At 39.6% G+C, this 72089-nt stretch overlaps 2 protein-coding genes across 5 annotated transcripts in view; both read left to right on the top strand.

The window, feature by feature from the left end:
* The window catches only part of LOC105070057 (glycine N-acyltransferase), a 13885-nt gene extending 8822 nt beyond the window's left edge, over positions 1–5063 (top strand). For all 3 annotated transcript variants that reach the window (XM_010956330.3, XM_010956331.3, XM_074371975.1), the window contains 3 exons: positions 1859–1985; positions 3328–3499; positions 3931–5063. In XM_010956330.3, coding sequence (XP_010954632.1) covers positions 1859–1985; positions 3328–3499; positions 3931–4333 — 702 coding nt within the window. In that variant the 3' untranslated portion in view covers positions 4334–5063. The remainder of the gene's footprint in view (positions 1–1858; positions 1986–3327; positions 3500–3930) is intronic.
* A 22142-nt stretch (positions 5064–27205) lies between these two features.
* On the top strand, positions 27206–54396 carry LOC105070055 (glycine N-acyltransferase). 2 transcript variants are annotated; one of them, XM_010956323.3, is made up of 7 exons: positions 27206–27390; positions 31612–31707; positions 33593–33700; positions 43511–43637; positions 44868–44945; positions 45943–46114; positions 53262–54396. In XM_010956323.3, exons 2-7 carry the CDS (start codon positions 31630–31632, stop codon positions 53662–53664), a joined length of 966 nt encoding a protein of 321 aa, XP_010954625.2. In that variant the 5' UTR covers positions 27206–27390; positions 31612–31629; the 3' UTR covers positions 53665–54396. The 2 variants fall into 2 exon arrangements, with proteins under 2 accessions (XP_010954625.2, XP_010954626.2); XM_010956324.3 differs by lacking the exon at positions 44868–44945 and having other exon boundaries at positions 27213–27390.
* Positions 54397–72089: the final 17693 nt, after the last annotated feature.

The following is a 72089-nucleotide window of genomic DNA, read 5'->3' on the forward strand; positions in this document are numbered from 1 at the left end:
ACCAGGCATCTGGCAATGTGGTAGACCCTAGGGACACAGAAATGAATTGTAGTGATGGTGAACAAGTCCCTGTCCTAAAGAACCTCACAGCCTGATGGAGAATATAGATGAGTAAATAAATTACAACTTAGTGTAAAGTATACAAGAACAGAAGATGTTGCACATACAGAGACAGCACAGATGAAAGCTGAGTAAACTATGGAGGTTGGAGATGGAGGGTACAGGAATAGGTTAGAGATATTTCTTAGTTGATGTTTCACTGGAACTGGATTTTGTAGATAAATGTATCTTTGTTAGGCTGACAAGGAAAGGAGGACATTCTAACCAGAGAAAGTAGGAAAGGCAAAGATAGGAAGGTATAAAATAGGTTGGTGAGTTAGGGTGATTATAAAAAGCAAATTTATAATACTAGAACTTCCGTATGCATTTTGGGGAAACACTTAAAAATTAGTGAAACTAAATAGTTAATATCTTTAAAAGACAAAAAATCCTAAACTTATTTTAAAATATCCAGTAAAATTATAAATTGTGATATATTTATACAATGGAATAATACTCAGCCATAAAAACGGACAACATAATGCCATTTGCCGCAACATGGATGCTCCTGGAGAATGTCATTCTAAGTGAATTAAGCCAAAAAGAGAAAGAAAAATACCATATGAGATCGCTCATACATGGAACCTAAAAACAAACAAACAAACAAAGCATAAATACAAAACAGAAATAGACTCACAGACATAGAATACAAACTTGTGGTTGCCAAGGGGGCAGGGGGTGGGAAAAGATAGACTGGGATTTCAAAATTGTAGAATAGATAAACAAGATTATACTGTATAGCACAGGGAGATATATACAAGATCTTATGGTAGCTCACAGAGAAAAAATGTGACAATGAATATATATATGTTCATGTAGAACTGAAAAATTGTGCTCTACACTGGAATTTGACACAACATTGTAAAATGATTATAAATCAATAAAAAATGTTAAAAAATAAATTATAAAAATACAAATATACCTATCATACAAATAAAGTTATTTAAAAACCACTAAATCAAACAATATAAAAATAAAGAAATGTATATTAATAATAAAAGCTGAACTGAAATAAAATTGTTTGATCTTTTATCATAAATGTTATCCTAAGGAACAAAATATGTTAGTGGTATCATTGCTGACTTGTGAGTATATTTTTGTGCAACATATTCTAATTGTTTAAAAAAGGTTTCTAATTCTGTACTCATTGTGGTAATATTTTCCTGTACCCTCTTCTTTCAAAAAATCTAATCTCTTATTTAATAATTTGAGGTGATCTTTCTAAATAAGTGGTTTCTTTGTTTTTCTGTAACTACAATTTGTTCAACTATTGTATTATTTTAAGAAAGCATTTCTAGTTGGTTTTCATCCTCTTTGGCTTCATTAAGTATAGATGGAGATTTCAATCCAGAGTTATCTATAACGAAATTTAATACAGCCCTCTTCATAGTTTGTGTATTCTACAAGTATTTCAAATGCAGTAAAATTTATTCTTATAGTAGAAGCTTTTCCTTGTCAATTGCTTTTCTCTTCTTCCTGTTGAGGAGAATGAACGTATTGAAGAGTGCTTTCTAAATAGTTGTGTCTTTATTCGAGTTGAAATGGGTATTTTTGTGTAATTTTCTATCATAATTTGAATACATGAATCTCTCATCTTGATCTCGTGATTTGAAGGACTCAGCAAAAACTGTAATGCGTTAATACAAATACCAATATTTTGGTACTTAAAAATATCACAGTGTAGTGGAATTTAGAAGCAAGTATTATAATCATGAAATATAAGAAATGTGTTTTATTCCCCTTTTCTCAATGGTAACAGGAGATGAAAGATGACCTTGATCACTACACCAATACTTACCATATCTACTCCAAGGACCTCAAGAACTGTCAGGAATTCCTTGGCTTACCAGAAGTGATCAACTGGAAACAGCATTTGCAGATCCAAAGTCAGTAAAAGGCATGGGATACATGCTGACTCACATCTCCATCCTGAACAATTTCTCCTATGACACATACCTCCTTTCTCCAAGCTCCAGAGCCTGCTGTCAGTTTTTTTTACTCAGCTGCAACTATATTTGTAACGGGGGAAAAACACTCTCAAAGCTTCACAGGCTGGGCTTCATATAAAGAACCATAGCATAATTCCCTGAAAGCCAAGGATTTATAGCATATTTTGCAGACATGTCCAGGATCCCTTAGGGTGACTGGGTGTCAGAGCCGAGCTTCCTCTAGGGACTTTTCCCCTAGGGACATTCCAGGAATGACAACTTGTGCCACAGAACACCTCCCAGGTCACAAAGAACACCTGTGTGCCTAAGCTTTTGCCCTCCAGAGACAGACCACCTAAGATGGTGTTTGCCTGTCACTTGCTATGTGATCCTAGCCAATTACCTTATCTTCTCTGAGATCATGATTTTCCTACATAAAAATAGGGATAATAATGGTACCTAAAACATGAGTGTTGACAAGATTAAGTGAAATCTTGTATAGGAATTGCCTAGTATGATACCTGGATGCTTCAGTTAACTTTCACTACGTAGCAAACCTCATAATTCTGTGAATCAACAATCTGCTGGTCTCCTCTGGGTTTACCTATGCAGATGCAGTTAGCTGATGGGTAGACTATGGGCTGCTTGCTTTAGCATGGCCTCACTTATATGTCTGAATGTTTGTTCTGGCTGTCAGTGCTGGCTTATTGGCCACAGTGATACCATGATAGGAGCACATGTCCTCAGCAGGCTAGCCTAGGCCAGTTCATATGGTTCAGTTGATCCCAAGGTAACCAGGAGTTATGGCAATCCCCAATGGGCAAACACTTTTGAACCTCTCCCTGCATCAAATTGTCCCTCCCATTGGTGAAAGCAAATCATATGGCCAAAGTAAGATGTGGTGCAGGAGGGGAACATTCCAGGGAATGGATACAAGGAGATGTGGCCAAATTGTGAGCCATTACTGCAATGGTCTATCACATCGAGAACCCAATAAGTGCTGTAAAAAATATGATTTTTATAACTCATCTTCTTTTATCATCAAAACTACATGATTATGTGTATTTCTAATCATTTTGCCACCAATGGCATGACCATGGCTGAATGAACTTCTAGGCACATTTTCACTTATGTAAAACATAAAAAATTGCACAACTCCTGACCATATGACCCCAGTCACACAGCAGCAGCACCAAGCTCATGACCAAAATTCTCAAAATCCTCACATACTTCCTGTTCCGCTGGAGAGTTTCTTCCTAGAATAGACTTAAATCATTGCATTTCTTCTTATAACATCCAGGTTCACAGAACAGCCTGAACGAAGTAATACAAAATCTTGCAGCCACAAAATCCTTCAAAGTCAAGGTAACACAAAACCTTCTCTATATGACAAGTGAGACAACAAAGGAACTGGCTCCTTCCCTGCTGGATGTGAAGAACTTGTCACTGAGCGATGGCAAGCCCAAGGCCATGTGAGTTTGATAAAAGCTACCCTGCAGGGCTCAGACCCCTCACTACCCAAAAAACCTCCCAGCTTCTCTCCCTGCTGTCACTCTGGCTCCACGCAATCAATTTTCTTCAAAGCAGCCAGAATAATCTTTTTTTTTTTTAATGTAATTCAAAACATCTTTCTCCCTTGTTTAAAACACTCCACCATTTCCTTTCTCATCTGGAAGATACCAGGCCTGGGTCAGTTTCCCTTGACCTGTCTTGTCCTTCCAGTCTGCCCATTCCAATGACATCGGCCTTCTTTCTGTTCCTCTGTCATTGCAAGCTCACCCATACTCCAGGACTTTGCATGTGCTATTTCCTCTGCCTACTCTGTCTCTCAAGATAATAGAAGTAAGAATAAATATAAACCTCAAAACTCATGGACTTTGCTTTTCTCCTGGAATCTCCACAGTGACCAAAAGACATTGAAACTCTCATCCATGGATCCTATCTATGCTGCCTTGGTGAATAAATTCTGGTCTTTTGGTGGCAATGAGAGGAGCCAGAGATTCATTGAGCGCTGTATCCGGACCTTACCCAACTTCTGCCTGCTGGGGCCCGAGGGGACCCCTGTATCTTGGTCCCTGATGGACCATACAGGAGAGCTGCGGATGGCAGGCACCACGCCTGAGTACCGGGCCCAGGGCCTCATTACCTACCTCATCTATACCCACACCCAGGCTCTGCTCAAATTCGGCTTCCCTGTGTATTCTCACGTAGACAGGAAGAACAAAATTATGCAGAAGATGAGTCACAGTCTGAATCACATCCTCATGCCCTGTGACTGGAACCAGTGGAACTGTGTGCCTCTGTGAAGCCACCCTGAACCCAAGACAGTGTGGGATGGGCATGAGGGCATGGCTGAAGGAGCAGATGGGTGGACAGAGGGAAAGAATAAATTGTAATCGTAATCATCAGTAAAGGAGTGGCTGCTGTTTGGGCTCTGGGGAAGCCGTGTGACTGGTCAACAGGACCACTGCTACCCCTGCACTCAAACTGCCAGTGGGCTTCCCCCAGTATCTCAGTATAAGCAGCAGCAGCTCTCCTGCAGTGATTTCACATAGTTGAGTCCCCCACGCTTCTGGGATCTCTGCCCTGCTTCTTCACCAGCTATATGTGGCCCCAGGTGCCTCCTCCTAGAACACTTAGTGCACAGGGTGATGGGGCCTTGCTGGTTTTTCCAGGGGGGGGTATTATTTTCTGGACATTATGACTTATTCCTCTCTTTCTCTGGCCTTTCCCTTAGTGAAGAGCAGGTGGACTCCACTTGTTAGCTCTATAGAGATTATCCTCTCCTCTGATTGCTGCTTTATAAGCATATTAAATATATTATATACAAAAATATATGAGATATTGTGCTAAACAAAATACACATGATATAGCAGGAAGAGTTATTAAGAAAAAGACTAACCTATGTTAGCCTGTCCTCTCTCTGCCTCCACTCCAGGGAAAATGACTCAACATTGTGTCTAAGAGCTGAGCTTCCTAAACTTACCCAAAACCCTCAAACAATAAAGAGATTTGTATTTGATTGCACAAGTTGAACCTAAGTGGTTCTGGATGGAAAGAGGATGGAGTGAGTGTCGTGGGACAAAGCAGGCCAGTGCCAAAGGTGGTAAAAAAAATTTACCAGAGACAAAGCAAAGTGAAAGAAAAAGTTTATTAGGGGTAGGCTGCCATGGACAGCAGCAGGTCACACAGACAAGAGGTGCCTGTGTGTGCATCAAGGGTGAAAGCTTAGGGTCTTTTGTGGGAAGGGGTTGATGAGCAGAGGGGGCTGCAGGATCAGCTCTTGCACAAGTTTCTGATTGGCTGTAGGTAAGGTAAAAAAGTTAGGGTCTGTGAAGAGGCAATGGGATTTATGACTCTGATAAGAAGGAAACATAGGTTGAAACAAACCAGCCTGAGCTACCATGAGATTAGACATTACCTAGGGTGATTAGTTCTGTTAGGGCAAACACATGCCAGAAAAGAATACATGTTACCTTCTGAGGGATTGCAAGCAGGCATCTGGGAACCCAGGAGTGGGGGTTCCTGGACTTTGAAAGATGCCAGCTGGCCCCCACAGTGAGTTCATGGAAAGAGGAAAGTGGGGGTACCCAGACAGACACAGGAAGGTGAGTATTCATTGAGAAGAAATGGAAGTTGAAGGGGAGGGTGGTACACCATGGATACCTAAGTTCTGCTTGACCTTGGCACATTACTTTAGGATGCCAGAATTCTATGCAGTTCAGGCCACTGTCTCATGGGAGAGTCTGGTTGATGGTGTGGAGGGATAACCTTCCTGGTTGGGACAGGTTAGGTGGGAGAGTTTCTTGCCCCAACCTTTCGAGAGAAACAGCATTAAATACCAGTACTCAGCAGTGAACAGAGCACTGGAATGAAGGTGATCACCTGGATTAAGAACCTGTTCCCTCTGGTCCACCTAAACCTGCAATTAAGCTGCAGAATTGAGGATGAAGGCACACACAGACACACAGAGGACTAAGGTTTAATTTCTTGGCCAGTCAAGAGAGTGGAGGCTTAGTGTGGAGCAGATTTCTTGACTTTGACAGAAAGGACATTTTAGACTGGACAATTCTTGCTATAAGGCTGTCCTGTGCATTTGTAGGATGTTTAGCAGGACCCCTGGCCTCTACCCACCAGATGTCAATAGCATCCTTCATGCCAATTATGCCAAAAAATGCCTCCAGATATTAGTAAATGTTCCCTAGAGGCTAAGTCACCTCTGGCTGGAATTTAGATAAGTAGTTCTCAAAGCTGATCATGCATCAGGATCACTTAGTTAAATAGAATGGAAAAGAATCTGAAAAGAAAAAAAATATATATGTACGTATGCGTATAACTGAATCACTTTTCTGCACACCTGAAATTAACATGAAACTAACATTGTAAATCAACTATACTTCAATAAATTAAAAAAAATCACCTAGTTAAAACAGATTGCAGGGCCGCACCCCCAGATTTTCTGGTTTAGTAGATCTTGGGTAGAGTTCCAGAATTTACATTTTTAACAAGTCTCCAGGTGATCCTGCTGCTGGAAGTCCAGGGACCACACCTTGAGAACCACTGGTGTAGGACATATTTTATCCCCTGGAACTATAGATGAGAATCTGTAGCCCATGCCACTTTCATTTCTGCATGAGTACAAGCTGAGACTCTTCTCCAAGAATTCCCTGGAGTCAGCAAAGGAAAATAGGTTTTGTGGCACTGAAACAGGGAGAAGGACCTCAGGCTTGGGTAAAAGAAAACATCGGCACAAGAGCCAAGATCTCACGACATTCCTGAAACCAAAAGTTGGCCCTGTGGAACACATGAGGTGAAGGGGCGTGGACTTTGTCTGCAGAAGTCAGCGGACACAGCTACGTGGATGGACCTGGACAGAATTGTGCTTAGTGAAGTAAGCCAGACAGAGAAAGACAAATACTGTTTGATATCACTTGTATGTAGAATATAAAAACAATACAAATGAATCTATACAGAAAACAGAAATGGACTCACAGACAGAGAAGATAAACTTACAGTTCCCAAAGGGGAGAAAGAAGAAGGGAGGGACAAATTAGGAGTATGGGGTTAACAGATACAAACGACTATACGTAAAATAGATAAGCAACAAGGCTTTACTGTATAACACAGGGAATTATATTCAGTATTGTGTAATAACCTAAAATGAAATGCAATCTGCCAGAAAAACTGAATCTCTATGCTGTATATCTGAAACTAATGCAATATTGTGAATCAACTATGCTTCAGTGAAAAGAAAAAACTGCTGATGGCATCATCTTTATATTATCAACAGCATCCAGTGGAATATGTCTGCAATAACCAGCCAGTAAGTGTTCTGTTGAATAAACTGAGAGATCCAAATAAAAACAGAAGTGAAATAAAAAAAAAAAAAAATGAAACCCAATTTGAAAGGGGCACCTATTACATAGGCATTTGAAGGAGAATGAAGTGCTAAGCGTTTGCTATGCATGCAGTTTGTTGAAAAAGCTGTTCCTTTGTCTATCCTCTGACACATGGTAGTATTTTATGATCAGGTGACTGACTCATAAAATTCCTCCTCTGTGGAAACATGATCTCTACATTTATGCCAATTTCTGATCCATTAAGCTCTTAATATGCTTCCTGGGATGATCTTGTTTACCCCTCCTGCAGGGGACCTGTGAGGGTGGTACACCAGGGGAGCGGTGGAGAGGAGGAGGGTCTGGCCACCGACATTATCCCAGCACAAATCCAGAGGTTACTGATTCCACACACCCGTGCAGTCTTCAAGGACTCTCTGAGGACTTCTTTTCGTCTTCTGTGGACGATGCAGGGTAATGACTTCTGCTCTGGGACATAACTGAGACCGGATGGTGAAAAACAGTGGATTACATCCATGCTTTAAATTCAGCTGGTGAATTCAACTGTTTTATGTATAAATCATTTAAAGTCTGCAATTAAAAAAAATTCTTTAAGAAGACTTTAAATCATGTTTGTTCCCATTTATATTATAAATAAAATGAATTAAACACTTTAAGCTATACCTAGGTCAGCTGGAAAAAAACGCACAACTTCAAAACTTAATTATGTTTTATTTGAGGCATAATTGAGGGATATAGCCTGGAAATAGCCTCTTTGATAGAGTGTAAGGGAGAAGCCAGTATGTACAGGAGTTTTTGCTGGGAGGGAAAAAACATAGTTGAACATCGAAAGATAACTGCTAATTACAAAGACATCTCAAGTTAATGATTTTAGGGCATTTCTGCGTATGGGAAGATGCAAGGGTTTGGGATTATTGAAAGTATTCCTTTGATGTGCATATTAACTCTCTAGGGCCAGTGTTCTGAGTACCCCCCGGGGTGCACTATGGCTGGGGTTGGGGGGCTTGGATGTAGTGGATGATGCTTTTAAATGGCAAGCAACATTCTTTGTTTTCTGAAATGGCAGGTGACAGTCTGTGTCCACACCTTTATTTAATTTTTTTTTCAGTTTTACTTTTATTTAATTTTTTAAACATTTTTATTGATTTATAATCATTTTACAATGTTGTGCCAAACTCCAGTGTAGAGCACAATTGTTCAGTTACACATGAACATATATCTATTCATTGTCACATTTTTTTCTCTGTGAGCTACCACAAGATCTTGTATATATTTCCCTGTGCTATACAGTATAACCTTGTTTCTCTATTCTACATTTTGAAATCCCAGTCTATCCCTTCCCACCCCCAGCCCCCTTGGCAAACATAAGTTTGTATTCTATGCCTATGAGTCTGCTTTGTTTTGTAAGTAAGTATAAGTATAAGGGTACAGAACCATACTTTACCCATCTTCAGCTGTCCTTTTCAATGAACTTCTTAAGACTCTTCTGGGGTACCCGCTTTAATCTAGTACCTGTATCAATACATAAAGATCCCCTTCCGAAATATCAGTAAATGGTTTTCTTACTTATACCTTAACTCCTTTCACGTCTAAAGGTGGGTTTATAAACTTTTCAGCTGGTGTAAATCTATTTAGTCCTTGATTTAAAAAATTAAGTGTAAAAAGTGCATGATGTAATATATTATGGCTTTCTTGTATTCTGTAATTATTCGCCCCTTTTAATTTATGTAAATAAGATATTCGTGTTTGATGACGTCGTTTAACAATAGCTTGACTAGTGGAATTATAAGGAATACCAGTAGTATGGTCAATTTCCCAATCTTGACAAAATTGTGAAATAATCTTTGCAGAAAACTCAGGACCATTGTCAGTTTTAATTTTGTGGGGTTTACCTAAAACACTAAAAGCAGATAACCAATGTCTAATGATGTTGTGGGCATTACATTTAGTATGCAACGTGGCATATATAAAATTAGAAAAAATGTCCACAGAAATTATGATATATAGCAAATGGCCGAAGGAGGGAAACAAGGTGGTGTCTGTTTGCCAAATTTGAATACTCTGAATGCCTCTTGGATTAATGTCCTCTAAATTATAATTTGGTTTAGCAATTGTAAATTGATTACATTGTGAGTATGCCTGTATGATTTGTTTTGCTTGTCTTTTAGTTATATCATAAATAGCTCTTGGGGAGACGGAGAAGATGGCGGAGTAGAAGGACGCTCGCAGGTCACCCTCTCCCACAAATACACCAAGACCCACATCTACAGACCCACTCAGCCAACCAGAGCACCTGCGGAACTCCAACAGAACATCGCCCTCTTCAAAAGATAAAGACGCCAAAAATCTGGTAGGAGAAAAGGAAAAAAGAAAGAACAAAAGGCAAAGCAGCGCGGGACGGTTCCCGCGGGGAGGGAGCGGCAAAGGAGGACTGGCGCTCGCTCGCTGGGTCTCCCCTCTCCAACTGAGAGGCCAGCGGGACGGAGGGGGAGCCTCCGAGGCTCGGATCTGTACAGAGCAGCCCTTGACTGACAGAACTAAGTTAAACTGGCACAGAGCGTCCCCCCGACACCCAGCCTGAGACGCGGGCCGGCAGCGGCGGGCAGGGCCAGGCTGCACAAGCCGGGCAGAGGACGGAAGTGGTTGCACGGAGGCAGCCCCGGGGGAACGCAAGGGGCTGCGCGCCGTGGCTGTGGGTGCACAGGGCAGAACAACCTGGGCCCTCCATAAAACAGCAAGGTTGATGTGCTCTCGGGGGAAGGGTGCACACCCCCATCTCTGAAAACTCGCGGAAAGTTTTCGGGGGAAGAGAGGCGGGGCTCAGGCACAGCCGCCATATCCTCCGGCGCTGAGCACTCAGGCGGGGGCGGGGGCGAAACCTGCATCCGCACCGAAGGGCTTAGCAGCCTCAAAGGCCAGACTGAGACTGGCCTGCAGCCCGGGGCAGATAGGATCCTTCCTTCTTGGTCCCTCAGAGAACTTGCTCCACAAAGACAAACAAGGAGCTGGGTTTTGGCTCGGAGCAGGGACAGGGCTGTCCCTTGGTCTTCCCCGAGCCCACCCGCGGAGCGCCAACCAGGGCGGAGTGCGCAGCCGCACAGAGCAGCGGAGCTACCTGCAGCGCAGGTAGAGGGAGAGCGGCCCCCCCGCCTTTCGGGCAGGAACACAGCCCCTGACCGAGGTGCTGGGAGGGGGCACGACCCGCCCTCCTACCTGGCCAGTCTGCAACATCTGACTGCGGCATCCGGAGGGGCAGCGACCCACCCACCCACAGCAGAGAGCTGCACCTGACCCAGTATTAGGAGGAGGCGCGATCTGCTTGCCGACAGGTGCTGGGAGCAGCACAGAAGAGGGCGCCAACGGAGGGCCTCAGAAAACAGCAAGCTGAGCTTCCAAAACAGGAGAAAGACAGAAAGACTTCACATTAAAAACACACAGACTCCAGGAGAACACCGACAAACCCCCCCCCCTTTTTTTTAAAATCTGTTTTTACCTGTTCTATTTTCTATTACTCTCTTAATTTTTACTTATTAATTCATTTCTATTTCTCTTGGGTTTTGATGTCCTGCTATTGATTAGACACAGGATTCAAATACATCTATTCATCTCCCCCCCCCTTTTTTTGTAAAGGTTTTAAAAGGACGTCTCAACCCGATTAATACTCTGCTTCAACTCACTCTTCTATTATTCATTATACACTGTTTTCAAACCTTCTTTCTCCCTTCTTTTAAAATTCTTTCTCTCTCTCTCTTATTTTTTTTTCTTTTTTTCCTAAGTTCTATTCCTAAATAGGCATTAGATAGATAAAATCCTTAAGGGCCAAAATAAACAACTGATACTCCATAAACCACAGTGCCAAAGAGGTATGAGCAAGATGAAGAAGCAGAAAAACCTTTCCCAATTAAAAGAACAAGAGAAATCCCCTGAAAGAAAGATCAACAAAATAGACATCGATAGCCTACTAGATCAAGATTTCAAAAAAGGAGTGATCGAATTGCTGAAGGAATTAAAAGAGATAGTGTTTAGAGATATAAAATATGTCAAAAATGAAATTGAAGCTATAAAGAAGAGCCAAGTAGAATGGGTAAACTCATTGACAGAGATGAGGCATGATCTAATAGCTGTGCAAAGCCGACTAGATAATGCAGAGGAACGAATTAGTGATCTAGAAGACAGAGCAATAGAAAGCACCCATTCAGAAGAACTACAAGAGAAGCAAATAAAAAATAATGAAAATAGCATAAGGGACCGATGGGATAATATAAAGCGTCCCAATCTTCACATAATAGGGGTCCCAGAAGGAGAAGAAAGATCAAAGGGGATTGAAAAGGTTTTTGAAGAAATCATGACTGAAAACTTCCCAAACTTAAAGAAGGAATCAGATATCCAAGTACAGGAAGCTCAGAGGGTCCCAAACAGGAAGAACCCAAATAGACCCACACCAAGACATATCATAATCAAGATGACCAGAGTCAAGGATAAAGAAATGATTCTAAAGGCAGCAAGAGAAAAGCAAAGAGTAAGTTACAAGGGAACCCCCATAAGGCTCTCAGCTGATTTCTCTACACAAACACTACAGGCCAGAAGGGAGTGGCAAGATATATTCAAAGCCCTGAATGAAAAAAAGATGCAGCCTAGGATCCTTTATCCAGCAAGGCTATCCTTGAGGATACAAGGAGAAATAAAGAGTTTCACAGACAAAAAAAGCTGCAGGAGTTTAGCAACACTAAACCCATGCTAAAAGAAATATTGAAAGGGCTATTCTAAATAGAAAAGCAGCAGGATGCTACAGAAATGAGAAACACACAACTGGAAAGGTGATAACTCATGAATTACAAATAAAGTAAACATGAAATTATAAAAGAAGACATACAAATCACTGAGAGTGGGAGAGGGAGGCAGGGAAATATAGAATATTTTTTTCTTTCTTTTTTAAATTTTTTTAACAGTAGGATGGGTTTGAGATCATGTTACTATCAGTTTAATAAAAACAGTTATAGTAATGGGTTGATAGATTTACAAAAAAGGGTAACCACAAGCCAAAAATTTACAAAGGAGTCACAAAAATTAAATAAAATCCATGATAATACAAAGGAAAATTACCAAACCACAAAAGGAAGAAGAAAGGAACAAAGAGGATATACCAATTCAACTGCAAACATAAGTTCAAAATGGCAATAAACACACATCTATCATTAATTACTGTAAATGTTAATGGACTAAATGCTCCAGTCAAAAGACACAGAGTAGCAGACTGGATAATAAAGCAAGAACCTTCAATATGCTGCATACAAGAGACCCACTTTAGGGAGAAGGACACATATAGATTGAGAGTGAAAGGATGGAAAAGGATATTCCATGCAAATGGAAAAGCCAAAAAAGCAGGTGTTGCAGTACTGATTTCAGACAAAATAGACTTTAAAACAAAGGCCATAAAGAAAGATAAAGAAGGACATTTTATAATGATTAAAGGAGTGATACAAGATGAGGATATTACACTCGTTAATATATATGCACCCAATATAGGAGCACCTAAGTACATACAAGAATTACTAACAGAGATAAAGGGGGATATTGATGGGAATACAATCATAGTTGGAGATTTTGACACTGCATTAACATCACTAGACAGATCTTCCAGACAGAAAATAAACAAGGCAACAGAGAAATTAAATACTACAATAGAAAAACTAGATTTGGTGGATATTTTCAGAACATTACACCCCCCAAAAATAGGACATACATTCTTTTCAAGTGCACATGGAACATTTTCCAGGATCGATCATGTACTTGGGCACAAAAGAAACCTCAGCAACTTTAAGAAGATAGAAATTATCTCAAGCATCTTTACTGACCACAATGCCATGAAACTGGAAATCAACAACAGAGAAACAAAGGAGAAAAAACGGAAAGCATGGAGATTAAACAATATGTTATTGAAAAAACAATGGATCAATGAGGAAATCAAAGCTGAAATTAAAAAATACCTTGGGACAAATGATAATGAAAGCACAACCACTAAAAACCTATGGGACACAGCAAAGGCAGTGCCAAGAGGGAAGTTTATAGCGATACAGGCCTCCCTCAAAAAAGAAGAACAATCTCAAATAAACAATTTAACCCACCACCTGAATGAATTAGAAAAAGAAGAACAAAAAGCCCCAAAAAGCAGCAGAAGGAAGGAAATAATAAAGATCAGAGAGGAATTAAATACAATGGAGATTAACAAGACCATAGAAAAAATCAACCAAACCAAAAGCTGGTTTTTTGAAAAAGTAAATAAAATCGACAAACCTCTGGCCAAACTCACAAAGAAGGAAAAAGAGAGAGCACAAATTAGCAAAATAAGAAAGGAAAATGGAGAAATTACAACAAACAAAATAGAAATACAGAAAATCATACGAGAATATTATGAAAAACTATATGGAACCAAACTGGATGACCTAGAGGAGATGGACAAGTTTCCGGAAACATACTGTCCACCAAAACTGAATCAAGAAGAATCTGAACACTTGAACAATCCGATCACTAGAAAGGAAATAGAAATAGCAATTAAAAGCCTCCCTACAAATAAAAGTCCAGGACCGGACGGCTTCACCGGGGAATTCTACCAAACATACAAAGAAGAACTCATACCAGTCCTTCTCAAACTCTTCCAGATGATTGAAAAGGAGGGAATACTCCCAAACTCATTCTATGAAGCCACCATCACCCTGATACCAAAACCAGGCAAAGACACTACAAAAAAAGAGAATTATAGGCCAATATCACTGATGAACATAGACGCCAAAATCCTCACCAAAATTTTAGCAAATAGAATCCAACAACACATAAAAAAGATAATACATCATGACCAAGTGGGGTTCATCCCAGGGACACAAGGCTGGTTCAACATACGCAAATCAATCAGTGTAATACATCACATCAACAAGAGAAAGGACAAAAACCACATGATCCTCTCAATCGATGCAGAAAAAGCATTTGATAAAATTCAACACCCATTTATGATAAAAACTCTCGCCAAAGTGGGTATAGAGGGAACATATCTCAACATAATAAAAGCTATATATGACAAACCTACAGCCAGCATAGTACTCGATGGTGAAAAACTCAAAAGCTTCCCACTAAAATCTGGGACAAGACAAGGATGCCCACTATCACCACTCCTATTCAACATAGTCCTGGAAGTCCTAGCCACAGCAGTCAGGCAAGAGAAAGAAATAAAAGGGATCCAAATTGGAAAAGAAGAGGTAAAAGTGTCATTATATGCTGATGACATGTTACTATATATAGAAAACCCTAAAAGGTCCACACAAAAGCTACTAGAGCTGATTGAAGAATTCAGCAAGGTAGCAGGTTACAAAATTAACGTTCAAAAATCAGTTGCATTTCTTTACACTAACGATAAATCAACAGAAGAAGAAAGTAAAGAAACAATCCCCTTTAAAATAGCACCCAAAGTAATAAAATATCTGGGAATAAATCTAACCAAGGAGGTGAAAGAATTATACACAGAAAACTATAAACCATTGATGAACGAAATTAAAGAAGACTTCAAAAAACGGAAAGATATCCCATGCTCTTGGATTGGAAGAATCAATATTGTTAAAATGGTCACACTGCCCAAGGCAATCTACAGATTTAATGCAATCCCTATCCAATTACCCAGGACATATTTCACAGAACTAGAACAAATCATAATAAAATTCATATGGAACCATCAAAGACCTAGAATTGCCAAAGCATTACTGAAGAGAAAGAAAGAGGCTGGAGGAATAACTCTCCCAGACTTCAGACAATACTAGAGAGCTACAGTCATCAAGACAGCATGGTATTGGTACAAAAACAGACATATAGACCAATGGAACAGAATAGAGAGCCCAGAAATGAACCCACAAACTTTTGGTCAACTCATCTTTGACAAAGGAGGCAAGAATATACATTGGAATAAAGACAGTCTCTTCAGCAAATGGTGTTGGGAAAACTGGAGAGCAGCATGTAAAGCAATGAAGCTAGAACACTCCCTTACACCATATACAAAAATCAACTCAAAATGGATCAAAGACTTAATCATAAGACAAGATACAATAAAACTCCTAGAGGAAAACATAGACAAAACATTATCTGACATACATTTAAAAAATTTTCTCCTAGTAGAAATAAAAGCAAGAATAAACAAATGGAACCTAATGAAACTTACAAGCTTCTGCACAGCAAAGGAAACCATAAGTAAAACAAGAAGACAACCTATGGAATGAGAGAAAATTTTTGCAAATGAAACCGACAAAGCCTTGATCTCCAGAATATATAAGCAGCTCATACAACTCAATAAGAAAAAAAATAAACAACCCAATCCAAAAATGGGCAGAAGACCTAAACAAGCAATTCTCCAAGGAAGACATACAAATGATCAAAAAGCACATGAAAAAATGCTCAATATCACTAATTATCAGAGAAATGCAAATCAAAACTACAATGAGGTATCACCTCACACCAGTCAGAATGGCCGTCATTCAAAAATCCACAAGTGACAAATGCTGGAGAGGCTGTGGAGAAAGGGGAACCCTCCTACACTGCTGGTGGGAATGCAGTTTGGTGCAGCCACTATGGAAAACAGTGTGGAGATTCCTCAAAAGACTAGGAATAGACTTACCATATGACCCAGGAATCCCACTCCTGGGCTTGTATCCAGAAGGAACCCTACTTCAGGATGACACCTGCACCCCAATGTTCATAGCAGCACTATTTACAATAGCCAAAACATGGAAACAGCCTAAATGTCCATCAACAGGTGACTGGATAAAGAAGAGGTGGTGTATTTATACAATGGAATACTACTCAGCCATAAAAACCAACAACATAATGCCATTTGCAGCAACATGGATGCTCCTGGAGAATGTCATTCTAAGTGAAGTAAGCCAGAAAGAGAAAGAAAAATACCATATGAGATCGCTCATATGTGGAATCTAAAAAACAAAAACAAAAACAAACAAACAAACAAAAACAAAGCGTAAATAAAGGACAGAAATAAACTCACAGAGAATACAGACTTGTGGTTACCAGGGGGGTGGAGGGTGGGAAGGGATAGACTGGGATTTCAAAATTGTAGAATAGACTACACTGTATAGCACAGGGAAATATACACAAAATGTTATGATAACTCACAGAGAAAAAAATGTGACAATGAGTGTGTATATGTCCATGAATAACTGAAAAATTGTGCTGAACACTGGAATTTGACACAACATTGTAAAATGATTATAAATCAATAAAAAATGTTTAAAAAATAAATAAATAAATAAATAGCTCTTAAGGCCTGGACATTGCAGTGGTGTAAGGCATGAAATTGTTTAGCCTTTATAAATTTTTTGATAGCTCTAGTGGTTAATGTAAGTAATGAGGCAGGTTTCTTATTTCCTTTTAACAATTGAAATAAATGAGGTAATTGGACTGTAGGTATTCCTAAAAAAAGTCTGATCCAGTTAATATGTTTTAGCAACTGTTGCAATTGAACTAACGTCATATAAGGCTTGATATTTAATTTTATATTGTGTGGCCTAATAGTTTATGTGTTAATAGTTACTTTATCTTGAGCAACAAAAAGGCCCTTTGTTTGTAAAATTGTAACAGTTTTGTCTGCTCCTGTGTGTAATAACCCTGTAAATTGCTTTCCTTGTATTGAAACTGTTAAAACAGATCTGTTATCGGTTAATGAATGTGTCCAAAAAGCTTGCTGTCCTGTGTGTCTGAAGCCCTTGTCTCCTCTATTATTTTTGGCAAATTTTTGAGCAAATAAATAAGGTTTTAAAATAATTTGAGCAATTTGAGATTGCTTCAGAATAATGTAATAAGAAGAGGCATGAACCATAATTTTAATTTTTCCAGTATAATCATTATCAATAACACCAGGTAAAACTGTTAACCCTTTTAAGCCCATAGATGATCTCCCTATTAGCAATCCAAAATACCCAGAAGGTAAAAGTCCCCAAACTCCAGTAGAGATTAAGTAGGTTTTATAACTGTCATTTATTTACTCAATAGTCATTAGATCTAAACTTGTGCTCCCAGGGGAAGCTGTGATGAGGTCAGAAATGGTGACATGGGAATTTGGCTGACATTGATTTTCTTCATTTGTTTTTGAGGGGCACCTGGGAGGGTGCCATGCTTTGAAATAGCCTTTAACAATTGCTGCAGAATATGGAAATAAATCTTTTGCTGTACTGCCAGCTGCTGTCCCATGGTTACATTGCGGAGTGCCTAATAGGCTGAAAATCCCCGATATAAATTTGTTCCCTTACTTACATGTAGTCGCCGCACTGATATCATGCTGCTGCTTAGTAAGCTGTTGCCCCATGAATATTATTGGCATGTCTGTTAGGCTGAAAAATCCCCGAAAATTTCCCTAGTTCCACTTATGTGTTGCCGAGTCTCATATCACTTCGGGGTCACCATCTGTTGGTGGCGCAGTATCATGTACACACAAACACCGCGCAGAGAGAAGCGAAGCAGTTCTCTGTTTATTGATTCTTAGAAAAGGGTTTGTATAGGACATGCACGATGCCTCGCATATCATCTAAGTTATAACAATGTTAATAATCTTAGGCTATTAAGGTCCCCAAGCTCCTGCGGTAAGCACAGGATGCTACACGATCAAGGACAGATCGTTTGAAAGTTCATCACAAAACTTCATTAAGTAGGCCATCTCTCATCTAGCTGGCTGCACCTGTCTTAGGTTGTCCTCCTCCTCCGTCACTGTCTATCCAGCTGTCCATACTGGATACATTAAGTAGGCCATTTCTTATCCAGCCTGGATACGTGACATTCCTCACAGCTTGTTTATCAGTTTAGCCCATGGCTTATTCTCTAGAGCCTTCAGACAGGGGCCTACACAGGTGTCATTTTGAAGTAGGCTTCCTTCTGGATATATGCCCAGGAGCGGGATTCCTGGGTCATATGGTAAGTCTATTCCTAGTCTTTTGAGGAATCTCCATACTGTTTTCCACAGTGGCAGCCACTGTGTCTGCATCTTTAAATCTAATTTCTCTTTTAAGGGCTTCAACTTCTGGCAACAAATGAACTGTTTTTTTTTTTTTTTTTTTTTTTAATGCTAAGTAATTCTTATAGTTCCAATAAACTGACCTTTAAAAATTATACATATGTTAAATTGAAACTTTTATTGGCTCTTCTAATATTGAAGCAGAAGCTTAAGAAGATTTCAACTTTAAAAAAATTACAAATCTAAATCAATTATTCAATTATACCTTTGAATTTGTATTTAAAGTTTATTACTCTAACAAGCAAATTCTTTCACATATTGTAAGTATGTGAAAAAACTAAACTGGCATAATTTCCTCCTTGATTCAAAAATACTTGCTCAATGAGTCTGATTCACCCAAAACTCTCAGCCAGGGGAGTTTTAAATTCCAGAGGACATTTGGAAATATCTGGAGACATTTCAGTTGTTACAGTTTGGGGAGGTGGTGCTCCTGGCATCCGGTGGGTAGAAGGATGCAGCTAAACATCCTACAGTGCACAGGACAGCCCCTCAAAACAAAGAATTATCTGCCTCCAAATCTCCATACCAAGGTATGGTACCTGGTGCCAAGATTGATCAGGGCTGTAAACATTTGTATATTCAATTCTGTTTCTTCCAGATACTGAAAGATGCTTACCTACTTGAAAAAGGTGTGTACCACTTTTGGCAAGTGAAGTTATTTCCTACCAGAAAAAGGATTTAGGCTGAGTATATTTTCCTTCAGGAAACTGATAGAACCTATTGAAAGCTATTATTTATTAATTTTTTTTGTATGTATATATATATATATATATATATATATATATATATATATATATATATATATATATATATATATTTATATTTATTTATTGAAGTATAGTCAGTTTACAGTGTTGTGTCAATTTCTGGTGTACAACATAATGCTTCAGTCATACATGAACATACATCCATTCTTTTTCATATTCTTTTTCACCATAAGTCACTACAAGATATTGAATATAGTTCCCTGTGCTAGACAGTATAAAATTCTTGTTTATCTATTTTATATATAGAAGATGATATCTGCAAATCTCAAACTCCCAATTTATCCCTTCCCACCCCATTCTCCCACAGCAACCACAAGTTTGTTTTCTGTTTGTGAGTCTGTTTCTGTTTTGTAAGTTCGTTTGTATTTTTTTTTTTTTTTTTTTTAGTATTCCACATGTAAGTCATATCATATGGTATTTTTCTTTCTCTTTCTGACTTTCTTCATTTAGAATGACAAACTCTAGGTCCATCCATGTTGCCGCAAATGGTATTATTATTTTTATCACTGAGTAGTATTCCATTGTATAAATGTACCACAACTTCTTTATGCAGTCATCTGTCTATGGACATTCAGGTTGTTTCCATGTCTTGGCTATTAAATAGTGCTGCTATGAACATTGGGGTGCATGTGTCTTTTTGAATTAAGGTTCCCTTTGGATATATGTCCAGGAGTGGAATTGCTGGATCATATAGTATGTCTGTCTTTAGTCTTTTGAGGACTCTCCACATTGTTTTCTGTAACGGCTGCACCAAACTGCATTCCCACCAGGAGGGTAGGAGAATTCCTCTTCTTCACAGCCTCTCCAGCATTTATCATTTGTGGACTTTTGAATTATGGACATTCTGACTGGTGTGAGGTGATACCTCATTATAGTTTTGATTTGCATTTCTCTGATAATTAGCAATACTGAGCATTTTTTCATGTGCCTATTGGCCATTTGCTATTTTTAATGTTATGTCAATAACTTCATAACTTCAAAGGGGGAGGAACCATTTAACCCACTTCCCTGAGTTAGAGTTACATTCGTGTCTTCATTTTCCTATCTAGCTTAGAAGTCTATAGCTTCCATCCTGGTTGATCTACTAACTAACCTTTAGAGTTTTCAGATGCAAAACTGAAATCTAGAGATCTCTGGGCTTGACGGGGTCTAAGACTTTGATAAGTAAGAGACACTTCTATTCTTTTATATCCTGGAGACACTGTAACTCCTAAGGATATTTTAAATGGCATCCAATTGAAATTTGGGGTCTTTATATGGCTTTGGGGCTTTCAAATACAATCTATGAGTTCAAGAAAACGCCTCCTTAGCCGGGTGATCAAAATTAACACCACCAATAATGGGGCACATCATGTGTTTCTGAAAGTGATGCGCTGAAGGAAAAACACCATCTTTAATGTAAAATTACTACACAATATGGATAACCTGAATCTAGTCACTAGGAAAGGATGTAAACCAATCCTTCAGAAAAGAATAAAGCAAACCAAAATGGAGAGACAGTCTACAGTACAATGGATGTGTACAAGTAAAAATTCTAAATGTCATGAAAGAATAAGAAATGTTGAAGAGTTGTTCCAGATAAAACCAATCTAAACAATATGACAGCGAAAAGCAATTTGAGGTTCTAGATTAAATGCTGGATTAGGGGAAAAAAAGTACTTTAAAGAATATTATTGTTATAACTGGCAAAATTTGTATATGGCCTGTATATTAGTTACCAGCAGTAGAGGAAAGTTAAATTTTCTGAATTTGATCATTGTATTGTGATGTAAGAGAATGTTTTTTGTACTTCCATGACGTTTGCTAAAATAATTGGGGCAAATGATCGTAACATCTGCAACCTATAAAAGAATTTAAATGTATGTATAAAACAAATGTGGAAAATTCTAATTGGTGGATATAGGTAAAAAGCATGTATGTGTTTAATGTAGTATTGTTGCAGTTTTGTGTAGGCTTGTAATTTTTACAAAATAAAGGCTAAATAGAAAAAAAATTGCTTTCTGTGGCAGACATCATTAATTTTCACATTTTTCAAAAATCCAGTACATAAATCAATAATACCACATTGCCTATCTGGACTTTATGTTCATTTTCTCTGAGTATCTTTCTATATGTCATTTATGGACTCATGTCTCTTCATAGATTCAATGTATTTCAAATGCATTTGTAACTCTCCATTACTACAACTTTGACCAGTAGAGCCCCTCTATTCTGTTGGCCCTTGAATTCTTAGGATATGACCTCATTAATGCTAGAATGCTTTCTTGCTTTCTGACACATAAAATGGCTCAAATGTACTTTATGGCTCTCTGCAGGAAACACAGAATCAATAATTTCTTCAAGAGGTCTTGGTTACTGTTGTAACTGTTGTGGGATTCGGCAGGCTGGTGCGTGAGTAAAAGAATTTACCAAAGACAAAGGATGAACATAAGGAAGGAATTTATTAGGTACATGCTACGGGCAGCAGCAGGCCACACAGACAAGCAGTGTCTATGTGCTCACAGGGGTCAGTTACTGAGGTCTTTTATAAGGGAGGGCAACCTTGAACGTTTTGTGCTTATGTGACATTGGGCACAAAGTGGGTTGTTAAGGGCAGGGCTAGGGATTTGAAGACAGAGGTCATGATTTTTGGTAGGGCTCATGATTTTTGGTAGGAGGTTGTGACCAGTCCTAGTGATCAAGCTTCCAGGCATTGTATAGCTGGTTATTATCTAGGGTAATTAGTTCAGCTAAGACAGGTATATATTAGAAAAGGAAAGTTTTGTTATCTTTAAAAGGCAGCAGTCAGGAGCCTGAGGGGCCTTAGAACAGAGGAATCATGTAGGAGTAGGAACCTGTCAGATGAATGTGGACCCCCACAGTTACTTTTACTGAAAAAAAAATTTAGTCTTAGAAGTCAGGATATCTGCCTTAAGATTCTCATATGTGGAGTGAGAAGAATAGACTACCTACTACATTGAATTGCTACAACGATTAAAAGAGAGAATTCATATAAAGTACAATGTATAGGGTCTGGCCCACAATAAATATTCAACAAATGTTATCTATCATTGTTATTATTACCAAAATAGAAAAAAATATGAAATGGATTCTCTGATTATTCCAATTCTTCTCCCAGAATTGGCAGAGAATTCATTGTTCTGTGCTTAATTTAGTTGCTTTAGAAAAGGCTCAGGCCATTCATCCGAGACATTCATTTTTGTAATTTCCCTCCAACAATTTTATTTGTTTTAATTGCTAGGTTTCTGGATTAGAGGAAATAATAATGCTATATGTCGGTGGCGCGATATCATGTACACACGAACACCATGCGGAGAGAGGCAAAGCAGTTCTCTGTCTATTGATTCTTGTATAAGGGCTTATATATAACATGCATGATGCTTCACATACCATCTAAGTTATAACAATGTTAATAATCTTAAGTTATTTAGGTTCCCAGGCTCCTGCTGTAAGCACAGGATGTTACATGATCAAGGACAGATTGTTTGAAAGTTCGTCACAAAACTTCATTAAGTAGGCTGTCTCTTATCCAGCCAGCTCTGCCTGTCTTAGGTTGTCCTCCTCTGAGGACCTTACCTGTCACTGGCTATCCAGCCGTCCATACTGAATACATTAAATAGGCCATCTCTTATCCAGCTGGCTACGTGACATTTCTCACAGCTTGTTTATCAGTTCAGCCCATGGCTTATTCTCTAGGGCCTTCAGGCGGGGGCCTACACTATATCAAGGGCTTTTGTGAGAAAAGATAACACAATGCATGTGAAAGTGCTTTATAACCGCTACATGTTGTAAAATTACAAATATTGTTTTAATACACCTAAATCTAGGACCCTGGGTAATGTAAAAACACGGGGGTGGGGGTCAGGAGTGTGTCTGAATTACAAGTGTGGTTCAGCCACTGGTGGGTGATACTGGGGATATCGCATCGACACTGTAGATTTTGGTTTCCCATTGTCAGAATGCAGATTAAAAACACACACTGAAAATGGACACAAAAAGGATTGCTCAAAATTGCAGGTGGAGCTTGGGTATTGATACAGGAAACAATGTGGGGTGAGAGGATGACCACATCTCAGTTCTCCACTGAGTCTCTGGGGCGTGCCCCGCCAAGTGTGGGTCCTTGACTTTGCACAGGAAGGAATTCAGGAGTGAGCCACAGTTGAGTAAAGGTAATTTTATTCAGAGAGACACATACTCCACTGACAGAGTGCAGGCTGTTTCAGAAGGTAAGAGAAAGGCCATGTAGTGTGGGGTTTAGGTACTCAGTTTAAAGTAAAAGTGGATACACACTCCACAGACAGAGTGTGGGACGTCTCAGAAGGCCAGGGAGCGAGATGCCAGAAGGCTTGGGGGCGGGTGTTTAGTTTAAAGTACAAGTAGTCACACACTCCATAGGCAGATTGCGGTCCCTCTCACTCAGAAGGGAGAGTGGCCGTGAGGTGTGGGGGTTGTTAGTTTCTATGGGCTCAGTGGCTTCACACGTTAACAAGTGGGAGGAATTGGGCCACTGCCCACTATTTGACCTTTTACAGTCAACCTCGAAGCTGTCATGGCACCTGTGGGAGTGCCACTCACCATGCTAATATATTACAATTAGCATATAATGAAGCGCAAAGTCTACTGGGAGTTGAATCTCCCGCCATCTTGGTGTTAATTGCTGTCATTCCTTGAATGGCTGTGCCCTGCCCTCTTTCTTCCTGTCTCATTATCATTTGCCTAGGCCTCATTAAATGACTAAGTTATCATTAATAAGAGCCAGGAAAGAGAGAAAAGAATTTGTTAATGCCCCAGATGTGTTGAGGAATTCCTCTGAGCTGGAGAATGAAAAGGACCAAGACTCTGGAGAGATATGAGTTCAGGAAATGACCACCTATAACACAAGAGTGCAATGTCTGCTAGAAGAGCATGCAGGGCAGAATGAGTCCAGAGTCATCAGACAGACAAGCTGGAGTAAACCCAGCTCAGGCCTGTTACTTGTCAGAGCTGGATTATGCAAGCTTGGCTGGTTGACCTTTGCTTCTGTCCTGATTTTTGCTAAGCATTTTGTAAGGGTGAATGTTACTAGAGCATAAGGCAGTTGGGGGTTGGGCATTGGGGAGGGGAAGCAGCTGAGAGCTTTTGACTCTTGGAAGAGTGGAGGGTCTCACACAAAGACAGCAAACTTTTGCCACAACTTGTAACATTCAAGTCCCCACCTCCAAAATACCAGGGGCATGGAAGAGTAACTTTTTTTTCAGTTCTGAAGAGGAAATCTCAAAGATAAAGAGAAAACCAGGAACAATCAAAGAACTGACAGGGAAAGAGGCATCAGACTTAACTGGGGGATGAATTCATACCTGCTGAAAGAAATAGAGCAGTTAGGTTAGAAAAAGCAAATTGTGATATTTTAAGTTGCATTCATATAGAAGCATCAACTAGAAATTAAATATTGGAATTTTGAATAAAAATCTCGGTAGATATGTTAGCAGATAGAGGGACCCCCAAACTGGAAAGCCCACGGACATGTGGGCAAACCTCCCCCAAATGTGTGGGTCCTTGCCTGCCGACTGAGAAAGAATTTTCAGTAGAGGCAGAGAGACAAAGTTGGGGTGGGGGGAGGCTGCTTTAATTGTGCAGAGAGAAAAGGAAAACACTCGAGTGGTGAGCCGTCAGCGAGGTAGCCGGTAGAGGCAGCTCCAGCCTCTGAGCAGGCTGCAGGGTCTTTTACTGGAAGGCTCTGCCTTCATTATCTTCACTTCAGTGGTGTCAGTCACGCTCTATTACTGGCTCTTTCCTCCTGTGAAGCTCAGCCCTGAATCAGAAGCTTCAGTGGGAGAAAGAGAACAAAGAAAGAGATACTGGGGTGTGTCCTTGAATTAATGCAGCAACTGCGGGACATAAATCTTCCTGTTGCAGGACTACGTCCTTGGAATTAAGAAGCCAGCTGTGGGATAAGACAAATGTCCTGCCTTTCATCAATCTGGCACTTTCTCTCCCTGCTGGAAGCCAGTCACGGTCAGTAAGCCTGTCTGCCTAATCACCTCTCTCAGTTGGACCGAGCAGCAAAGTGGACAGAGTTGACAGACGATTTTAAAGCTAAGAAGTTCTGGCAGAAGGTAGACTCCCAGAATGTCACACAGAATGAAAACGGGGTGGAAAACACGAAAGAAAATGTAAGAGAACTGGACGACATTAACAAGTTTGCATATTCATCTAAATGGCATTTCAAAAAAAAAAAGAGAATAGAGCAAATGGAGTGATGGAAACAGTGTAAAAGGAGGAAAAAGAAAGGTGGTAGAAACAGCAGAAGACACAGCAGATTTTCCAAAAGTGAGGAAAGACTTAAGATGGAAATAACTCACTGAAGACTGAGTGTGAAAAGAACTCATTAGGTATATCACTATGAATCTTCAGAGCACCAAAGATAAAGACAAGATCTTACAAGGCTCCAGAAAGAAGGGGTTGACTGGTTGTGTTCAGAAAAATAAGAATCATGCTGACTTCAGAATTCTCATTAACAGTCCCAGATACTTAGCAAACAGAGACGTGATATCATCAAAGTTCTCAGGGAAGGTCTTAAACCTGTAATCAGAAAGATAAGCAGAACAGTACTCAGTTAAAAGGATAAATTAAAGAAAAATTTTTATCATACACAGAGATTCTCTCTCTTTTAAAATGAGGTATAATTAACAAACACTCAGATCTTAAATTACAGTTCTGTGAAATTGAAACAAGCTTGCACTCACGAAACCTGAATCCCTTTCAAAAAATGGAACAATTCTGTCACCTCTGAAATTTTTTTTTATGCCTCTTACCAATCTATAGCCCTACCAGAGGTGACCACAGGTGAGATCTCTTCAGGGATTAACTTTTCAGGTTCTTAAACTTCACAAAATTAGTGTCATATATCAAGTATTCTTTTATGCCTGGAATTTCCATTCACCAAATGCCTGTGAGGCGTATCCATGTTGTTGCATGTGTCAGAGTTTCACTCAAGTTATTGCTGAGTTTGCATGATTTGCTGGCAGGAATGTAAAATAAAATTTATTCATTTTGTTATCCCATTATGTCCCATCCTATAAGGGTATGATCTGCTCACTGGCAGACCCATCTCACAAGAAATAGTTCCATCAATACTAAATCCCAATATTTTACAATCTGACCTAGAGAAAGACTGAAAAAGACCAGCTTAGTAAATTCTGTGCTGTCTTTAATAGGAGCAGGTTGCCTTTCCTCATCAGTTGCAAGATCCGTCCTTACGTGAACTACAAGCGGGTGATTCTGGAAAAGAAATCCATCTGACTACCTTTAGATAATGTTTTAACATGAATTTGTTTTTCTTGAATACCAGGAATTCCAAATTAAGGCAAAACTTTATCTAACATTGTGGCTTGAGCAGAATCACTTATGTACAAGGAGCTAGTTAGGAATGGCCACTTTGAGTCAATATAAAAGAATTAGGTGAGGATGTTTGTAGGAAAAGCTCACACAGTTTTCTGGACCGTGTAGGACTGTGTACCACGACAACATGTCATCTCTTTTGGACATTCTTCTCTTCATTATGTCCCATTAGAATGATCAGATCAAAAGGGGCTGGATCTTTAACCTCAGGGAAAAGGTATTTCACTCAATATTTTGAGAGACACATTTCTATATGCAGCTTACCTTACGTTGGGGTGATTTTGTTTTGCTTTGTTTCATTTAAGAAACATTAATATACATTTTATATTTGTCAGGCACTCACCTAAGCATGTCACAAATGTCAGCCCATTTAACTTAAAAAAACAAAAACCTAGTAATAGCAGGCAATATTAGTCACCTCATCTATAGAGGCAGAACAGAGGCACAGAGAGATCTGATAACTTGGCCAAAGACACACGACTGGTAAGTGGTAGGATCAGAAGCCAAATGCTGTGCCCAACCAGACTCCCAAATGTGCAGAAGTAGCAGAACGTGTGACCCAGAGGGAGGGACTGTGTGCCGCCGGACTCCACACCGGCCAACCAAAGCTTCTCCCCTCTGTTTTCAAAGAGGCAAAGTCTACAATAACAGCTTCAATTTAGCTATTTCTGTAGAAAAGTTACTAAAACACCCTTTGCAGTCCCTGCTTGTACATGACAGGATAAAGGCAATTTCATATTCTGAAAAGTCTGCTCCTTCTCATTTGTTCCTGGGAATCTTACTCCGTGGAGACAGCTTTGCAGGTGAGGACACTTCTCGCTGGAGACAATCACTGCTTTGTGACACTCGCCTCCTTTTTCCCCCACAACAAGGTGGGGAAAATCAAATGCTCTTGTTGGTTTTAGATAGGAAAGGCTCAGCTTATTTATGGACTCTTATGTCAAAGGAAAGGGAGTCTATTCAATTAGAAATGATCCATCGTATGTACTGTGTATACAGCAGCTGCACGCGGGGAATAATTCTGGGAAGGACTTAGCCAGGTTTCCATCCTGAGCAGATAAATGATATGGAGGGATATGGGAAGCTGGTGGGTGCGTAGGGAGGTAATAACGTTTGCAAAGAGGTATGCTCATCTAATTACCATTTATCCAGCCCCCTGTTGTACTGAAGTACTATGCAGACATTATTCTATTTGCTCCTTTAGGAGACATTGTAACAGAGGTAGTGTGTTCCTTAGATAAAGTTTAATCAGGAAAGTGAAGTACTCTGTTCAAACACTGAGAGAAAATATGCGGAGAAATAGAGACTAGAACGCAGGCCAGATTGACTGTTAATTCAAATCACATGAAAAAAAAGTGAGCTAAGATTTTATCAATAACGCTATGGCCATAAAAGGGTTTTTAATTTTTTGTTTTCCCTTCTAAATTAATCTTTCTACATCCTTATAATTCTATGTTGCATGTTGACCATGTTTTATGCAAAGATTCACATATTCTAATCAAGGATTTATATTCTACACCTTCTCCTTTGATTTTAATATTCTGCCTTGTGTGTGTCATAGTTGTTGTGTTCATGGCTCCTAAAGTTGCATCATACTAAGAGATCACAATTTATGTAACCTTATCCTAGGGCCAGACATCAAGACTGTGTCTTGTTTCTTCCTATTTGTTAATGTTGTTTTATAAAAACTGTTTCTTAGATCTTGTTTTGTTCAACATTTTGGAAACATTTCCAGTAAGGGGAAGGCTGGGTCTGAAGTGCCTACTTTGTGGACTTTGCCCTTTACCACAGCTAAAGGCTCGCACTGAGTGCACAGTTCCATAGCGTCTTTGGGTCCCATCCTCCCCTGTTAAATGGGCCTTATTCTGTTTGCTGTTGCTGTTGTTATTTCTCAGTGTGTGCACGTGAGCATGTCTACATGTAGAGCTGTCTCACACTGTGTGCTTTGCACTGTTATAATAATGTTACAACCCTAGAAATTCGGCCTCAAACTCATTTTGCCTCTTCTGCCTCATTTTGCCTCTTAAAAGAAGCTGCTGGATGAAAGGTCACACTTGCCTCCAGGAGTGTTAGATTCCCACAGTCCCGAGACACTCAAGGAGCTGGAGCAACAGGCTGGAGACACTTATGTTTTTCATGACACAGAGTGGGGGTGTTACTCCTGATGGCTAGTGGGTGGAGGCCAGGGTTGTTACTTTATGTTCTACAACACACAGAACTGCCTCCTGCAACAAAGAATTATCTGGGCTGAAATATAAATAGTGCTGAATTTAAGGAACCCTGCTCTTAACTGATCAAAAAATAAAACTCAAGAACGTGTACCAGGAATGAGGGAGGGGACACTACTATAGATCCCACAGACATTAAAAGGATAAGAATATGTGACAACTTTGTGCAATACATTTGACAGCTTAGATGAAATGGACAAATCCTTCTAAAGACCTAAATAACCAGAAGTTACCAAAAAAAAAAAAAAATCTGAAAAGGCATGTATTTACTAAAAATATTGAATTGTTACTTAAAACATTTCCACAGAGAAATTTAATTGCAAGTAAAAATATTTACTAGTCCCAGATGGCTTCAATGTTGAAATCAACAAATATTTGAGGAAGAAATAATGCCAATAATGAACAAATTTCTTAAGAAAATAGAGGAGGAAACACTTTCCCAGTTAATATTTTATGACCATAAATATTACTAAACCAAAACAGATTAGAACTTAGCAGAAAAGAAAAATATAAATCAATATCATTCATAAAGACAGGTGCAAAAATAAAGTAATATTTCTTATTGTCATGCTTAAGTGAGAAAACAAATGTTTTTCCCTAATATCAAAAACAAAGCAAGGATGCTCACTTAGTTCCTTCTATACAATATTTTCCTAGAAGTTCTAGGCAGTACAGAAAGACAAGAGAAGGAAACAAAATACATACAGATGGAAGAAACAAAAATTATTTTTATTTGCAACAAAATACTTGATCACATACATAGACAATTTTAAGTAATTGCAAAAAAAAAAAGACCAATACACAATTACCAGAGGTAATAATAATTCAATAAGGTCACAGTACATAAGGCCAACATAGAAAAATTGATAGTATTTCTATAAACAAGTAACAATTTTTAAACTTCAAAATATAACATAATTTGCAGTTATATATTTATTTATAACAGCATCCAAAGAAGGAAATAAATGGGGATAAGTTTAACAAAAGTTATTCAAGTCCAATGAGCCAAAAGCTAAAATACATTGCTAAAAAATTAAAGAAGACCTAAAAAAACACGTAGAGATACATCACATTCACAGATTAGACTATGCAACATTGTTCAGATGTTACTTCTCACTTAACTGAGATATAAATTTACTGTAACCTCAGTATAAATTTCAGAAACTTTTACTAAAAATTCACAAGCTCATTCCAAAATGTATATGGAAATGCAAACACCTAAGCAAAAAGATCTAAAAATTTGGTAGACTCACACTACCAGATCTCAAGGCTTACTGTAAAAGCCACAGAACTCAAAACAGAGGCATTATCATAAGAATAGATATACCCATCAGAGAAATACACTCATGCATATAAGCTCAACTGCTTTTCAACGGTAACACTAAGACAATTCAACAGAGAAAGTAGAATCGTTTCAATAGCTGGTAACTAAACAACTGGTATCTACACTGGGGAAAAAGTGACTATCAACTCTTACACCACACACAAAAAGTTAACTTGAAAGTTATCATTGACCCAAAGATAAGAGCAAAACTATAAGACTTCTGAAGGAAGATATAAGAGGATATTTGTGTGATCAAAGGATAGGCAAAAATTTCATATATAGAATGAAAAAGCATAAAGCTTAAAAGAAAAATGGATAAATTAGACTTTATCCTATTTAACGTCTTTAATCTTTTCATCTTTGAAATACACTGTTCAAGAAACAAAAAGGCAGGCCACAGACAAGAAGAAAATATTCAATATATATGATGAAGGACTTGTATACAGAATAAATAAAGAATTCTTTCAATTCATTAATAAGAAGACAAACAACCCAATTAAAAATGGGCTAAAGTTTGAGCAGGCACTGGAGGCGCACGCATACACGAGACACAGAAATAACCAATAAACACATGAAAAGAGGCTCAGCATTTTTGGTCATGATGAAAATGCAAATGAAAACCACAGCGAGGTAATGCTTCACATCCATAGATTAGCTAAAGTTAAAAAGACCAACAGCCCAAAGCATTGTTGAAGTTACATCCCATTCCTTCAATACAGAAGAACAATCCATTGGACTGATTTGAATTACTGTGTAGTTAACTGTCACTGACAATACTAATAATAACAATAGTAAAAATAATAATGCTTTGAGTTAATATATGCTAGAAACTCTTCCACACACTTAATATGTATTAATTCGTTTAATTCTCACAACAATTTTCTGGGATAGACTCTGTTTTCAGAGGAATGAAGAAGTTAAGCAAATTTTGGAAGATTATATAGCTTGTTAGTGGTGACGTTGGGATAATCACTGATGGCAACTTAATCCCAAAGGATGCACTTGCATATTTAAGAATATGTTTGTTAGAATAAATGTATCTTTAGTGACGGAAATTCGGAGTAGTGTAAGAAAATGAAGAGGAAATTACTAGTAGGAGAACTTTGCTTTCTGAAATTCTCACCCTTCCTTGCAGCTGGTAAGGGTTTCAAAATGTGACAGTGACACTAATGAAGAGCACTGAAGAGGGTCTTGGGCTTAAGCATAAGCATAGAGCCTGTGACTCTTATTTCTTGCTGTCTTCTATGACCTGGTCCCTTCAGGACTTTCACGATGCTCCTCCAAACTCCTGTCCTTCATAATAAGGCTAGAAATCTAGGGTGATTGTACTTTCTCTCCCTCTCCCAAAGCAATTATTTTAGGCAAATGAATCTCACCTGTTACCTTCTAAGGTTCAGGGACAGATGTGTGGCTCTAGGTCCTATTGGTTCAGCAACTCCTCATTCCTGATTGCTTCTTGTTCCTCTCTCTAGGCTAAAGTACCTGCCAAGATGCTCTACTTGCAGGGTCCACAGAAGCTGCTGATGCTAGAAAAATCCCTGAGGAAGAGCCTCCCAGAGTCCTTAAAGGTGAGCTTGAGACATTCTTAGGGTACCAGAGGTTTGCATCTTCCTGATAACAGAGGTGGAAAAGTTCCTTTAAAAACTAACAATGCAACCAACACACAACCAGCAATTTCAATCCTGAGCATTTGTCCCAGAGAAATGCAAGCTTATGTTTGCACTAAATTATATCCACAAGTGTCTATAATAACCTTATCTAGAATAGTCAAAAACTGGAAACAACCCAGATGTCCCTCAGTAGGTGAATGGTTAAATAAACTGCGGTACATCCATACAATGAAATACTACTGGGTGATAAAAAAGAGTGAACTATTAATGCTTTCAACAGCTTAGAAGAATCTCCAAAAAAGTATGCTGGATGAAAAAAAAAATCTCAAAAGGTTACATGCCATATGACTCCATTTATATAAAATTCTTGAAGTAACAAGATTACAGAAATGGAGAACAGATTGACAGTAACCACAAGTTAAGGAGGTAGGAAGTGGGAAGGTAATGGATATGACTATAAAAGAGCAACAGGAGGGATCCTTGGGGTGATGAAGATGTTCTGCATCCTGAGAGTGTCAGTGTCAATATCCTGGCTGTGGTATTGCACAGGCACAGGTCTCTGTTCTTTACCAAGTTCGCACAGTAAGTTGCCAGGATTTTACTCTAGGCAAGTTAATACTCAAAGCCAAGGACTAAGCATTATGCTTATGCACTTGGCACAATTCCCTGGACCTTGATCAATAAAAATTACATATTTCAATTGCTATTATTCATTTTTGTCCAGAACATGCACCTTAACCCTACCTTGGGAGTTAGGTTGATGATAGTGACATCTCACTGGTTCTGTGGTTAAAAGAGCAGACTCAGCAACAGCCGCCTGGATCTGTGACTGCCTTTCCCACCAACAAGCTGTATATCCATGCTGCATCACTTAACTTTTATATGCCTCAGTTTTCTCATACAAAGTGGAAGTAATGAGCACTTCAGCCTCTTGGGGTTATTGTCAGGATGAGAGGAAGTTATGTTGAACAGGTGGAACAGTGCCTTGCACACAGAGAATCTATGCAAATATTACCCACTGTTATTATAGATCAGACCATAAATTTACAATGGAGTGAATCATGGATACATCTGTTTCTCTTATTTGAGGCTAATACTTTAAAGACTTGGCATGTTTTTGAGGTGAGATGAATATATTCACCTTCCTCAATCTTAACCATTTGTAAACCATCCTTTCACTCTGGGTGAGAGAAAGGTAAGCATTCTTCTACAGGTAGACGATCTGTTTATTTTTGTTTACTATAAAAGGACCAAAGAGATAACTGTCACTGATGTTTAATTACTATAGCCTCCACTCATTGGTGAGAAATCATTTACGTTTAATGGAAGATAATTTAAAAACATATGTTAAAAAGCCTTAAACTTGAAGATAACTTTAGACACAGCAATCTCCCTTCTAAAGACCTTCCCTGAGCAAATATCAGGTACACTTGCAAAGATTTCTGCAAAAAGATATTCTTTGAAGAGTCATTTTTCACATTGAAAAGTTGGAAACACATAGGGTGGAGCATATCCAGTATTTTTCATTTTTGTGAAATTTGTTCTGTGTATACATGAATAAAAGGAAATCTATTAAGGATCTTATTATATATACAATGAGGGATTTCATTTTATTCATAAATTTGGTCGGTCTGAATATTTTCTATATGAATATCTTTTAAAGCTATATTTTTGGGGGCAAAAAAGTAGAACCTAAAAAAATGGTCTGCAGAAATTTTCATTAGGTGACTTCCAATCAAACAATTCCATTATTTCATAGAAATAAACTTTGTCTTGATCAAACAATGCCTTTTTCCATCTCTTCCTAATAAGCCAACCTTCTCACCTTCTTGGGACACTGCAGGTTTATGGGACCGTCTTCCATATGAACCAGGGAAACCCGTTCAGGCTAAAGGCCCTCGTGGACAAGTGGCCTGATTTTAATACAGTGGTTATCCGCCCTCAGGAACAGGTAAGGGGCCAAATGTAGAATGAATATTCATCTATGTTCATGTTTACTATGTGCTTACCATGCACTTGTCAATGTGGTAGACCCTAGGTCTATAGAAATGAATCAAGATGATGGTTAGCAAGCCCTTGGCCTCAAAAGTCCAAAGCCTGGTGGAGACTATAGGAAAATCCACAGATAAATTACAGCATGGTGTGAAATGTGCACAATCAGAGCACAAAGAGCATCCTGCTGATGCTTAAGACCAACCACACTTTGTTATTTCTTGCATCCAGTTTTGGGGAATAAAGGCAATCAGTGTAATGTTATGCTAATTTAAGATTATGTTTATGGCATAGACAAGAGCCTGATCTTTTGTTAGAGATGTTACAGGAGCATTTCCCAGGCTAGATTCCTACATTATAATCAATCAGACCCTAGTTCCATTTTAAACTCTTAACCTAAGGGAAAAAATATTTCCTACCTTTTAAAAACACCAATTTTGAAACCATATCAAGTCATTCATGCTGACTCAAAACTTCTCATTGTGATATTGTCTTCACATTGACATGCTGCTCTGTATTATAACCTACTGTCATCAATAAAGCAAATAAAATAAAGCAGGAAAAAAACTATGTGTGATAGAATTGCAGGGAGAGGATCAGAAATGCTTCTTAGTAGAAATTTCACCAAAATTGGATGTTGAAAATAAACATTTTACATGGTGGCAGGGCAGGATTGCATTCAAAGTAGAGAAAGTAACAATTGCAAAGCATAAGGTCTGAAACAGAATGGATTAAGGAAAATTAAGGAGCAAAATGACATGGTTAGAATTATTGATTACATATTCTGTAATCTTTTTATTTATTTTTTAAACATTTTTTATTGAGTTATAGTCATTTTACAATGTTGTGTCAAATTCCAGTGTAGAGAACAATTTTTCAATTATACATGAACATACATACATTCATTGTCACATTCTCCTTTGCTGTGAGCCTCCACAAGATCCTGTATATAGTTCCCTGTGCTACACAGTACAATCTTGTTTATCTATTCTACATTTTGAAATCCCAGTCCCTTCCCACCCTCTGTCCCCCTGGCAACCACAGGTTTGTATCTATGTCTATGAATCTGTTTCTGTTTTGTATTTATTTTTTTAGATTCCGCATATGAGCGATCTCATTTGGTATTTTTCTTTCTCTTTCTGGTTTACTTCACTTAGAATGACATTCTCCAGGAGCATCCACGTTGCTGCAAATGGCATTATGTTGTCGGTTTTTATGGATGAATAGTATTCTATTGTGTAAATATACCACATCTTCTTTATCCAGTCATCTGTTGATGGACATTTAGGCTGTTTCCATGTTTTGGCTATTGTAAATAGTGCTGCTATGAACATTGGGGTGCAGGTGTCATTTTGAAGTAGGATTCCTTCTGGATATATGCCCAGGAGCGGGATTCCTGGGTCATATGGTAAGTCTATTCCTAGTCTTTTGAGGAATCTCCATACTGTTTTCCACAGTGGCTGCACCAAACTGCATTCCCACCAGCAGTGTAGGAGGGTTCCCCTTTCTCCACAGCCTCTCCAGCATTTGTCATTTGTGGACTTTTGAATGATGGCCATTATGACTGGTGTGAGGTGATATCTCATTGTAGTTTTGATTTGCATTTCTCTGATAATTAGTGATACTGAACATTTTTTCATGTGCCTATTGATCATTTGCATTTCTTCCTTGGAGAATTGCTTGTTTAGGTCTTTTGCCCATTTTTGGATTGGGTTGTTTGTTTTTTTCTTATTAAGTCGTATGAGCTGCTTATATATTCTGGAGATCAAGCCTTTGTCGGTTTCATTTACAAAAAGTTTCTCCCATTCCATAGGTTGTCTTTTTGTTTTACTTATGGTTTCCTTTGCTGTGCAGAAGCTTGTAAGTTTCATTAGGTTCCATTTGTTTATTCTTGCTTTTATTTCTATTGCTTGGGTGGACTGTTCTAGGGGAACATTTTTGAGATGTATGTCAGATAATGTTTTGCCTATATTTTCTTCTAGGAGTTTTATTGAATCTTGTCTTATGTTTAAGTCTTTGATCCATTTTGAGTTGATTTTTGTATATGGTTTAAGGAAGTGTTCTAGCTTCATTGATTTACATGCTGCTCTCCAGTTTTCCCAACACCATTTGCTGAAGAGACTATCTTTATTCCATTGTATATTCTTGCCTCCTTTGTCGAAGATGAGTTGACCAAAAGTTTGTGGGTTCATTTCTGGGCTCTCTATTCTGTTCCATTGGTCTATGTGTCTGTTTTTGTACCAATACCATGCTGTCTTGATGGCTGTAGTTCTTTAGTATTGTCTGAAGTCTGGGAGAGTTATTCTTCCAGCCTCTTTCTTTTTCTTCAGCAATACTTTGGCAATTCTAGGTCTTTGATGGTTCCATATAAATTTTATTATGATTTGTTCTAGTTCTATGAAATATGTCCTGGGTAATTTGATAAGGATTGCATTAAATCTGTAGATTGCCTTGGGCAGTGTGACCATTTTAACAATATTGATTCTTCCAATCCAAGAGCATAGGATATCTTTCCATTTTCTTAAGTCTTCTTTAATTTCCTTCATCAATGGTTTATAGTTTTCTGTGTATAGTTCTTTCACCTCCTTCGTTATATTTATTTTTAGGTATTTTATTACTGTGGGTGCTATTTTAAAGGGGATTGTTTCTTTACTTTCTTTTTCTGTTGATTCATCATTAGTGTAAAGAAATGCAACTGATTTTTGAACGTTAATCTTGTAACCTGCTACCTTGCTGAATTCTTCCATTATTTCTAATAGTTTCTGTAAACTTTTGAATTAGTGAAATTAAGTAGTTAAAAATCTCAAAATTAAAATGTGTAATTATATTTTGAAATATCAAGTAAAAATCCAAATTTTTGGTATAAAATATTAAATATATTGCCATTTTAATATAACTAACATACAAGTGAAAGTGGTAAAAAAATATTATTCAATTAATCAAATTAATAATTTGAAAATGAGTACTTTTAATTATTGTTAGAAACCTGAATGAGAAATAATATTATTTGAGTTACTCTCAAAAGTAGTTTCAAAAATAAGTTTTGTCCAGCTTTATGAGCAGTAATTGACATATAAGATTGTGTAAATATAAAATGTACAACATGTAGATTTGATACACATAGATTGTAAAATGATTTTCCCTGTAGCTTTAACACCTCCATCATGCCACACGATTACCATTTTTTTTTTTATATGTGGGAAAATCATTTAAGATCTACTCTCTTAGCAACCTTCAAATACAGTTGACCCTTGAGCAACATGGGTTTGAACTGCACAGGTCCACAAATATGCGGATTTTTCTCCATAATTACATGCTATAGTACCATACCATCTGAGGCTGGTGGAATCCACGGATGTGGTACTGAAGTCACAGAGGGCTGACTATAAAGTTGTACATGGATTTTTTGACTGAGGGGAGAGTTGGTGCTCCTACCCTCCATGTTGTTCAAGGGTCAACTGCATATAATACAATATTATTAACTATAATCTCCATGCTGTACATTAGATCCCCAGAACTTACTCAACCTATAACTAGAAGTTTATATTCTCTGACCAATATTTCCCCATTTCACCTGCCCTCCACCACCCCAGCTTCTGGTAACCACTGTTCAACTCTGTTTCTATGATTCAGCTTTTTTAGATTCCCCATATAAAAGAGATCATACAGTATTTATCTTCCTCTGTTTGACTTATTTCACGTAGCATAATTCCTGCAAGGTCTATCCGTGTTGTCACAAATAGCAGGATTTACTTCTTTCTCATAGCTGGCTGATATTCCATTGTATAGATGTACCATATTTTCTTTATCCATTCATTCATTGTTTCCATATCTTGGCTATTGTGAATTATGCTGAAGTGTAGACATTTCTTCAAGATCTTGTTTTTATTTCCTTTTGATATATACCCAGAATGGAATTCCTGATTCATGTGGCAATTCTATTTTTAATTTTTTGAGGAACTTCCATACTGTTTCCATAGTGGCTTTACCAATTTACCAGCAGTGCACAGGGTGCCCTTTTCTCCACAACTCCACCATTTCTTGCTGTCTCTTGTCTTTTTGATGATAACCATTCTGACATGAGTGGTTTTGTTTTGCATTTCCTTGATTATTAGTAATGATAAGCACTTTTACATGTATCTGTTGGCCATTTGCATGTCTTCTTTTAGAAACTGTCTATTCAGTTCCTCTGTCCATTTTAAATGGAATTATTTGGGCTTTTAAATTGTGTTTTGGATATTAACCCTTTATCTAATATACAATTTGAAAATAATTTCTCCCATTTGATAGGTGCCTCTTAATTTTGTTGATTGTTTCTTTTGCTGTGCAAAAGTTCTTTAGTTTGACGTAATCCCAATCATTGTTTTTTGCTTACTTTGTACTTTTGGTGTCATATCCAAAATATCACTGCCAATGTCAATGAATTTTATCCCTATATTTTCTTGTAGGTTTTTATAGTTTCAGTACTTATGTTTAAGTCTTTAGTCCACTTTGTGTTAATTTTATGAGTGGTGTAAGTTTGAGATCCAGTTTTATTCTTCTGCATGTGGTTATCCGGCTTTCCCAATGTCATTTATTGAAAAGACTATCTTTTCTCCATTGCATGTTCTTGGCTCCCTTGTCAAATATTAGTTGATTGTATATGCGAGAGTTTATTTATAATCTCAATTCTGTTTCATTGGTCTATGTGTCTATTTTTATGCCAGTACTATATTGCTTTGATTACTATAGCTTTGTAGCATAGTTTGAAATCAGAAAGTATGAAGCCTCCAGATTTGTTTTTGTTTCTCAGGATTGCTTTATCTATTCAAAGTCTTTTGTGGTTCTATATAAATTTTAGGATTCTTTTTTCTATTTCTGCAAAAAAAAAAAAAAGCTTTTGGAATTTTGATTAAATCTACAGATTCAGGTAGTATGAATATTTTAACAGTATTAATTCTTTCAATCCATGAACCATAAACCAATCCATGAACCATGAATTCAATGGTATATCTTTCCATTTGTTTGTCTCTTCTTTAGTTCTTTCAGCAGTGCTGTAGTTTCCAGTGTACATATCTCTCACTACCTTAGTTAAATTGATTCCTAAGTATTTTATTGTTTTGATGCTACTGTGAATAGGATTATTAAAATTTCTTTTTCAGTTAGTTATATAATTTCTTTACAGTTAGTGCATACAAACACCACTGATTTCTGTAAATTGATTTTGTGTTTTTACCAAGTTCACTGATTAGCTCTCAGTGTTTGGTGGGATCCTTTGGATCTTCCACATATAAGATCATTACCTGCAAAGACAATTTCATGTCTTCCTTTCTGATTTGAGTGCCTTTCAATTCTTTTTTTTTTTTTTTTTTTTTTTTTTTTTTTTTTTTGCCTGCTTATTCTAGCTAGGGCTTCCAATATTACATTGAATAAAAGTGGCAAAGATGGACATTCTTTTATTCAGTATATGTCTGTTAGGTCTATTTGGTCTAAAGAATGATTCAAGTTGAATGTTTGGTTGTTGATTTTCTGTCTGGATAAAATATCCACCTTTAAAAGTGGGGTATTGAACTCTCCAACTATTATTGGGTTATTTTCTATTTATCCCTTCAGATCTGTTTGTGTTTACTTAATATATTTAGGTACTCTATTGTTCACTGCATTTTTTTATAATTGTTACATCTTGTTGATGAATTGATCCCTTTACCAGTATATAATGGCCTTCTTTTCCCCTTGTTATTTACCATTCCTGGCTTAAAGTCTATTTTATCTGGTATCAGTACAGATCTTCTTGCTCGCTTTTGATTTCCATTTGCAAGGTATACTTTATTCATCCTTTCACTTTCAGCCTATATGTTTCCTTAAAGCTGAAGCGAGTCTCTTGTAGGCAACAGTCAATCTTATTTTGTTATACAGTTAGCCACTCTGTATATTTTTATTGGAGAAGTTAATCCATTAATATTTAAAGTACTTATTGATAGATAAGAACTTATTAATGCCTCCTTGTTGTTTTCTACTGTTTTGTTATTCTGTTGTTCCTTTCTTCCTTTCACAGCCTTCCTTTGTAAATTGATGGTTTTCTGTAGTGGTAAGCATTAGTTGACTCCCTTCTTTTATCTTTTGTCAATCTACTGTAGGTTTTTGCTTTGTGGTACCATGAGTCTTATATAAAAAATATTATGGTATAAGTCTATTTCACTCTGATAACAATTAAAGTTCAATTACATACAAAACCTCTATCCTTTTGCTCTCTCTGTTTTATGTTTTTGATGTCACAATTTATATTTTATATTGGGTATGCACTGACAAATTATTGTAGCTATAGATATTTTAATCCTTTTGTCCTTTAATCTTTATACTGGTGTTAACTGGTTAACCTACCACCATATTACAGTATTAGAGTATTCTGAATCTGACTATTTGCTTACTTTTACCAGTGAGCTATATGTTTTCATGTTACCAATTATGATCCTTTCATTTCAGCTTAAAGAATCCCTTTCAGAATTTCAGAATGTCTTATAAGGCAGGTCTGTTGGTGACGAACTCCTTCAGTTTTTGTTGTTGTTGTTAGTGAAAGTCTTTATCTTGCCATCATTTCTGAAGAACAACTTTGCAGGATGAAGTATTTTTGGTCGGCAGTATGTTTCTTTCAGCACTTTGAATATATAGCCCCATTTTCTCCTGGCTTGCAAGGTCTCTGAGAAATCTGTTGATAGCCTTTTGGGGATTCCTTGTAAGTTACAAGCTTGGTTTCTCTGGATGCTTTTAAGATTCTCTCTTTGCCTTTGATTTTTAATGGTTTTATTACAATGTGCCTAAAAGAGGTTCTCTTTAAGTCAATTTTGCTTGGAAACCTATAAGCTTCATAAACTTAGATATCCAGTTTCTCCCCAAATTTGGGGGATTCTCAACCACTTTAAACTTTTTGCCCCTCTTCCCTCTCTTATACTTCTGGAACTTTAATAGTTTACAAATTAGTTATTTTGATAGTACCCCATAAACCTTGTAGGCTCTCCTCACAGTTTTTTATTCTTACTCTTTTTTCTCTGTTGATTAGATAATTTCAATTGGTCTGACTTTGAGCTCACATTCTTTCTTATGTTTGGCTTGGTTTACTTTTGAAGTTCTCTGTTGAATTCTTTAGTGAAGTCATTGTATTCTTTACGTCCAAAATTTTTGTTTGGCTCTTTTTTATGTTTTCCATCTCCAAACTTCTCATTTTGTTCTGGTATTGTTGTCCTGATATTGTTCAGTTGTTTGTCTGTATTCTTTTATAGGTCCCTCAGCATCTTTTGAAAAATTACTTTGAATTCTTTGTTAAGAAATTCCTGGAAATCCATTTCTTTGGGGCTGGTTGCTGGTGGTTTACTGTGTTTTTTGGTGATCTCATGCGTCCCTGGTTCTGCATGATCCTTGTAGCCTTGTGTGGGTGTCTGCACCTCTTCCATACATTATGGGCTAACTTTGGTAAGGAAAAATTTTACCTGTGGGTAGGGGCACTCTGGAATGTGCTGTGACCCCAAGTTTAGTGATGCAGGTATCGGGTGCAGGGGCACGTGGAGGCACTGATTTGGGGGGTGTGCAATACCTCTTCTACTCAGGCCACATCATTGACTATGCTTAGTGAGCATTGCAGGGAGCCCACAGTGGCTGTAACACTGTTAGGGTCCTCAGTGGCGTCTCCAAGTCCAGTGGCTATGGGCCAGGGCAGTGGTAGTGACTGAAGCCATTTGTGTGTACATGCACAGCTGTGGGGGTCAGCTTCAGGCGCCTGTATGGTGGTAGGGGCTATATGGAAACATACACATAATGGTGGGACCAGGGCAGGCAGCAAGGGCCAGGACCAACTGTGGGAGCAGCAGGCTGTTGGAATGCACTACATGCATCCTGAGTCTTGCCACAAGTGCACAGCAGTAGAGACTGGTAATGGGGGTTGGGCTGTGGGCATTCAAGTGGACAGCTGGAGGGGCCAGCTGCAGGTTATTGCAGTGGTGCAGGCCAGTGACAGAAGATGGGGCCTGAGCCAGGCCTGCAAACAGCTGTGGGGGCCCTGGCTATTGACGTGACCTTCTGTGTGTGCATGGAGTGCAAATGGCAGTGGAGGCCAGTGACAGTTGGGCCAGTGGCATGCATGTACTCAGCTGGAGGGGCTAGTCCAAAATGTGTGGTAGGTGGGGTAGGTGTCAGCTGCATGGGTCCAAGCTGGTGTCTGGCACGCATGAAGCTGCAGAGCTGACAGCTGGCCGCTGACTGCTGGTGCAGTTCCCTGGCTCTAGCACAAGCCTGTGGGGAAGGAAGTGAGGAGGGGCTGGGGGGACTGGCATCAGAGAATGTAAACACCTGCAGAGCGTAAGTTGGTGAAATCTGCGGGGGGTCCATGATGGCTGTACTGACTGCTGGTTTCTTCAGGGGCAGAAGCTGCTAGGTTTTTCTGCAGGGCAGGCCAAGGTGAACCACGAATCACTCCCACTACATGGCTGCTACTGGTAGCCCCTATTTCTCCTCTTTGTTCCTAGCCATCTCTATACATCTCAGTTTTGTCAGTCTGAGTGGTATGAAACAGAGATGGGATCTTTGTGTGGTGTCCCCAAAGCCTGAGGAAGCTGGTTGGTCACCCTGCTCTTCCTTTCTTGGTGAGGGGGAACTCTTTCTAGCTGGGGAGTTACCTTTTGGCACTGAGGATTGCAGGCTGGGTGGATGGGATGATACAGATAAAATGAAGTTGCCTTTCTTCTTTTTTCTTGCAGTTAGTCTCAGGTTTTTTGTTCTGCTGTGTCGCTGAAGTTCCTTGAGTGGGCTGTCAAGCTCCCAGAGCTGTTTTTGCTCATGGGTAGCTGTCTAATTGTGGATCTTTGTGGGAGGACAGAGCCCAGGGTCTCCTACATTGACATTTTGGTGACATCACTCTTAAGAATAAAATTTGATCAGGAGTATCCTTACTGAATAGAAAGTTTATATTTGTTTCATGTTTTCCAGATATTATAGGGGGAAAAAAGCTTTCTGATTCTGCACTGGCTGAAGTAATTTTTTTCCTATCTGTTCCTTCACCCTCAAATAACCTCATGTAAGGTTTAATTATTTTGATAGATATATTTAAATGAGTATGTTTACTTGTCTGATGGAACTGTTGTTTGTTTAACAATGGTATGATTTTTTTAAAGGAAACAAATCTATTTCATCATTTTTTCTAAGTTTCATAGTTTATAGAAGAATCATCTAACCTGTTATCTGCATCAGTTTTAATACAGACATATTCTACAAATCTTTGCACAAGAGCAAGATTTATTCTTTTGGCCAAAGATTTTGCTTCTCAATTGTCATTTTGCATGAGCCGGTAGGACTAGATTAGTGACAATCCCAAGTCTGACTGTGGATGCCAACTTGGTTTTTGCTGGCTTTTGACCATGCTGATGGAAGTAGATTGGACACATATACAAGTCACGGGGTTCTCAAGTGCAGAAAGAGACGGCAAGACTCAGTGCAGAGTCACTTTTCAAGCTTCTTATTGAGTTTCATGGAGATACAGAAAAATAATTTTAAGTGGATTATTTTTGTTTAGTTTGAAAATTTAAAAGTAATAGCTGAGTTAGGAATAGTTTTGTTTGGGACATTTTTCATTATTACTTGAATAAGGGAGTCTGACTTGATCTCATAATGTAAATAATCCTTAAATAAAATTAATGCAACAAAAATGCTAGTGTTTAAAAATATCATAATATAATGGAACACTGATAACTAATATGGCAATTACTAAACACAAGCATTTTGTTTGATTTCCCAACCGAAACAGGAGATGAAAGATGACCTTGATCACTACACCAACACTTACCAAGTCTTCGCCAAAGACCCCAAGAAATGTCAGGAATTCCTTGGCTCACCAGAAGTCATCAACTGGAAGCAACATTTGCAGATTCAAAGTAAGGGGACCTGAGTCTGTGCTGGCTACTGGGATCTCCTATGTCTACATCTGTAGGGTTGCTTTTCATTATGAGTGACACCGCCATATCCTCTATGTCTTTACTCCAAGTCCCAGACCCTCAGCCTGCTGTCCATTCTTTCTCTCAGCTGCCACCACCTCCACAGTGTGTAGTTCACAAACCTCCTGTGGACCTTTCCAGGTGAAATCTGAAACCAGCCCCCCGTACACGTGTATGGCAGGGAGAGACCCAGGAAAGAAGCAGATCACTCCAGATTGGTGGTAGGCTTCATAAGCAAGGGAACTTACTTCCAGGCTTGTCTTGGGGGGCTGCAAGATGAGTAGACCACTGCACCTGCCTACCAAAATCTTAAAAATGTGCATAGTGACCTTAATGGGGTTCAGTCATGTACCCAGTCCAGATGGTTTCAACACTGCATTTCTATCTTAAGGCTGTGTCCTTGGAGCAGCTTCTGAGAACTGGAAAGGCAAGTGGAACGCACATTCCAAGGACAGGAGAGAGGATGGGGAGCCTCCAGCTGCCCAAGTCCAACTCACACGTCAACTGGCAGCCACAGCGTTCTGATGGCCTCCTCCAATAACAATGAATTAGAACTTGAAGACTGCAGTGCATGGGGTTTACATGGGAAATATGATTTCTTAATAGCTAAGGATTCATGATTTAGCCTAGGATCTATTAAGGAGCTTGAATATCGGAGCAGGGCTTCCCTTCTATTTCATCTCTGTTTTATCATTATGTTGTACTTACAAAGGAGGAATTTAGTAGTTAAGAATGTGCTCTCTGGAGTCAGATGACCTAAAATCGTGACCTTGTTGGGCCTGTTAGTAGTTGTGTGATCTAAGGCAAGTAATAACCTCTCTGTGGATCAGTTTCCTTATGTATAAAAATGAGGCTTATAATAGTATCCAAAACATAGAGCTATTTAAAGATTGAATGAGATCTTGAATGTGATATGCTTAGCACTATGCCTGGTTTTATCAATTAGGTTTTCAAACCATCCCAAAATACTGACTTAAAACAGCAATCATTTATTAGTTCACAACTTTGTGGGTCAGCAATGTGGACTAGATTCAGCTAGGTGATTCCTCCGCTGGCCTCTCCTAGATTCGTACATGTGGCTGCAGTGAGCTGGGGGTTGTCTATGAGCCGGCTGCGCTAGGTTAGCCGCAATTCCAAGTCTGTCTGCTGATGCTAGCTTTGTCTGTGCAGATGGACATGGACTGGATAATGTAAAGAAGTCACAGCGTTCTCTAGGGCAGAAAGAGAAGGCAAGCCTCTTACTGATTAGTAAGTTTTCAAGCTTCCTACTGATTCACATTTGCTATTGCTCCATTGGCCAAAGCAAGCTTCATGGTCAATCCCAGAGTCAGTTCAGGACAGAAAAATCTAAAGAGTGAAGAGGAACAAGCTGGCACCATTGCAACAACAATCTCCTGCACTGAGTGCATAGAATTGTCTGATAAATTATTTTAATTTATTTTTATTGAAGTATAGTTTATTTACAATGTTGTGTTAGTTTCAGGTGTATGGCAAAGTGATTCAGTTATACATATACATATATATTCTTTTTCAGATCCTTTCCCATTGTAGATTGTTACAAGGTATTGAATATAGTTCCCTGTGCTATACAGTAGGACCTTATGGTTTACCTATTTTATATATAGTAGTGTGTATGTGTTAATCCCAAATGCCTAATTTATCTCTTCCCCACAACTCCTTTCCCCTTTGGTAAGCATAGTTTGTTTCCTGTGTCTATTTCCAGTTTGTAAATAAGTTCATTTGTATTATTTTTTTAGATTCCACATATAAGTAATACCATATGATATTTACCTTTCTTTGCCTGACTTGCTCCACCTAATACGATAATTTCCAGATCCGTCCATGTTGCTGCAAATGATATTATTTCATTCTTTTCTGTGGCTGGGTAACATTCCATTGCGCATGTGTACCACATCTTTATCCAATCATCTGTCAATGGACATTTAGTTTGCTTCTGTTCAATAAATTTGGTTATTATGTTTATACTTCATCTCTTTGATGGTATGTTTATAGTTCATCTCCTTTGATGATCATAGCTGCATTGTGATATGCTCAGGAATTATACTGTTATCCCAATTTTGAATTTTTAAAATGTGGGAGTGATTTGCCATTATCCCATTTTTCTCATGATTGAACATGAGTTTGGATAATTCTAAACCCACCACTTTCTAGCCACTGAACAGCTTTTTCCTAACATTTAAATGAACAGTGACATCTCATCTGATTTCTCATTTCCCCCATCCAGGTACACAGTCCAGCCTGGATTATGTGATAAAAAATCTTGCAGCTGTTCAACTCAGCAAGGTGAAGCTAACACAATGCAATCTCTATGTAGTCTCTGAGACAACAAAGAAATTGGCTTCTTCTGTGATGGATGGAAAGAGTTTATCCTCCAATGGTGACAAATACAAGCTCATGTAAGTTTGATAGAAGCTGTTCTACACTGCTCATGTCTGTCACCACTGAAGTAGCCCATGTGTTAATTTTCTAGGGCAGCCATGAAAAAAATCACAATCAACTGGGGTGGCTTAAAACAACAGAAATTTAGTGAGGAGGCTAAAAGTCTCAAGTCAAAGGGTTGGCAGGTCCGTGTTCCCATCAAACCTTCTAGGAGAGAATTTTTCCTTGCCTCTTCCAGCTTCTGGTGGCTTTAGGCATTCAGCAGCTTGGGGCTTCATCACTCAGATCGCTGACATTGCCGTCACATGGCCTTCTCTGTCTGTATGTCTTATTATAAAGATGTTTGTCGTCATTGGATTAAAGACCCACTAGATAATCCAGCATGATTTCATGTTGAGATCCTTGATGTAGTTGTATCTGCAAGGACTCTTTTTCTAAATAAGGTCTGAAATGTTTTAAGATTCCAGGGGACATGCCTCTTGAGTGGATGCACCATCTAACCTGCTAGAGTTCCCATCTTCTCTTCTAGCTTTTGCTCTGGCCTCCTTGCAATCTATTTTCTGCAAAGCAGAGTCATCTTCTTTTCAAAAATGTACATTAGATCATATTCCTTCCCTGCTTAAAAGACTCCAGTACTTCTCATCTCACTTGGAAATAATTCTGAACTCCTTCATTGCCCTGTAAGAGCTAACACTCATCTACTTTCTAGACCTCATCTTGTCTCTTGTTTACTCCTCCCAACAGCACTGGTATTCCTCCTGCTATCACTCATTGCAAGCTCAGGCTCATTTTGTTATTGTTGTTGCTGCTGAAGGGTATTTCTTTTTAATTTTTTTTAAGTTACCTTGATTTTATTTTATTTTTATTCTCTTAATTTTATTTTTTATTGAAGTGTAGTTGATTTGCTATGGTAGTTTCAGGTGTACAGCAAAGTGACTCAGTTATACAGATACATACATTTTTTTTCATTCTTTTCCACTACAGCTTATCAAAAGAAATTGAATATAGTTCCCTGTGCTACACAGTAGGCCCTTGTTGTTTATCTATTTTATACATAGTAGTGTGTATCTGTTAATCCCAAACTTCTAATTTAGCCCTCTCCCCTCCTTTCCCCTTTGATTACCATAGTTTGTTTTCTATGTGCATGAGTCTGTTTCTGGCTTGTAAATAAAATTTTTCCCTTTTTTTTTAGATTTCACATATAAGTGATATCATGTGACATTTGTCATTCACTGACTTACTGTACCTAATATGATAATCTCTAGGTCCATCTATGTTGCTGCAAATGGCATTGTTTCATTCTTGTTTTAATGGCTGAGTAGTATTCCATTGTATATATGCATCACATCTTTATCCAGTCATCTATTGATGGGCATTTAGGTTGCTTCCATGTCTTGACCACTGTAAATAGTGCTGCTATGAACATTGGGGTGCATGTTTTTCTGAATTACAGTTTTCTCTGCATATGTGCCCAGGAGTGGGATTGCAGGATCATATGGTAAGTTTATTTTTAGTTTTTTGAGGAATCTCCATAAAACTTTCAGCTGATTTCTCTACATAAACACTGCTGGCCAGAGGGAGTGCCAAGATATATTCAAAGTCCTGAATAAGAAAAAGCTGCAACCTAGAATACTCTATCCAGCAAGTCTGTCCTTTGGAGTAGAAGGAGAGCTAAGGAATTTCACAGACAAGCAAAAACTAAAAGAATTCAACAATATTAAACCTATCCTAAAAGAAATATTGAAAGATCTACTCTAAATAGAAAAGAAGCAGGAAGCTACAGAAATGAGAAAATCATAATTGGAAATGTGATAACCATAATGAGTTGCAAAACAATAAACATGATGTTACAAAGGGACATCAAAATCATAAAAGATAGGAGAAGAGAGCAAGAAAATATAGATTTCTTTCTCTGTCTTCTTTTTCTCTCTCTCTTTTTTTCTTCGTTCTTTTTAAGATTTGTTTGAGCCTACATGATTACCAGTCTAAAGCAAACAGATATAGTAATAGATTAACATATTTGAAAAATAGGATAACTACAAACCAAAAGCATACAAGAGAGTCACAAAAACCAAAAAGAAACCAAGCTAATACATATGTGTCAAACCACAGAAAGAATAACAAAAAGGAAAAGAAAGGAACAAAGAAGAAATACCAAATCAACTGGAAATCTAAGTTCAAAATGGCAATAAACACACATCTATCAATAATTAACATAAAAGTCAATAGACTAAATGCTCCAATCAAAAGACATAGAGTGCCAGATTGGGTAATAAAACAAAAGCCTACAATATGCTGCCTACAAGGGACTCACTTTAGAGTGAAGGACACACATAGATTCAAAGTAAGAGGATGGAAAAAGATATTTCATGCAAATGGAAATGACAAGAAAGTGGGAGCTGCAATACTCATATCAGACAAAATACACTTTAAAACAAAGGCCATAAAGAAAGATAAAGAAGGACACTATATAATGATCAAAGGAGCAATACAAGATGAAGATATTACACTCGTTAACAAATATGCATCCAATATAGGAGCACTTAAATATATAAAACAAATACTAACAGACATAAAGGGAGAAATTGATGGAAATACAATAATAGTAGGAGACTTTAACACCCCACTAACATCATTGGACAGATCTTCCAGACAGAAAATCAATAAGGCACTGGAGATACTAAATTACACAATAGAACAGTTGACTTGGTTGATGCTTTTAGGACATTACATCCCCCAAAACAGAATGTACATTCTTTTCAGGTGCTCATGGAACATTCTCTAAGATAAACTACATACTCAGGCACAAAATAAATTTAAGAGGATAGAAATTATTTCAAGCATCTTCTCTGACCACAATGGCATGAAACTAGAAATCAAAAACAGAAAAACAAAAACAGAAGAAAACAATAGCATAGAGACTAAACAACATGCTACTTAAAACCAATGGGTCAATGATGAAATCAAAAGAAGTAAAAAAAAAAAACCACTTTAAGGCAAATGACAATGAAAACAAAAACACACAAAATCTATGGGATGCAGCAAAAGCAGACCTAAGAGGGAAGTTCATAGTGATACAGGCCTTCCTCAAAGAAAAAAAAATCACAAATAAACAACCTAATCCACCAAAAGAATTAGAAAAAGAAGCACAAACAAAACCTAAAATCAGCAGAAGGAAAGAAATAAAGATCAGGGAGGAAATAAATAAATAGAAATTTAAAAAATAGAAACAATCAATCAAACCAAGAGCTGGTTTTGTGAACGAATAAACAAAATTGACAAACCTTGCCAGGCTCACCAAGAAGAAAAGAGAGAGGACACAAATAAACAAAATAAGAAATGAAGATAGAGAAATTACAACCAACACCACAGAAGTACAAAAAATCATAAGAGAATACTATGAACAACTGTATGGCAATAGATTGGACAACTTAGAAGAAATGGAAAAAGTTTCTAGAAATATGAAGTCCACCAAAACTGAATCCAGAAGAAATAGATCATTTGAACAGACCAATCACTAGAAATGGAATAGAATCAGCAATAAAAAACCTCCCTGCAAACAAAAGTCCAGGACCAGATGACGTCACTGGGGAATTCTATCAAACAGACAAAGAAGAGTTCATACTGATCCTTCTCAAACTCTTCCAAAAGATTGAAGAGGAGGGAATACTCCCAAACTCATTCTATGAAGCCACCATCACCCTGATACCAAAGCCAGGCAAAGACACTACCAAAAAGAAAACTTTAGGATAATATCTTTGATGAACATAGATGCAAAAATCCTCAACAAAATATTAGAAAACGGAATCCAACAACATATAAAAAAGATTATACACTATAATCAAGTTAGATTCATCCCAGGGACACAAGGATGGTTCAACATATGGAAATCAATCAACATGATACACTGCATCCACTAAAGGACAAAAATCACAAGATCACCTCAACAGACGCAGAAAAAGCATTTGATAAAATTCAACACCGATTTATGATACAAATTCTAACCAAAGTGGATATAGAGGGAACATATCTCAACATAATAAAAGCTATTTATGACAAACCTACAGCCAGCATAATACTCAATGGTGAGAAGCTGAAAGCTTTCCCCCTAAAATCTGGAACAAGACAAGGATGCCCACTTTCAACACTTCTGTTCAATATACTATTGGAAGTCCTAGCCATGGCAATTAGACAAGAAAAAGAAGTAAAAGAGATCAAAATTGGAAGAGAAGAGGTAAAATTGTGATTATATGCAGATGACATGATACTATGTATAGAAAACCCTAAAGGCTCCACACAAAAACTACTAGAGCTGATAAAAGAACCCGGCAAGGTAGTAGGATACAAGATTAACATACAGAAATCAATGGCATTTCTTACACTAACAATGAAATATCAGAAAAGGAAAGTAAAGAAACAATCCCTTTTCAAATTGCATCCAAAAAAATAAAATACTTAGGAGAAAATCTGACCACAGAAGTGAAAAATGTATATGTTGAGAACTGTAAAACATTGACTAAGAAAATTAAATATGACCTAAAGAAATGGAAAGATATCCCATGTTCTTTTCTTGGATTGGAAGAATTAATATTGGTAAAATGCCCATACTACCCAAAGCAATCTACACATTTAATGTGATGCCTATTAAATTACCCAGGACATTTTTCACAGAACTAGAACAAATAATCCTAAAATGTATATGGAATCACAAAAAAAAAAAAAAAAACAGAATTGCAAAAGCAATACTGAAGAAAAATAATGAAGCTGGAGGAATCACCCTCCCAGACTTCAGATAATACTACAGAGCTGCAGTAATCAAAACAGACATATGGATCAATGGAACAGGATAGAGAGCCCAGAAATAAACTCAGAAACTTTTGATCAATTAATCTTTGACAAAGGAGGCAAGACCATACAATGGAGTAAAGACGGTCTCTTCAGCAAATTGTATTGGGAAAACTGGACAGCTGCATGTAAATCAATGAAGTTAGAATATTCCCTCACACCATACACAAAAATAAACTCAAAGTGGCTTAAAGACTTAAACATAAGATAAGACAGTATAAACCTCTTAGAAGATAACACAGGGAATACATTATCCAACATAAATCTCAGCAATGTTCTCCTAGGGCAGTCTACCCAAGCAATAGGAATAAAAGCAAAAATAAACAAATGGGACCTAATTAAACTTATAAGCTTTTGCACAGCAAAGGAAACCATAAGCAAAACAAAATGACAACCTACAGAATGGGAGAAAATATTTCCATAAGATGAGACTGACAAGGGCTTAATTTCCACAATATATAAACAGCTCATACAACTTCATGATAAAAAACAAGCAACCCAATCCAAAAATGGGCAGAAGACCTAAATAAGCAATTTTCCAATGAAGACATACAAATGGCCAATAAGCACATGAGAAAATGCTCAATATCACTAATTATCAGAGAAATGCAAATCAAAACTACAATGAGGTATCACCTCACACCAGTCAGAACGGCCATCATTAAAAAGTCCACAAAGAATGAATAGTGGAGAGGGTGTGGAGAAAAGAGAACCCTCCTATATTGTTGGTGAGAGTGTAGTTTGGTGCAGCCATTATGGAAAACAGTATGGAGGTTCCTCAAAAAACTAAAAATAGACTTATCATATGATCCAGCAATCCCACTCCTGGACATATATCCAAAGGGAACCTTAATTCAAAGAGACATATGCACATCAATTTTCATAGCAGCACTGTTTACAATAGTCAAGATATGGAAACAACATAAATGTCCATCAACAGATGGCTGGATAAAGAAGTTGTGATATAATTATACAACAGAATACTACTCAGCCATTAAAAAATAATAAAATAATGCCATTTGCAGCAACATGGATGGATCTAGAGACTGTCATTCTAAATGAAGTAAGCCAGAAAAAGAAAGAAAAATACCATATGTTATCACTTATATGTGAAATCTTAAAAAAAAAAAAAAAAAGGACAAACTTATTTACAAAACAGAAACAGACTCACAGACAGAAAACAAACTTAGTTACCAGGGAGAGAAGGGGATGGGAAGGGATAAATTGGGAGTTGGAGATTTGCAGATACTAACTAATACATATAAAATAAATAAACAACAAGTTCATACCATATAACACAGGGAACTATATTCAATATCTTGTAGTAACTTATGGTGAAAAAGAGTATGAAAATGAATATATGTATGTACGTGTATGACTGAGGCATTACGCTGTACACCAGAAATTGACACAACATTATAAACTGACTACACTTCAATAAAAATATAATTACAGGAAAAAAATTACATCACACATTACACCTAACAAACACCTCGACATCTATAATATCATTTGACTCTCTTATCCACCCCATGAGGAAGACAAGTTGGGAGATACTACCTCCACTTTCTGGACAGAAAACAGGCTCAGGGGGTGAAATAGCTTGTTCACGCGGATGGTTAAGGGCATAAATGGGGCCTGAGTCTAGATCCAGTCCCACATTGCGGGCTCTTCCCAGGACACCCCCGAGGCCCCTCTGCAGCCTGTAGGAGCCTTCAGACTTCAGTGTTCTGTAGCTCGGGGGTCGCCTGCACTCCATGTGACTGCCCCTTTCTAGACTTCAGCAACTTGTTCTGAATGGTAGCCAAGGGCCTTTGGACATCAACATTCTAGGCTCTGACTTCAATGCTTGCTAGAGTGTGCTTTTGGGCACGCATTTATTTACTCTGCAACTTTTTTCTTCTATATAAAATGAGGTTAAGAATATTTGTCTTATCTAGGTTGGAAGACTGCAGTCCAGGCCAAATGAAATAATTGTAGCTAGTATCTGTGAAGTACTTAGGTACTGGTTCTAAGCACCTACATCCATTGGCTCATTTAAGTCTCACAATGATTCTACAAGGAAGGTGTGATTACCATCCTTATTTATCAGATGAGGAAACAGAGGAGGTGAGAAATGAAGTAATCAGGTGGGAAATCAGTAATCACACAAGGAGCCAGATTAGGAACCCAGGCAGCCTAAATACAGAGCACGTACCCTTAAACACGCTCCTGCTCACCTCTGAGGACAGTTTGGTGGGGGGCGGTGGAGGGGAACAAATAAAATACGCCATAATATGTGTGATGTTACAGGCTATTCTTTCCTTTTGTTCCCAACAGCCATCAAAAGATGCTGAAACCCTCATCCCTGGATCCTACCCACGCTGTCTGGGTGAATAAATTCTGGTCTTTTGGTGGCAATGAGAGGAGCCAGCGATTCATCGAGCACTGTATCCAGAACTTCCCCAGCTTCTGCCTGCTGGGGCCCCAGGGGACCCCTGTGTCCTGGGTCCTGATGGACCAGACAGGAGAGATGAGGATGGCGGGCACCTTGCCTGAGTACCGGGGCCAGGGCCTCATCACCTATGTCAGCTGTGCTCATCTCCAGGGTCTGGACAAACTTGGCTTCCCTCTGTATTCCCATGTAGATAGAGCCAATTACATCGTGCAAAAAGTGTGCTTCAACCTACAGGCTATCCGTATGCCTTGTGACTGGAACCAGTGGAACTTTGTGCCTCTGTGAAGCAACCCCGAACCCGAGACAGTGTGGGTTGGACGGGGCATGTGGCTGGAGGAGCAGATGAGTGGATGGAGAGAAAGAATAAACTGGAATCAGTGATAATGAAGTGGTCCGAGGTCTGAGGAAGTAGTGATGGGTGGTAAACAGGACAACCTCAGTCTGTGTTCTCGGATACCTCTCCATCCCCTTAGCTTCCTCAGTTTGAAACAGACCAGGCTCTCCTGCTGTCTGGCTGGTGTAGCTCCCACACCTCCAGGTGCTCCATGCCCCTTGTCGTGCTTTATAATTAGCTGCATGCTCTTCTACATTGTTCTTCCTGGAACCCCTAGCTCACTGACCCTTTCCAATTTGCCAGAAGGGTTGTAATATTTTGTGCATTCTACCATTTTTCCCTCTGGCTTTCTATAGCTTTTTGAAAAATTGATTGGAGAGTGAGTTGTCTTCTGAGTAGGTCTTTACAAGATCCTCCCTTCCCAGGTCACTTCTTAAGCTTTGTATTATAATCACATGAGCTATATTATACACATGCACACACTATATCTAAGATAGATAGATAGATAGATAGATAGATAGATAGATAGATAGATAGATAGATAGATAGATAGATAGATAATCTCAGAGAGAATTAGAAGAAAAAGACTGACTGTTGTTAATATCTTATTTTGCAACTCCTACCCCAGGAAAGAGGTACTAACGTTGTTTCTGTTGATTAAAATAAAAATGCACCAGGTGAGAGCTGTGAATTTCAGATTTATTTGGGGGCTTACTGAGGGCTAGCCTGGGAGACAGCCTCTCAGAGGAACTCCTCCAAAGAGGTCAGATGGGAGGTCAGCATACACGTGATTTTAGAGAAACGGTATGTGCAGTCAGGCACACATCTTAGTATGTTCCTGTTAACCACGAGGAGCAGAGATCTCCATGAATGATTTTAGGGCTTTTCTAAGCATGCAAGAATTGGAGTTCATAAAATTTTCTCCTGCAAATATCTAACCATCTGAAGCCCTATTCTGCCAGTTTTCCCAGAGCATGAGTTTCTCATTCCTGAGCTCCCCACCGAGTTCCTTTCAGGGTATGTTGAAGGTCAGTGACTGCAGTGGTTAATGACCCGATCCTCCTCGTAGAACCAGACGGCTAGCAACATTCTTTAGTTAGCATTTCTAAAAGCTGAGTTTCCTTAATCCCCTGCCACCAGTCCCCATGTAATAAAGAGATTCCTTGGTTGGTTGTGGAAGCTTAATCTACATGGTCCATGAAGGGAGATGAGTCTGGGGAGAGGAGGAGGTGGAGGCATTCAGCCCTGGAGAGGTGAAGGTCTATTATCAGGGGCAGAGGCTGCTGGAGGCTTTGTGCAGGATGGAGACTGGGATCTCGCTTGGCGGCAGCACATTACTTCAAGGTATCTGGACCCTCTGTGTTGTGACTCTGGGTCTTGTGGGAGCCTTGTTGGTGAAGGAGGCCACCAGAGAAGTCATCTCTGAGTCACCCTAGAAAGACTGTCCCAGCACTGCTGGAGAAATAGTGCCTACTTGAAGGAGAAAAGAAAAAGACACTGGTTTGAGGCCCGGGACTACCACAGCCCAACTCCTTAACGCATGAAGATAACATCTCTGCTCTTTTTTATACATACTTATTTTCATACTGTTTTTCCTTATAGGTTATTACAAGATATTGAATATAGTTCCCTGTGTGATACAGTATAAACTTGTTGTATATCTATTTTATATATAGTATTTAGTATATGCAAATTTCAAACTCCTAATTTATCCCTTCCCATCCCCTTTACCCCCTGGTAACTATATAAGTTTGTTCTCTATGTCTGTGAGTCTGTTTCTAACAGCTGTGCGTTCACATTTGAGGACCAGCTAAAGCACCACCCCCAGAAATGCCCCGAAGTCAGCAAGGGAAGAGGCTTTGTGACACTGACCAAGGGAGAGGAGACCACAGAACACTCCTTAGAGAAAAAGATCTCATGCTACTGGTGGGGGCGGGAGGAGGGCACTAAACACCATGACCCTCAGGTTGGGGAGGATGACTACCTCTTGATATGCAGCTGGGGTGAGATAGGCTGGTTTTGAGTTTATCAGTTAGCTGACTTCAAGTGAAGTTATCTGAGAGGAGTGCTAATAATGTATATCCATAAAGGGTTCATAGGGTACAGGAGAGGGGAGAAAAGGAAAATGTTGCTGTGGTGGTTAGTCTGTTCACATTCAGTCCCCAGTACCTCCATTAAAGATAAATAAATAAATTTATTTGGGAACAGCAGAGGAATTGCCATTCAGGGCAAGCAAACTATGGTAGACCACAGGCACATCCAGAGAATAAAGGAGGAGAGCACTGTTTTATAGAGGAAAGAAGAAAGCTAGAAGGGGTTGCTTTGAGCAACAATTCCTTGGAGGAAAGTGAGAGTTCGAAGCGGCGGTTCTTATCGGCTGCAGACAAGGGAAGCGCGCCGCTGCTGGGCGCCTGCAGCTTCTGTTGCCGGTAAGAGGGAATCGTCCTTCCTCCTGCTGAACAATGCAAGCTGCGATGAGTGACACATGCGTGGAAGCCCTCCCTTCGCGGCTTCCCAACTCCGATTTTGGGTTAGGTCTCCTTAACACCTTTTCACACTAGTGACGTGCCAGGTCAACTCCAGTGACAGCATAAAGACTGCAATTCTTATCTGGAGCAATTAGCCCCATCCAGCCCTATGGAGTTTGTGGTCCAATGTCCAGAAAACAGGTTGCAAAAATCAGATCTCATGGTAAAGCATTTTTTATTTATTCTGAATCAGTGCCAAACAAGGCCCAGGTCATCAGATTCTGCAGACTAAATGGGCACCAACAAAATGTCTTTTACTTGGAAAATAACTACAAAGCCTGGAAAGCTGGACGCGTGTGCCTAATGCGGTTTATCCAAATTATACTTGGCCAGAAGAAAAGGGAGTCTTCGGGTGTGGTAACCTGAGGTTTTTAGGAGAAGTGGGGTGCGGGAGGCTGTGGATAGAATCTCTACAGAGGCTGTGATGCTGTGAATCCTTGCATAGGTCAGACTCATGGTGTTGCAATCATAATTCAGAACTGTGCAAAATTTATACTTAGTCCCTCCCTCTTCCCATCCCATCTCTCTCCTCCTCCTCTCTTTATGCTTCTCTCTCAAGGATCTCAGGGTCCTTATGATGCCCAGCCTGCTAAACACATGCAAAGTCACAAATTCCTCCCCAGAAGAGTCACAGCCCCTCAGAAGAGCTTATTTGGAGATTATTAGGGGGAGTACGGTAGAAAGAAGATTCTACCCTTTCAAGTGCATGTCTAGTTAGTGGAAATTAGGGCAGAGAATTTACCAAAAGAAATGGAAAACTTCAAGAAGAAAACACTGTCACTCACCAGCTAATTCCCACTGCAGATTTGGAGACATACTGAATGGTCCCAGAGAACTCAGTGATGTGGCTGGAAGCCTGGACCATTCATTACACAGAATGACTTAGAGTCTCCCTTCTCCTAGCTCTTCTCATTTTCTTAATGTTTCTTGGTTCTTTATCTAGACTAATGTTTCAGCCAAAATGCTTGCTTTAGACAGTATCCAGATGCCAAGGACATTGGAGAAATCCCTGAGGGAAAAAAATCCGAGTTCAAGAAAGTGAAGACAGGACTTCCTAAGGGGGGAGTGTGAAACTCAGCCTCTACTGTAATACAGGCAGAAAGTTCCCAGTATTCCATAAGTCATGCCCTTTCATTCGAGCCTCGGAAAATCCCTGGAAGGAGATACCAATATCCAAAGGGTATGGATAGGGGACTGAGACCTAGAAAGGATGAGCGAAGACTGGCAAATGGTCAAGCTGGAATTTACCTGACTCACATTTACCTGACTCTGAAACACTCCACTCTTTCCTAGATAAGACTACATCTCAGAAGCAATTTTTATGGGTTCTCTCCTCGAGATCGCACAAATGTTCAAATTTGTGTCCAAAGTTCACTTTGACTACTCTCTCAAACATTAAGGAGAATATGCTGACATGGTGTTTATTTGAATAGCGTGGCATGATCACTTGTTCATGTTTAAGCATCCTTCTGGTCACATAGTGAAGAATGTATTGAGGAAAAGTAAGACTGGAGCTAGGAAGTCAAACCAAGAGCTTGAGGCCACTGTCTGGGCAAGAGGTCGCAGGAGCAGGGACCATGGTGATGACAGTAGGGATGTAGAGAAGTGACTGGACTCAAGAGAGAACTGGAGGCTCAGCTTGGCGGCTTGATGAATGACTAGATGTAGAGACAAGAGACTGAAAGTAAAACTCAATTCCCATTCCTTAAAGAGAAGGCAGATTTCAGTTAAGAACAGGAAGTGAAGGCAAAATTTCAAGAGTTGATGGTGTAGCTTGTTTACAAGGGAGCAAGCGTTCCAGGTGGCTTCATGAAACAGCTGGGGAAGGGAGGGGAACAGGGAGAAGTGGGCTGCACGATGGAGTCACGGAGCATCACAGGGAAGCGGGGCAGGGAGGCTGGTTCCAGGGACTGAGGTATTTCAGGTATAGGCACACCTTGGAGACACTGCAGGGTCAGTTCCAGACCCCCGCAACAAAGCCAACATCACAATAAATGAGTCACATGAATTTTTTGGTTTCCCAGTGCATAGAACTGATATGCTTATGCTAGACTGTAGTCTATTAAGTTGTAATAGCTTCATGTCTAAAAAACAATGCATATGCCTTAATTAAAAATATCTTATTGTTTCCACCAAATCAGCTTTACAACAAACGTTAAAGGAAATTCTCTGATCATCAAAAAATAAGAAAAGAGAACAAAAAGAAGAAAGAGGGGGAAAAAAAGACCTATAAAAGATTGCATTGGCAATTTGGGGTCTTTCATGATTCCATATAGATTTTAGAATTATTCATTCTAGTCTGTGAAAATTGTCATGAATATTTTGACAAGAGTTACATTGAACCTGTAGATTGCTTTGGGTGGTATGGCCATTTTAATAACATTGCTTCTTCTAATCCAAGAGCACAAGATATCTTTCCATTTCTTTGTGCCATCTTCAATTTCCTTCATTGGTATTTTACAGTTTTCAGAATATAGGTAACTGCCTTGGTTAAGTTTATTTCTAGGTATTTTGTTGTTTTTGATGCAGTGGAAATGTTTATGCCAGTTATAAAATTCTGGCTTTCGAAGTGCAAAAATAAAAGTAAATGAAGGGCCACAAATGGCAAAACATCCTTCTTTTATATGGGTGAGCTGTATTCCATTGGGTATGTATGCTACAACTTCTTTATCCATTCATCTGTCGATGTGCACCTTGGATGTTTCTGTATCTCGGTGATTGTAAATAATGCTGCTATTAATAGCAGGGTGCATGTATTCTCTCGAATTAATGTTTTTGTTTTTCTCAGATGTGTACCCAGAAGTGGAATTGCTGGGTCGTATGGTGCGTCTAGTTTTAGGTTTTTGAGAAGCCTCCATGTTGTTTTCCACGGTGGCTGAGCCAATTTACAGTCTCACCAGTGGTGTACAAGGGTTCCCTTTTCTCCACATCCTTGCTGACTTTTGTTACTTGTGTTCTTTTTGATGATGGCCATTCTGATCGGTGTGAGATGGTGTCTCACTGTGATTTTGATCTGCAGTTCCCTGATACTGGTGATGTTGGGCAACTTTTCATGTTCCTGTTGGCCATCTGCATTCCCTCTTTTGGAAAAATATCTATTCAGTTCTTCTGCCCACAAAAACTTTTTAAAATTTTAAGAATTAAGGAAATAGTATAAAATTTGAAAAAAAAAATCTTATTGCTTAAAAATGCTAAACATCATCTGACAACACAGGGTTTCCACAAACCTTTAATTTATGAAAAATGCAATATCGGTGAAGTACGTTAAAGTGAAACACAATAAAATGAGATCTGCCTGCACCTGGATCTCTGGTGCTCATCCACAATTCCACTGCTACTTGGTGGCACAGTTGGAATTCTAAAACTAAATCTGAGACCACAAGCACGTTTCTCCCTTTCTCTGGGCTTCTGTTTCTGTATATTATGAAGTATGTGGGTCAGATGATTTGCAACCTCTTCCAGGACTAACATTCCATAATTCTATCTTTTAAGGACTGATCTTGCCACTTACTAATTATGGATTTGGGGCCAAAGCGTTCTTTTTTAGGGTTTAGTTTCTTCATCTCAAAATGGTAATAACAATTCCCCATGCTGCCCAGTCCTCAGAGTTTCTGCAAGGATCAAATAAGGTCACCAGCGACAGCCCTTGGAAAATGCCCCAGTGCCAGATAAAAGACCTTGCTCCTCCCTTGACCTCAACAGCAACAAGGAGATATTTAAACTTTCATCCCTGGATGTCACTCATGCTGCCTTAGTGAATTAATTTTGGTGTTTTGGTGGGAATGAGAGGAGCCTGAGATTTATTAAGCAAAGTATCTAGACCTTCTCCAACTTCTTCCTCCCAGGACCTGGCGGGAATCCTGAGACCAGGACCAAACTGGGACCTGTGAATTGCAGGCATCCCGCCTGAGTACCGAGGACAGAGCCTTATCCTATGTCTCCTGTGATCAGATCCAGGGTCTGAATAAACAGAACTTTCCCATGTATCCCCATGTGGACACATCCCAGTTACACAAAAGGTCTGCCAAATCCTGTAATAGACTGCTGTGTCATGTGGTGGTGCCTGTGAAAGTATGTGCCCTTGAAAGTTGCTCCAGGAAAATAAATGATATCAAACAAGGACCTGGGACTGCAACTTAATGGATGGGTATAGAAGTGAATAATAGAAGGCCCTAAAGCTTCTTGCCTACTTATGTTTCTGGAGTGCCTAGTCTAGTGTTCTGCACATAGTTTTTCAATACATCTTCTTTAATAAAAAGCAAAAATCTTATTTCATTAAAAGAAGTATTTGCATAAAGTAATTTAAGAAACCTCTAAATAGCTTAGATTCATTGTAAAAAAAAAAAAAAGCCAGGAATATGTTGATTTCCTTGGACAAATAACATCTTGGGAACAAGATGGTGTGTGCTCTGTACTTATGCCAAGATGAGATAAAAATATCCCTGCAGGTGTAACCTGAGCACTAGACCCACTCGGGGCCTGATAGACTACTGTGTATTCCCGGGAGGCTTCGACTTTGATCAAAAAGTAGTGGATGGAAGGAACTTTGAGTTGCCTCTTCTGGGAAGAAAAGGGTGTGTTCTATGAGTGGGAAGAAAACTAAAATGGCTCAGTAACCAAAAATGGTCAGTTATGACAGAGACATTGTTCTCTGAGCATATAATCTTCTCTTTTTTATTGTGGCAAAAATCATTTTCTCTTTTTAGAACAGGGAAATATTACATTTCCCAGTAACTCACATAGTTAAAGACCATGTAATTACGAACTTGCCAATGGGAATGTGAGCATGCGTGGCATGTCACTTCAGATCCAAAACAGTTTAGACTGGATGTGATGTTTTCTGCACCCTGTCTCCACCCACATGACTGAAAGCAAAAGAACTCTGAGATAACAAGAGTTTTGAGATGGAAGAATCCCAGGTCTCTGACTCACTGTTGGAAGAGGTCCATCAAGACAACTCCTTGATCAGCATCTCACAGTGCCATGAAAGAAAAATAAACCTTATTTCTGTTAAGCCACTGAGACCTGGGGAATGATTTGTTACCTGGGCATAGCCTAGCCCACCCTGACTAATACACTCCTACTATTAGCAGGGAAACAGATTTAGTTTGGGTAAGTCACACAGTACATCTGATGCTTACAAGTGCTGCAGAGAAACATAGGACAGGGAGAGCCAAAAGACGTGCCAGGGAGAGAACTATAGGAAGGGAGGTCTCACTAAAAAGATGCCATGGGAGGAGAGTCTGTAAGGAGACTGCCACGTGGCCATTCGGGGGAAAAGTTTGCCAGGCAGAAGAAACGACTGACCGCAAAGACCCTAAGGCGGGAGGGAGCCTGTCTGCAGTTTTGGAAGCAGAGCAAGAGGCAAAGAGGCCAACGTGGTAAAAAGAAGAGTTGCAGGAGGTAAAATCAGGGCAGTGCCAGGCAGGGCCAGCCTGTGCAGAGTCTTGCAGTCCATGGTAAAATCTGCGGCTTCTGCCCCAAGCTGGAAAGCCTTTGTGGGGTTTTGACCAAAGGACTAACAGATATGCCTAAGGAGGGGCTGTGTTTAGATGAAAATGTAGGAAGGTGAAGTTAGAAGCAAGCAGGAGATAGAGGGCTGAACCGGGGTGGTCACGGCGGATGCTGTAAAGGCAGAGCCAAAAGCATGTGCTACCTGACTGGACGTAAGGTGCAAGGGCCATGAAGAGGCACCCCTCAGATCTCCCACTGCAGGCGTGATTCATCCCAGCAGCTCTCTCTTTGCCCTGAGGCCATACTTTTCACACTTCTTTTTTATTTTTTTTATTTTATTTTTTTTTATGGAGGGACTGGGGATTGAACACAGGACCTCGCGCATGCTAAGCTCGCGCTTTACCGCTGAACTATACCCTCCCCCAAAGTGATGCTTTCCGAGGCTGCCCCTGCCCTCCCACAGCAGGAAGACCGGGACTCCTCTGATGGGGTGTCTCTCTCAATCTCCTCTTATCGCCTTAAGAGGACTCAGATCTGGGTTTCAGAGTAACAGCTCTCCTAGCCCCCACCCCCGCCTCGATGCCTCCTGTTTTGTCTCCGGGTGTGCCCCCAGTAATTCTGTTGCACATCTAACCCTGATCAGAAGTCTCAGAGCTAAGTAAGAGAAAGTAATTTCCGAACAAGATCTTCGATCTAGGAAACTAGAGGGTTGACGATGCCTGAACGCGTGCATGCATGAGTAACACCCCCAGGTCCCCGTCTGTCTATGCGTACCGCGCATAGCTGGGTAAGTCGCACCTGCATTACCTGGATGGCCTCATAGGCAGCAGCCCTTTGTGATGCTCCAGACGGCGTCGCCGGGCCACTCTGCCAGCAGAGGGCAGCAGAGGTGCCCAAGGCCGGCGGAATTAGGACCCCGGTTTCAGAATGAATATCCCTACTGAAAGAAGCTGGAGCCCATCAGTGCAAACTGTTGTGGTGACAGGAGACTTGAGCCTACTGCACAGTATCTAAGAGACGTTGCCCAGCTTTTATGATGACCCAGCTTCTGGGAACACCACGACCTCAGCGCATCGTGGCCCGAACACTTGCCACTAAAAGACACTTGGGAGGTTACCGTCTGAGCAAGGAAGAGATCCGAGCAGAACCTGCAGCACATGACAGTGCCATCCCTTAAAGGTGACTGTCCTGTGCCACGGACATCTCTACCCAAGGGCTGCAGGGGCACAGGGAATAACAATGTGGGTTTTTTGACACTCAGCTGGGGAATGGAAAGGGAATGGCATTGCAGAACATTTAACTGGAAATGCCTGAAAATTATGCCCCCCTCTTGCGCCTACTAAGATTTCTGGTCCATGGTAAGGAATTGATAAATATTTATTAAATAAATGAAGAAATGAATGAGTCAAAATAAATTTTTTTTAAAGACAGGAGAGAATACTTTTAGCTTCATGTTGTTACTTTTTGTGTCAAAATTGTATTAGGCACACACAACTCTGTTAACACAAGTTATCTGTGCAACAGGAGAATTTTCCACAGTATGCCCATTGTAATGAAGAGTTTCTGTGATGAAACAAGTTAGAAACAAAGGCATCTAAGTGACAAGGATGGAAAAGCAAATAAAAGGACAGTGGAATTACCATCTTTTCCCCACTTTTTTTGGACTGGTTAAGTGTGTGTGCATTTGACAGTTCCTGCTACTGAGGAAGCTGCAGAGAAACGGGTCCTCTCCCTGTGTTGCTGGTGGAAATGTACATTTGAGCAGCTTTGGGAGGGTGGTTTTAGAAGCCATGTTTTGATGGAGAGAAATTCTGCTGAAGAGAAACAAAGCTTTCTAGATCAGGTACTTTTGTCCTGGGCCCACAGATCTCCCAGAGGTTTTGTTAAAAATCAGAGAATCACTGAACTTGACGAGAAAAAAATTCACATCTTCATTTTTTATTAACTGCCAGCCATAATTTAGCACTTCCTTTCATCGTGAATGTATGCACCAAACTACAGTAGATATATATTACCTCTGACTTTGTCATGAATCATAATCAGATATTTCGTATCTGATTGCAGGTGCTGAAGATAATTTGAAATATTTCCTCTTATCATATTGAAAGTCATTCTGAAATTCATAATTATATAATGAATATATTCATTATACTTACTGGTAGATTGCATTATTTAATGAACTAATCAACATGTAAAGCACATTTGAACAATTCTATTTGAATATAATTTTGTTTCCTTCATGATCCTTGTGTTTTATTTTATTCACTTAATAATTCATGATCTAGGGGAGGTGTCCACTGGCTTTACCAGAGTAACAAAGGGTTCACTGCACTGAAGTGTTTTAAAGTTCTGCTTTAGACAAAGAAGGACTCAGTGGGCTACCAATGACTACCCTTTAATGATGGAAAGAAAGTCTCAGAAAGGAAAAAAAAAAAAAAAAAACCTTAGCAATAGCAGGAGGTGAAGGAAAAATGTCCTGGTGTATCTCTCCCTAGATCATTTTTGTTTTTAAAGCAATTTGGTATTTGCAGATTCTGCTTTAAATTTTACGAGTACTCACTGCTACTTTTTTAAAACAATATACTTAAGGCTGTATTTTTCTAATTATCGAAGTGAAAAATAAAAAAGCGGACACTCCCACGTGGAAAATGAGACAGGCAGCCCAATTTATGTCAATTTAATGTCCCTCCTTTTTTTCCAAAACTGAAGTGTGCGATTTTGGACTCAGATTCTCAGTGTAATTTTATTTTTATATCGCGTATCTTCTTAGTCAAGAGTTACCTTTTCACATTCCCATTCTAGTTTATGGCTCTATTCAAAACACCTCATGAGGCTCAATTCTGTCTTTTACTGGTGTCAGGACTCATCTCTTTACTACTGGTTACCAGTTGTTGCCTTCCTTATTGTGATTCGTTTCTCATTTAAGCAAAGCATGACTTCACTCAACTGTCCAGTTACGGTGCCTGAGTGATGCATTTCTTGAATGTATACATACCTGAGAAGCTCCCTCTGCAGACACTACCCATAAACAGCAGCTTAGCTGGTTGCAATATTTGCTGGTCACATCCCTTGCCCTCAAAATTTGGAAACAGCTTCCTTCACTTCAAATGCATGCTATTGTGTTTAGATGTCGAAGGATGCCTGATGCTTTTGCCCTTTTGCAGCTCATGATCTGCCTGAACAATACGAGGGCAGTTTTATGCATGAAACTCAAAATGTTCAGTAGGAAATAAATAGATGTCAGTCACTCGAGTTAATTTTGCCTGATGCCGGAGGGACCTCTCTGTCTGCACACTTGTGTCTTTCTTCTGTCAGTCTTCTTCCAAAGCCTCAGTGATTCTTAAATTAAGTCTCTACTCACTGTCCACAAAATCTTAATGTTTCTTTATTGTCTTTTTTTTACTGAAGTAGAGTTGATTTACAATATTGTGTTAGTTTCAGATGTACAGCATAGTGACTCAGATATATTTTTTCAGATTCTTTTCCATTATAGGTTATTACAAGATAATGACTGTAATTCCCTGTGCTATAGAGTAAATCCTTGTTGCTTATCTATATAGTGATGTGTGTCTGTTAATCTCACCATATTCCTGATTTATAATGTTTCTTTATGCTTCACACACAGTATCACCTTCAGACATAAATCTCAGTCTGTTTTTAAAAAAACAAAACAAAATTCAATCTCAAATTAAGCAAAGGTGATTAATAGAGATGACATCACTCTTTGTCCATCTCCCTAGGTGACAACTAGATGTCATTTAGATGGATCTAAGCGTCTGATGAATGATCTGATTAAACGCCAGACCAAGGGTGGAGGAGAACCAAGGTAACCAACCTCTCTCCCCTGGTTAGAATCTGACCCCCTGGCATCCACGTCTGCTGAGTGTCATCTACACCTTGTCTGAGGACTGGACTCTGCTCTCAAACTTTGCCCAGTCAAGGACCTGGGAAGGTCCTAACTCGCTCATAGTGCATCTGCCTCTGACAATGGTTGGGAGTCACGTTCCCACGTGGCTGACTCTGCAGGGGCCCACCCCCTCTGCAGTGGTGTGGTTGCGAAATGCTGCAGATCCTCGTGCTGTGAATGCTGGGGCCGCCCTCCAGTGCAGTGGCGGGGGCCTGCTCTGTTGATGCAGCTGCGACAAGCTGTAGCTGTTTGGGGTTCCATCCCCCGCATCCTCCTTGCCCAACCTACAGAAAAGAAAGCATGATCTGAGCACAAGAGGAGGAACCTGTCAAGCAGTAGGGCAGTTCGTGGCTGCCTGCCATGCCCACTGCAGGAAGAGACAGCCTGTGGCCTCAGCAGAAAACCCTTTTCCGGGGACTTTCTCAGAAAACTTCTTACAGACCTCAAGTCTGACTAATAACTGATTTCATTTTCTTTTTTTTTTTTTTTAACCATTTTTAGGTGATTTTAATCTTTCATTGCTTTACACTGTTGCCTTTTTTTACATTTCTATCGCTTTTATCTTAAATGTACCTGGGCAATAAAGGACTAGCTCACCAGGACTGGCCTGTTCAAACCCTGCACATTCCAGAAACAAGACTAGCCCTTGGCCAGAAGCTCTCAGCAGATAACCTCTGAGCCCTCAGAATATCCAACCCCATGAGAATGAATAACTTCGTATATCTGTGATCTCAATCCATAACAGAGTTTATACCAGCAACGTGACGGACACTGAGCCCTGTGTTCACTCACCTGGGGCCTTGGGCGACACTGTGTCAGTTCAACCTCTGGGAGTGAGGATTGGGGCTGGTGACTGGGCAGCTAAAGTTGTCATGTGGGCATTTCATGCCTACAGGACTGACCCCCAGTAAAAACTCTGGACGCTGAGGCTCAGGTGGGCATCCAGGGTTGGCAGTAGCTTGTCCATGTCGACACTTCATTGGGAAGCAGAGCCCTGGGTAGACCACCTCCCTGGAAGCTCACACCTCCTCACCTGGGCTCCAGGCCACGTGCCTTTCTCCCTCGCTGATTTTAATCTGTGTCCTTTCATTGTAATGAACCGTCACTGTCAACAAAGCAGCTTTTCTGAGTTCTGAGCAAATCATTGAACCCGAGAGTGGTCTTGGGGAATCCCTGACACAATTTGGTTCAGCTTTGCAACATAAAAAGAAACATATTTATTTGGTCTCTGTCTCCAGTTCCTGGCACAGAGCTCCTAAAACTCTTGAAATTTCCTGAGAGATGGGGTAACGGAAGTAGCTCTTGTTATTCATAACAAGCCCCTTTCAGCCACTACCTGAGTTTATGCTAATAAAGTGACCCTTGAGGGGGACCCATGGATGGCTTCGAGATGGAGGCTTCTTGCCAGAGGAACCAATCAGGTGATTCGCAGGTTGGAACTTTCAGCCTCTCCCTCCAACCTCTGGGGAGTGGAGAGGAGCGGGAGACTGAGTTCAGTTACCAATGGCCAGTGACGTGACCCATCATGCCTGCACAATGGAACCTCCCTAAAAACTGCTAAGGGACAGGATTTGGGGAACTTCCTGGTTGGTAAACACGCACATGCTAGAAGGTGGTATGACCCCAAGGCCAGAAGCCCCCGCACTCAAGGAGCTATTGGACCTCACCCTATGTATGTCTCCATCTGGATGCTCCCTGTATCCTTTATAAGAAACTGGTAAACATAAGTAATGTGCCTTCTTGAATTCTGGGAGCCATTCCAGCAAATCATCCAGACTGAGGAGGAGGGTCATGGGAACTGATCTGTCAGAAGTTCACATGGCCCAGGACTTGAAATTGGCGTCTGAAGGGGAGACAGCATCACCGGTGGGGGTGGCACTGACTCCAGGGAGTCTCAGAAGTGAACTGAACTGTTGGGTGTCCAGTTGGTGTCAGGGAGTTGGAGACGTGGTGTTGGAAAACACACACAAAGTAGCTGGTGTCAGGAGGAAAACACACACATGTGCGCACACACCTCTCGTTTGATGTCAGAAGTGATGTGAATAAAAACAGCTCAAGCTTTTTATCCAATTTTGAGTGGACGGTTTAGTGTTCTGGGTTGGAGTCCCATCTCTGCCCCTCACCAGCTGGCCTTGAAAAAGTTGCCTTATCTGTCAGGCCTCCAGTTAATTACCCATTCAATAGGAATATTAACTGCCTCCACTCTCCCCGTCCTGTGAGGAGTGTGTGATTCCTGTGAAGGGCTAAGGCAGCATCTCACATATAACTACTCTAACATTTTGGGCTAATTATAATTACTGTTATGTAATTATTTTTTATTTTCCTGATTTCACTTTTTTTCATACAGTCCTTATTATTGATGAATTTTATTTAAACTTCGCTCTTGTAAAAATTTTCTTCTCCTCCCGTTTTTGAATGCTAAAAACTTCTATTTTAATATCATCTGTTTAATTTATTCTTCTCTATTTATATGAATTTCCAGTTTTAAGCCCACCCTAATATGCATAACTATATTCTTGTGTTTTTGTTTGTCTGTTTTGTTGGGGGGAGGTCATTAGCTTTATTTATATATTAAAAAATTTTTTTTCTTTAGTGGAGGCACTAGGGATTGAACCCAGGACCTTGTGCATGCTAAGCATGCGCTCTACCACTGAGCTGTACCCTCCCCCCAATTCTCTTGTATTTTCTTGATTATTGGTTCTTTCTAGCCTTCTTTGTCTTTGGTCTCTGCAGAGGTTGGCAGAATATGAGTGTAAGGAAGTGCAAAAAGCAGAGAGTTCACATTATAGAAACGTTTGAAAAAGAGAGAGAAACTCCTTACAGCGCGCTGTCTCTGAAAGTAGCCGTCCCACACTGCACGTTACAGTCTACTTAACGATGAGTCATCCAAGAACCTCCAGTCCGGGAAGGTTGGGGGACAAGTACACATCAGAAGCTGAACTCCCAAGACACTCTGCCAGCTTTTCCCAAGTGAAAAAAAGTCTCCAAAACGTGTCCCATCAAATTTCATGTATTGGCACATTTGTCAAGACATTTTTATATGATCCCCAACTCCTAAAAATCATGTATAGTGTTCTTCGAGAATCGTACTCAGATGAAAGCTTCTTCTCTTTAAGTGTATTTGCTCCACTATAAAATAATCCAATGGTTCCATATAATTCCCTGTAATGTCTTGTCATAAAAAAATAATATGTGTATTCATAAATACACACTGTATTGGTTCCATTTCTCTGGAGAACCTTAACTAATACAGAACCCCAACTCCGTTACTTACTAGCAAGTTACTTGTTGTCTCTAAGTCTCAGTTTCATCAACTCTGAAGTGGGGATAACAGCCCCTGCATGACCAGGTGGTTATAAAGATTAAATGGGGGGTACAGCTCAGTGGTAGAGCACATGCTTAGCGTGCACGAGGTCCTAGGTTCAATCCTCAGGACCTCCACTAAAAATAATAGAATTTTAAAAATAAATTAATAAGAAAGAAAAGATTAAATAGGATAATGTGTTAAGTGTCTAGCATAGTATTTGATATATAATAGGGCCTGGTTAAATTATTATTATTATTATTATTTTATTTTATTTTTATTATTAATTATTGTGGCTGAATATTCCTCAACCACTTGAAGCTCTATCAGGTGAAAACAGAAGCTCCAGTTTTTCACGATGGCTCCAGAACTGAGATTGAAATGTGCAGTCATCAAGGAGACCAACTTCTACAAAGCAAAAAGCAAATCTAACAGTCAGAGCTGACCACGGACAGACTGGGCTGCCTGTGAAGGTAGTGAGCTCCCTGTTAGTCAAGCTGTTCAAGCAGACACCACTTGGGAAGATGCTGCACACAGACCCCAACCCCAGCAGCCCTGAAAGTCTATGGATCTAGTTCAAGACTTGTCCACAGCCAGGGGATGCTCTGCTGCCCTCTCCCAATGCCTTGAGTCTCCCTAGCCTTTGGGCCGCTACAGGTTTATGGTACCATCTTCCATATAAACTAGAGGTACCCATTCCAGCCTCAGGTGCTGGTGGGCAGGTGGCCTAATGTTAACCCAGTCATTGTCCAGCCACAAGAGCAGGTAGGAGTATCTGGTTTTTTTTATTGAAACCTGAGCTCATTCCTCGGGCATACTTACGCCAGAGCTGAAATGAGCAAGCTTCCCGTTTGCATAGATCCCCCGGGGTTCCAAAGTCCCTTCTTATCCTTTCGTTTCCTAGCCCATCCGGGAGACGACAGATAATCTCGATTACTAGACCAACACTTACCGAGTCTATTCTAAAGATCCAGAGAATTTAAAAGAGGTCCTTGGTTGACCAGGAATTTTCAGCTGGAAGCAACATTAGTAGATTCAAGGAAAGGACATGTTTGGGGCCATTTGTGGGAAAGAGATGGGTCCATTGAGAGGACAATCTTCGGTAACCAAAATGGAGAAGTGAAATTCTACTACTCAGTTGGCTTACCAATAACCCTTCTGCTAAGGGGAGGGTGTAGTTCAGTGGTAGAGTGTGTGCTTAACATGTACCAGGTCCTGGGTTCAATCCCCAGTACCTCCACCAAAAAGATAAAATAAAATAATGAAAAACACACCTTCTACTACAGTCTTTTTTCCGCTCCTCTTCTATCCACTCTTTGTCTGAGTAGGTCCTATTCATCCTTCAAGCTTTAGTTAAAGCCCACTTGCTAAAAGAAGCCTGTTCCAATCCCCTAGAAGAGTACGGAGTTGGGGCAAATGCTGCAGCAGATCCCAAACGGGCAGCAGGTGGAGGCTGCCAGCTCCCGGCAGCCCTCCCAGCAGGCACTGCCTTGCAGGGAGATGTGAGCAGTGCACCACTATTCTTGTTCACATGGACCACTCTAAATGTTTTAATGGTGAATCCCATTTTCCTTCTTGAATCATTTCTCTTAAATAGATTCTCAGACATGGAGACACTGAACTAAAGGAGGAAGATGAACAATGTCCTGGTTCTTACACCGACAGCCAGAATGCCCTTGGCAGGGATTGCCCAGGGAATGAGTGTGTTAATTTTCATGCTCCATTCTTCAGCGACCCCACGACCCCACGTACCAAGCACCAGGCTGAACAAGAAGCACGTGTATGTCGCCAGCACAGGCAGGAATTGAAAGGACACACTGATGCCCCCACTTACAAATACATGACATACTATGAAGTGTTGAATCCAGAAAGAGGAGACATGCTAAAAAATAGTTGTTCCGAAAAGGAAGGAAGTTCTGATACGTGCTACAGCAGGAATGAATCTGGAAGGCCTTAAGCTAGGTGAGATAAGCCAGTCAAAAAAAGACAACCACTGTACGACTCCGCTTCTCCGAGGTGTCTGAAGTCATCAAATTCATAGAGACAGAAACGAGAAAGGTGGTTTCCGGTGACTGAGGGGGCGGGAAATGGTTAGTTTAATGAGTACAGAGTTTCCATTTTGCGAAAGGAGAAGTTCTGGAGATTGCACAGCCTTGTCAACATACTTAACACTACTGAACTAGACAATTAGAAAGGTTGGATGGTAAGTTTTATGTTATGTGTTTTCTAATCACAGATGGGGAAGGAAAAAAAAAATTCATTCTGGCTCACGGAACAGCCAGCCAAGGTGTCTCTTGCTGTCTGCTCTGCCCTCTGCTGGTCAGTGATGCTCACCGCGCAGGAGGGAGCGTGCCGGCTTCCAGAATAAAACCACCTGCTCGCCACTAGGGGAGCCTTTTATTTTACTGTCACTGGGCTTTTTAAACAGGCAGAAAGGATACTCACAGGGTATATATAAACTTAGTCAAAGCCTGCATTATAAACCCGAAAAGTTGGAATTCACCCCTATCCTCCACTTTTTATCCTTACACTTGCCCCTGTGGTTTATCTCTCTACATCCCCTCAAAAATTACCCCAGCCTTGACCAGATACACCACAACCTAGATACACTTTAAACCTTTAAAGATTTAAAGCCATGATTTCCTCTCAGGACAGTGATTTCATCTGTGGAAGCCGGCACATCTGATCTACCGCGGGCAGCGCATGCCACACATTTTTCTGACCCTCTGGAGATTTTCCTCAATTGCTAGTCTCAACTAAAAAGCCCCATTGGCCATAGAACAGGTGGCATTCATGGAACACTCTTCAGGAAGAGGCCAGAAAAAAGATGGACGCTTCCATTTAGCAAGCTGACTGTCTTCTGTTTGACTTCAGCAGGCAGCTGGGTGATTTCTAGCTCCTGCCATGGAAATGGGAAGGTAGCTGAGTGAGAAAAAACACACAGCTCCGTAAAGGAGTGGCTTTTGAGGTACATCTTCAAAGTGGATATTTGGTTGTTTACTGCTCTATAACAAACCACCACAAAATTTAGTGGCTTCAAGCAACTATGCTTTGTCACTCATTCGTCTGTGGTTTGACTGGGCTGAACTGGGCACTTGTTCCTTCCGGGGGATGTTGGCTGGGAGCCCACCTACATATCCTCTACGAACAGGACGCTGGCAGAGCCGGGCTCCCCACCTCTCC

Source organism: Camelus bactrianus, chromosome 10 (genome assembly GCF_048773025.1).
Source record: "Camelus bactrianus isolate YW-2024 breed Bactrian camel chromosome 10, ASM4877302v1, whole genome shotgun sequence".
NCBI classification, from domain to species: domain Eukaryota; kingdom Metazoa; phylum Chordata; class Mammalia; order Artiodactyla; family Camelidae; genus Camelus; species Camelus bactrianus.

Excerpts from the sequence above, each read along its gene's own strand:
- LOC105070055 (XM_010956323.3), top strand. The coding sequence starts at position 31,630 with ATGCTCTACTTGCAGGGTCCACAGAAGCTGCTGATGCTAGAAAAATCC. Across the intron at positions 44,946-45,942 it reads GGCAAGCCTCTTACTGATTA|GTACACAGTCCAGCCTGGAT; the intron begins GTAAGTTTTCAA and ends TCCCCCATCCAG. Across the intron at positions 46,115-53,261 it reads GGTGACAAATACAAGCTCAT|CCATCAAAAGATGCTGAAAC; the intron begins GTAAGTTTGATA and ends TGTTCCCAACAG.